This window comes from Lycium barbarum, chromosome 9 (genome assembly GCF_019175385.1).
Source record: "Lycium barbarum isolate Lr01 chromosome 9, ASM1917538v2, whole genome shotgun sequence".
In the NCBI taxonomy this organism is placed as follows: domain Eukaryota; kingdom Viridiplantae; phylum Streptophyta; class Magnoliopsida; order Solanales; family Solanaceae; genus Lycium; species Lycium barbarum.
The window spans coordinates 6,247,149-6,308,096 of NC_083345.1; the positions used below are offsets into that span (position 1 = coordinate 6,247,149).

At 33.6% G+C, this 60,948-nt stretch overlaps 5 protein-coding genes and 2 long non-coding RNA genes across 7 annotated transcripts in view; 4 read left to right on the forward strand and 3 right to left on the reverse strand.

Moving 5' to 3' along the window:
* The window catches only part of LOC132611093 (uncharacterized), a 761-nt gene extending 529 nt beyond the window's left edge, over window positions 1-232 (reverse strand). The window contains exon 1 of the long non-coding RNA XR_009571455.1: window positions 55-232. This is a non-coding gene — a long non-coding RNA (uncharacterized LOC132611093). The remainder of the gene's footprint in view (window positions 1-54) is intronic.
* A 9,437-nt stretch (window positions 233-9,669) lies between these two features.
* On the reverse strand, window positions 9,670-11,778 carry LOC132610847 (uncharacterized). Its single transcript, XM_060325254.1, has 2 exons — window positions 11,691-11,778; window positions 9,670-10,249 (listed from the first exon to the last, which is right to left on the reverse strand). Exons 1-2 carry the CDS (start codon window positions 11,749-11,751, stop codon window positions 9,828-9,830), a joined length of 483 nt encoding a protein of 160 aa, XP_060181237.1. The 5' UTR covers window positions 11,752-11,778; the 3' UTR covers window positions 9,670-9,827.
* Window positions 11,779-22,191: 10,413 nt separating this feature from the next.
* Window positions 22,192-22,710, reverse strand: LOC132610839 (uncharacterized). Its single transcript, XR_009571329.1, has 2 exons — window positions 22,585-22,710; window positions 22,192-22,451 (listed from the first exon to the last, which is right to left on the reverse strand). It is a non-coding gene; the product is annotated as an uncharacterized LOC132610839 (long non-coding RNA).
* A 7,744-nt stretch (window positions 22,711-30,454) lies between these two features.
* On the forward strand, window positions 30,455-34,629 carry LOC132610693 (photosynthetic NDH subunit of subcomplex B 5, chloroplastic). The gene is made up of 5 exons (XM_060325050.1): window positions 30,455-30,833; window positions 31,220-31,280; window positions 33,793-33,855; window positions 33,967-34,025; window positions 34,126-34,629. The coding sequence occupies exons 1-5, from the start codon at window positions 30,579-30,581 to the stop codon at window positions 34,354-34,356; spliced, it is 669 nt and encodes a 222-aa protein (XP_060181033.1). The 5' UTR covers window positions 30,455-30,578; the 3' UTR covers window positions 34,357-34,629.
* A 2,949-nt stretch (window positions 34,630-37,578) lies between these two features.
* LOC132609067 (serine/threonine receptor-like kinase NFP) lies at window positions 37,579-40,350 on the forward strand. Its single transcript, XM_060322896.1, has 2 exons — window positions 37,579-38,935; window positions 39,341-40,350. The coding sequence occupies exons 1-2, from the start codon at window positions 37,799-37,801 to the stop codon at window positions 40,073-40,075; spliced, it is 1,872 nt and encodes a 623-aa protein (XP_060178879.1). The 5' UTR covers window positions 37,579-37,798; the 3' UTR covers window positions 40,076-40,350.
* Window positions 40,351-41,447: 1,097 nt separating this feature from the next.
* On the forward strand, window positions 41,448-45,490 carry LOC132608981 (serine/threonine receptor-like kinase NFP). Its single transcript, XM_060322810.1, has 2 exons — window positions 41,448-42,725; window positions 44,505-45,490. The coding sequence occupies exons 1-2, from the start codon at window positions 41,589-41,591 to the stop codon at window positions 45,237-45,239; spliced, it is 1,872 nt and encodes a 623-aa protein (XP_060178793.1). The 5' UTR covers window positions 41,448-41,588; the 3' UTR covers window positions 45,240-45,490.
* A 9,791-nt stretch (window positions 45,491-55,281) lies between these two features.
* Window positions 55,282-60,655, forward strand: LOC132609337 (transcription factor UNE12-like). The gene is made up of 7 exons (XM_060323252.1): window positions 55,282-55,627; window positions 56,882-56,983; window positions 57,893-58,012; window positions 58,149-58,214; window positions 58,674-58,739; window positions 59,776-59,853; window positions 59,969-60,655. The coding sequence occupies exons 1-7, from the start codon at window positions 55,376-55,378 to the stop codon at window positions 60,197-60,199; spliced, it is 915 nt and encodes a 304-aa protein (XP_060179235.1). The 5' UTR covers window positions 55,282-55,375; the 3' UTR covers window positions 60,200-60,655.
* Window positions 60,656-60,948: the final 293 nt, after the last annotated feature.

Consider the following 60,948-nt stretch of genomic DNA (forward strand, 5'->3'; position numbering starts at 1 on the left):
AATTAACTGGCGAACTTCTACATAATATAGGGAAAATAGATCTAAAATGCTTACCTAACAAAATAAGCAAAAACGAGACCAAGAAAATCTTAAGGAATGTTGTCTTTGCCATTCTCTTCCAAGTTTTGTTGTAACACAAGAGTAACTATTGACTGTTATTATTGATGTCTTTTTGCAGCTTAACTGTTGCTTTAGCAATGAATTTATAGGGAAGCAAAAGTCATTCCATTGATGGAGAAATGGTAACTAAGATAAACAACTTTATATCCTTCCCATAGATTAAATAGATTTAGACTAAGGTAACAATCTTTCTTGCAGGAATTAACTACTTTTGAAAGTGAATCACCAAGTTTACCTTTGATATTTGTCAAGTAATCTAAAATCAAATCCATTTCAAGAATTACTTTGGAAAGTGAATCACTTAATTTCCATGTGATATTTGACAAGTAATCTAACATCAAATTTGTTTCACATAGGAAACTCATTAAAGGGGTTGTCATACCCCGTTTTAACCGAGTTGATTTAGGAGTACAACATATTGGGGATTCCTGTTTATTTGTTTTTAGGAGTCGCCACCTAATTAATTTTACGGTGAATTAGGACACCCAGATGTTTAACTAAGGTAAAGTTAAAACTAAACCTCTGTTAATAGTCTGCTTAACCAATGTGATTCTAGGTAAGAGCTCTATATTATCCTAAAGGGAAGGGGTTAGGCATCCTTTAGAATCCGTTAACTTACGGTTATCCGACCAAACTTAGGTTAATTAATTAAGATTAACTATAAGGCTTAAATCTTAAGAAAATGGGTTGTAAATATTATTGAGGTTTAAAGGAAAACATAATGATGTTATTTAAACTGACTTGAAGAAATGCATAGCAGTCCACTTGAAAATAAAACTTATAAATGTTTTTAAGCCTAAAATAATAATTTTTATTGTAAAAATGAGACTGGCAAAATATAATGATTTGTATATAAATAGAAGCTTTTTAGAGAAAACGTAGCCAATATGACATTATATCAGTATAATAATGTAAGAATGCAAAGATGATGAATTTCTTTCTCTTTTTACTGATTTATTTAATTATACTCGGCTAAAATAGACGTGATTGATTCAAACTTGAAGAGTTATTTATAAAATAATACTTGAGTTTATATTTGCATATTAATGGCGTTTTAAAATGTTTAGATAATAAAATATGATTCTCTTCATTTAAAATATATATAATCATTCTATTTTGCAAATCAATTTTCAAATAAAATAAATATTAGACCTTGTAAATGATTTTAACATGAAAAGAAAGGAGTGAAATTTATGAAATTAATTGTTAGCTCCTCTTAAACTAACTACCCATGATTAAAACTAAGCCTACTAATTCATTAGGATTTATCTAAACCTAGAAAACAAAACAAAACAAAGAGTTAATTGCATAATACGAATTAAATTCACAAAAACATAGAAGTAGCTAATTTAAATGGGCTCAGCCCATTTTTTAAAAGATCTGCTGCAATCTGTTTGCTGCTGTTGGCCTTAGCCCAGAATTTTATTTCTTTTATTTTTGCTGCAGACCGGCTGGACGCGGACAAGATTTCGTTGGGCTTTTAGCTCAACACTGGATGTGGAGGAAGAACGAGCCCTCTCGGATTCGTATATGACATTCATGCATAAAAATGGAAGAAAGGATTAGTATACGATCAATGAATAATGTTAAACGTACGAAATATAAACTCAAAAATAAATCAGCAGATTGTGTATATACTATGTATGTTTAAGTATACCTCATGTACACACATTCATAGCTGTTTTAAATATAGGTATACCAATAATATATGCAAATATACATAATCAACTGAAATATACTTGCAACGACGCACATAATTTAAACAACACCAAATGACAATATAGACTATGCGTTTCACCGAAGTATGGTAATCTGTTTCTTCTAAGAAGGCAGCAAAGTTATGATAGCAAATATTACATCAAGTGTAGCATATATACTCATTTAAACACCAATTTAAGTAGCCAACAGGGCTGCAGCTCGATCAAAAGAATGTGAGAGTCAGCTCATAGCATCAATATACTTCAAACATGCAGGCAGCCATAAATAGTGCTTTGAAACTTAGACACCATCAGTTATCTCAGAGATAGACTCATTAAGTATAGAGCCTGTTGGTTTAAACCAACAGCTAATCCATTAAGGATACTTCAAGAGTGATCAACATGCTTGACTGCAAACAAAATCAACAGAATGGCAGACAAGGAAGCACCAAGTTTATCCCAAAAATGTGACAGCCACAGAGGAGTCTTAAAAGCCAAAATGCTACAGTTCAGAAGACACCCCAGCTACAGGCAAAACAAGTTCTAGACACCTAACATGCGTAATACATTTAGAGAAATATGTATATGGAAAATAGGCTGCAGATTTTCACATGGCTCATTTAGTCACTAACCGAACCTTTAGCAAGGAACAGAATGACCATAGCAAAATTTTAAAGAAAAGAAGCCAACTAAACCAAATCATGCTCGAGTTTATCAACATGTCATATGTCATCTATAAATAAATAAGAAAGGACCAACTCTGCCCTAAACTGATCAACCCAGAACTTTAGCAGAAACCAAACCTCAACAAAGAATGAAAACCCTCAACAACCAAATCAGCCATCATTTATTTTTTCTTAAGATAAGTCAAGAAAAGGAGCCTGAAAAGAAACACTGTTGAACTCAAAGAAAGCTGAGTTAGCCAGAAACAAAACATTCACCAGCAATCCCTTTAAAACTCAATCAAGTTGAAACCTAGTTTTTACTTGACTATCCCCTTAACATTTTTAGAATAAGAGCAAACATTTGGCTTATTAAACAGCAGGAAATAGACTAATTGTGGTGTAAAACTTAACACACAGAAGACTCAATTGCACGAATAAGTTTTGATTTCTTAGGGTACAACCCCCTAAACCTTGTTAGTGGATTTAAGCATAACTAATCAAACTTTCTGTCATATGATCACATAGCTCATGAGTTAACTTGTCAAAACAAAAGACTAACAGAGAGTGGGCTGGGCTCTTTGAACATAACTCGCAATGATCATTTCCACACTTAGTCAATTACAAGATTTATGGTCACAACCAGCAACCAAAAGCTTTTTACAGTATCATTATGGACTAAATTAAAAGGTGAGGAGTGTTATGGTTCTACACAGATCTTGGAAAGATGCTGAGAAACCGACAAAAGGACATAACAAGTTAATGCTACTTCTCCCTTTAACTAGCAAAAAATGGAACAATAGCAGATTCTTACTAAGAGTTCCTATGAGTACCTTTGATTCATTGAACATCTCTTTCCAATTAACATGGTACCAAATAAACAAGCTTTAGACTTATTGGCAGAATGAATTGAGGCTTCGCACTTGGTTATAGAAAGATTGCCACAATTAGGGAATAATGGACCTCATCCGGTCTTAAACTAAAGTGATTAACATATATGTTTTGAACCTACTTTTTCTCTAAACCAAACATAACCTATTTGAAATTATAGTATGTTAATTCACATCATGATATACTGATAGTGATAACAATATACTGAAATGATCATGCTTATAGATACTTAAGGCATAAAGAAAGAAGGAAACAACATTATTTTAACCTTACACACAGTTTTCTTTAATCTGCTGATACATTTTTGAACTTAGTAGAAAGAGAAAAAATGCAAATGTTCAGCAGTTAACACAAAAATACTACCCATGCTTTCATACGTAACTGAAGACAACTAGACATCCATTTCACAATAAGGATCAAATTCTGATCAAATGACAAGCATAAGAACCAAAACAAACACTAATAAAACGGGGAATTATTGAACTGGAAATTAAACTCTGAATAAAACATGAACCGCTAAATATCCTAACTATTAAACCGAAACTAAACTTAACTAAATACAAACGCACCTAAGACTACCATGCTGCTAAACTGAAAATAAACCAGCTACGACAACTATCACGTACGGACACACACACACACTTGTCAAATACCATACTGAAGCTAAACCCAAACTAAAAAGGGAAGTTATTCACCTCTTCTGAGTGCAGCGAAGTGAGGCGCGGAGTCTCGATTTCCACTCAAACACCACAAATCTACTTCGAAATACCGCGAATCCCGAATTTGTATACCCTCAAATCCAAACGGATGACAAGGGCAAAAATAGAACAAAAGAAAATGATTTAGATTTTGACTTGATATCAAACAACGCTGCTAAAAGAACTGATGTTTTCTAAGAGGGATTTCTGCTACTGAAAAACTTGTTTTCTCAGAGAATAAACGGATCTTTTCTGTTCTCCCCCAAAACCTTTTTCTTTTTCCCCCCTTTCTACTGGAAAGCTTGTATTTATAGGGTGGATTAGGGTTTTGTTCGACGAAGAGAGAGAGAGAGGAGCGGGGGGAGACAAGATCAAGTGGGGAACAGAGGCGTGGGGGGACATGGGTAAGTGGGGGAGGCGGCGATGAGGGAGAGAGGCGGGAGAGAGAGGATGATGAAGATGCGGCGGAAATCGGGAAATGAAAGGGAAACCCTTTAGGGTTTCTTATCACGAAACAAAATGGGCTGGACCCGGTTTAAATGGGCACTGGGCTGGGCAAAATTAAAAGTTAATTATTTGGGCTGGTGGTTTGAAGATGTGGGCTTGGAATAAAACGTGGACTGATCTGAAAATTGGTTTGGGGTGAATTAAATTGGGTTGGTAAATTAAAATGATGCCAGGTAAATTAAAGTGTGGACTGGTTTTTGTGGATTGGTCCGAAAATAGTATGAGTTGATTGGGCTACTACATTTAAACAAAGGACCTATTTAAATAACTTGTGTTAAAATATTGTTCAATATGAAATATGCAATTATTAATGCTCAGGTAAAAATTGGCGTTGTAATAGCCGTGCAGTAATATTTCGAAAAATCCACAGTAAAATAAATACTACTATTTAATTATGCAAAGATAAAATGCGATGCGTGTGCGTAAGCTGGTAAAATATCGAAATGATAAAAATTGTGAATTATAATGATAAATGACAATAATAATAATAACAATAATAATAATAATAATAATAATAATAATAATAATAATAACCGTAATAGAATAATAAAACGTGGGTATTCATAAGAGGCTAATAATTATAATAAAAAAATACAAATATATATTTTTTATTTTCCAAAAATATTAGAAGCGTAAACAGGTATTTCGGAGGAGAGGCGGGACAAAATTGGGTGTCAACAGGGGTCAAACAACTTTTTGTCCATCCAATTCCCATAATCAATAGCTAGTTATGAAAAGCAATTATTCAAACTATCTACACTAATATTTGTGTTATATTATTATTATCTTTCAAAACAGGTCAATGTCATTTTTATCAAGCTATCAATTAATATTTATAACTGAGAATTATATGTAATTACATAATTAGTGATCTAATTGTATAATTGTTTTTTACATTATTAGAGCATAGAACTTAAATTTGTCAATAATATTTTGATTAAGTCTATTAACTCTTTGATATAAAATGCTCATTTACTATAACAACCCAACCCCTCTATTTGAGTAATTATTCCCCAATTTATATTTTGAAATTTCACACAAGTTATTTTTACCATTTGATTCTTGTTGTTGTGGTTTTAATTGAGACCCGATGAATGAGTTTTGAAACACTTGAACTATTTTTATGTATATAAATATGATTTTTCAATAAAGGATGTTCAAACTAACCGCCCTTCAATCAATGTAGTTATCCCACTGCTTGGACCATTTTGTGAAGTTGTAGGTTTTGTTGGTGCTGGTCATTGCAATCGGGGTCACCAATCTATGATCGCAAAGGGTCAGGATTGTAGAGCTCCTCAAACACAGAGGTTGAGTCGTGATCGTGAAAGCATCATTGACCAGTTAGTATTGGCGAACGCGAACAATAGGGTCACGACTTGACCTATCAACAATGATATTGTTGTATAAGTTATTAATAATGAGAGAACAAAAACTAGAGTTATCATATTTCAACATATAAAAAGCTACAAATTGCTATACTTTATTAGGCGCGCGGTTAAAAAAAATGAGAACTTTGAAATTAAAATTGTGGTCTTTGTTACATTTGCGTGGTTACATAACTTTTAAAAATAATCTTCTCTTTAGTCTATTAAATAGTGACTCTTAATGTTATGATTTTATAACCATACAAATATCATGATATGTTTATAAAACCAAGTTTAGATAGTTATATATTTTTCATGGTATTTAAAACTAAAAGTTTCGGAAACCCTTTTTTTTTTCTTATCTTCATACCCCTAAAAGAGGTTTACATAACAGGGCATGGAAGAGGATTTTATTAGTACTTTCTCCATTTCAATATATGTGATGTTACCTTATTATTAGTCACTTATAGAAAGAATTATATATTTAACGGAAAAGGCTCAAATATGTCATCTAACTATCGAAAATGACTCATTTATGTCATTCGTCAATAGTTTGGCTCATTTATGTCATCACCATTCACCGTTACCAAAATGGCTCATCCATGCCATTTTTCATTAACACCGTTTTTATAAACCAGATATGACACTTGACCTCCAATTAGAGGTCCACGTCGTTTAGCTAAACCAACACAAATTATAGTCGGGTTTTAGTTTAATTTAGGATTTAATTTGTGATGATTTAATTAAACGGCGTGACCTCTAATGGCAGTCATCTATCATATCTGGTATTGTAATGCAGCGTTAATGAAAAATGGCACGGATGAGCCATTTTGGTAACGACGATGGCATAAATGAGCCAAAATATTGACAAGTGACATATATGAGTCATTTCTGATAGTTCGATGACATATTTAAGCATTTTCTGTATATTTAATGAGAAGCATTTATAGCTTTACAAATGTCGTAACGTGTATTCTGATAAAAGAAGGATGTCATATCATGTTTAAAAAATGCTACAGTCTCATGAATGCTGTCCTTGATTGGGCTAAACTGTTTGGGCTTTTCTGAAATAGCTACAGGGCTTTTCTCTTTTTAAAGACCCGTTAATTTACCCCACTTATGAGATCACACTGAGTATGTTGTTGTTGTATTGATTTATCACTTAAATATGGTCAAATAATATTTATATTCACTTAGGAAAATTAAATATTTGAAAAAGTTGTGCATTTGGATCAGATTTGTTATTTTATTTTTTCTTACGATGAAGAAAGAGGAGAAGGAACACTTAGAATGGTATACCATACCCACAGGATAGGTTCTTGTGAATTATTTTACGCTTCAACGATATAAATTGATGTCTATATAGTGGATTTTCCATCTGATTAACCACATCAATTTGTGATGCCCCCTTACATCATCCCGATATCAATTTTGTAACTGTGCTGACTTATATTTATATGCGCGAAACATTTAATCAATCATTCAATTAATTGCGTTCTAATTCCAAACAAGTTAGATTAGAAATATAATATATCGGCACGTCTTAAAAGTTCCAAACGAGTTGAGATTGACTATTGAAAAACCTATATCCATGCTCACCTCTTCACTCTCGTTTGATTTTAACACTAAATAATCTTACCTCCTAAGACCTTCTAGGGGTTCTTCAAAATTCAAGATTCTTTAAAACCATTAAACAATATTGACACGAAGAAATCCATTGAAGATAAGCAAACTGAACCCTTTTCCAACATGATAAATATGTAAATAAGAGACCTTTGTTTGAACCTTATTATTTCTGAATAGGAAAAAAACATAAATCAAGGTTCAATTTTGCACAATAACAAATTACATCAATTAATTTTGGTCAGTCTTGTGAACTCTTTTTGCTTCATTATTAGATGGTGGAGCTTGTGGACAGATGCATTGATGTGTAGTCAAGTCACATTTGGGATTTGCGTCTATGCATCTCGTGACCGTAGCACAATCGGCATCATTAGAGCATCCTCCCGCATGGCTTCCTTGTCCTATAGCAACATTCACATTGTTGAAACTAAGACAATGGTGTAAAAGAATGAACAAATGAATAAATTAATATAATATGGTGTTATTTTATATTTATACTCAATATCTGTGTGTTTATGAAAAAAGTAACATCGACTCCCATGACACCGCTTGGGCAAGGTAGATCGGCCCATGAATAAGTTATTGAAAAGAAAGAAATTGGAATGTATAAATAAAGAATCAACTTTGACAAGAAATGGATATATTCATATAAGTCTGACGCTAAGTTCTATACATTGACAGTGTAAATATAAGAGGTGTTTGGGTCTATTTACAATATTTTGGCTTATGTATCTTAAAAAACGAACAATACAAGAATGAAAAATAGTTTTTGAGTTGATAAATATGAAAAGGACCAAATTCCGGAAACAAAAAAGTTCTGCTACCTCAAAATTTCTCAATAAAGTGTGACTATAATCTGATAGAATATGAACTACAACGTAATATATAAGTAGATAGATCTAAAATGCTTACCCAACAAAATAAGCAAAAATGAGACCAAGAAAAACTTAAAGAATGTTGCCTTCTCCATTCTCTTCCAACAAGAGTTGTGGTAGCACAAGATTAATTATATGATTATCCTTAGTGATCTCTTTGCAACTTAATTAGCAATGTTTTTATAGGGAAAAAATACACCTTCACCAAACTTTCCATTGATGCAGAAATAGTGTTAAAAAAAAAAGGATAAACTCTAATCTGACAGCTGGGTCAAACAATAATTTATGTCCTTCCCATAATTAGTGTAGCTAATTGAAGAAATTAAATCTAAGACTAAGGTAACGCAATCTTTTCTTGCAGGAACTAAGGAAAGTGATTCATCAATTTCCTTCTGACAAGTAACCAAAATCAAATTCGTTGCAAATAAACTCATTAAAAATGTCAGAAAACCATTGTCCCACTTCCCATTCTCATAATCAGTAACTAATTAGGAAAAAAATATATGTATAACATATACGCTAATCGTTTAAATTTTATATGCACCAAACTTTTAATTGATGTATATAGTAAATAAGATTGACTATGATCTGGAAGGGTCTAACAACTTTATGTTCCTCCCATAAATCAGTAACTATTTTAAAGAATTTCAATTTAAGATTAAGGTAAGACAATCTTTTCCTGCATGAGTTTTATTGGAAATTACTTAATTTGTCTAGAATTTTATTTACTGTGTGCGCTCACGGAAATATTATATTCCCTTCCTACTATATTCTACATAACTGTGCATGTATAGCCTGTCGCCTTAGCTTGTGTATACTGTAGGTCTGCCCCTGGTAAAATGCATTGTGCTAGTTACAAATTTAAGATGAGTTGACCGTTTCCAATGCCAAAAATAAAAATAATAAGGAGCTTTTTATAATCATTCTTAATGTAAAAAATAAAGAAAAAAAGAAAAATCAGAGTTTGATTCACATCACCACTCTGGGTTAGTTTCATAAATAATCACCCAACTTTTACTTTACTACGCTAAATTCACTAAATTATTTTTGCAACCAAAAGGTCATTAAACTGCGCATAATAAGTATCACGAAAAGTCATAAGGAGGAAATAAAAGAAACATTTTATATGATACACTTAGGTAAAACTAAATGACTTTTTGGTTACAAAAGAATTTTGTTAAGTGACTTTCTATGAAACTTAAGCATTAACAAAAAATAGTGTAGCAATTTTATTGATATTTAGGCACAATTACATAATTACAAAAATTGTTATCGCGACATATTCATTGATATTTAAGCAAAGTTACATTATTACAAAAAATAATTTATCGACTTTCGGTACGATAAAACAAAAATTAAGCGACCATCTGTGAAACTACCCTACAAAAAATCAATCTTGGTCTCTCGCGGTAACACTAGGAGCTCCAGCAGGTGGACGTGAACGAAGTTTACAATAACAACCATGTGATTTCATGAAACATGTAGGAGCTCGATCTGCATCTGTGCATTTCAATAGCACACTACAATCTGCATCATTATTGCACCTAGTTTCATTATTTGGTAAACTATTTTGAAGTTTACAATAGCACCTTTGTGTTTTTGCAAAACAAGAGGGTGTCCCATGTAAGCATTTCAATTGTTTAACGCAATCTGCAACGGTAGTGCACGTAAATGGCCTATTGACATGAGGGTTTTTGCAGTAACACACGTTTGTTTTGAGCCAACATGAGGGCATATTCCCGTCCAAGCAATGCAATTGTCGTTCACAATCGCCATTAGTGTTGCACTTAAATTGCCCGTTGCTTGCTTGTCCTGATATCATTGACATTGTCGAATAAGTTATCGAAAAAATATGGTTGTGATTGATGTCTTGTCTATATAGTTATATTTACTAATCGCTCCCTCTATCCCAATTTGTATCGCACGGTTTTGATTTCGAGTCAAAATTTTAAATTTCAACGATGAATTCGGACATGTGAATTTTAGATTTTATTTGAGAAAATAACAGCCAAATACCATTCGGCCATCTAGTTTACAAGATATGTATAGTGTATAAGTAGTGTATACTTTACACTAAATATACATATAATATACATACCTATATATAGCACATACACTGATAGTGTATAGATAGTGTATACCTCGGCCATGTTGGTAAACTATACACAACATCCTATTTTATTTCATATTTGAAAACTACGTAAAAATTACCATGAGAAAACTATAGTTAAAAAAAAAATTAATTTGACTTTCGAAATCCAAAAGGTGTAACATAGAGTAGGTTGAAGGGGATATTAATTATGTCTTGTCACGTCTAAACTCATCGCCTTCTTCTGTATGTTATGATTATGTTATGACCTTTCAAATCAGGTATTGACGAGAAGGTTTTTTTTTTTTTTTTTTTTTTTTTTTTTTTTTTTTTTTTTTTGTGAAGACTGTAAAATATGAAGAACTTGCCGTAGTTATTTAATAAAGAGAGACATAATGTGCTAAATGTTTTGAGAGTACAAATTTCTGGCTAAGAAATATTAATTCTTGTGTTCGTTTAGCATGTGTTAGCGTGATATAGTATTTAATTAGCATCAATATTTATAAGAAAATCATCACAAGAAACACAAAACAAAATTATCAATATATGTGTGTTCTTAAAATTTTTGGGCTATATAGTGCAAAATGAAACAAAAAAATTATTACCAACCAGTACTAAGCTGCTTACTTCTTTTTTTCCTTTTTAATAACTTTACGGGATAAAATAAGAGATCTAATTGGGTCCATGGTGATCTTCCACTTAGTGAGATTAAATTTCGAAACAATACTGTTCAATTTGTGACCTTCAAAAATTGGGACATTTTTTTTTTTATGATTACCCGGGTGGAATAAAATATTTACCCCCAACTGAATCATCCAGAAAATTTACCCCTTTAGAAATTACATTACAATAATTATGTACGTTGTATAATTTCAGAGTATACAATTTATATTTTTTATATGTTAATAGCATCCAACAGTAAGAACTTGTGAGTTGTATATCCTGAAGGTATACAATGTAAACACCTGCTGGATATGAGTAAATATTTTCCCCTAAATTGATATAGTGATAGTTTGTAAAATAAATTTTCTAGCGTAATTTTTTTTTAGCCGTCTAAATACACCACGTAAATGTTCCATAAAAATTGGAGGGGTTGTCGCAATTTTTTCTATGATCAACTCCCTCTTAGATGGAATGTAGAGGAGAGCTAGCTAGACTACTTACCTAACAAAATAACCAAAAACGAAACCAAGAAAACCTTTTGGATTAATGTTGCCTTCCCCATTCTCTTCAAAGTATTTTGGTAGTAGTACAATATTATTGATATCTTAACTGTGTTAATTTAGCAAAATGAATTTATAGGGAAGAAAAGGCTTTGACCAAACTTTCAGTTGATGGAGAAATAATAACCTGTTGTTGCAAGCATCATATGACCACAACTTACAAGCGCATTTTCATATACTCCTCACAATCACATATTGGAGTGTATCCAGAAGTCAACCATTGAACTTCCTTAAAATTTGCTTTCACCAGCGTTTTCATGTAAAATTGAAATAATTTAAAAAGTAGATAAATTGAAATTCTCCACTATAATAATAAAGTTAAACTTTACCCACTATTTTGAAACATGTTTCTCAATCTCATAAATGAGGGAATCAGAAATTAAAGACTAAAGTTATATATATATATATATATATATATATATATATATATATATATATATATATATATATATATATATATTTTGAAGCTAAAAATGCAGTGCCAACATCCAAAAGTTACCTTCCACCGATCTACCTCGTACGGGAATATGTTTGCAAAATCATTCTTTCCACCACCTAGCTAGACCAATAAATATAGGAACATCAATTAGTTAAATTAATTTATATCTCATATACTATATATTAAGCCCAATGCACCACATTCACGTGATTGAAGACGAGTAATTGCACGGTTTTCCCTTCAAATGGACTGGTTTTTAATTTTCGTCCTTCAAATGGGCTGGTCTTTAATTTTTGTCCTTCAAAATCGAACTTATATCTATATGGACGTAAGTTCTTTAAGGGCGCTAGTATAATTTGTGAATGTTATGATGCGTAACTTATTCCCCTACAGGCATGAGTTCTGAAGGGAAAAAATTAAAGACCAGCTCAAATGAAGGATAAAAATTAAAGACCAGCACAAAAGTGCAAACGACCCGGTTAAAGAGGGATACGACCCATTAATGGTGGGGGCAATTCTCTTTTGGGGTGGTCTTTAAATTTTGCCCCTCATATTTAAAATCTTTAAATTTTGCCCTTCGGCTAAAGCCCATGGGTTCCAGGTTCGAACCCCCACATAGTCAAAAAAAATTAAAAATTCGCAAGGCAATTTAAATTTCGCTATGCCCCCACCGACATACACTTGTGAAGGAATTACCAAAGTTATGCCGGACCCAGCATAGTTATGCCTTATGGGCAGACTTGGCATAAGTATGCCGGGTCTGGCATAACTTTGGTAATTCCTTCACAAGTTTATGCCGGGTCTGGCATAAAAGTTTGCCCATTAAAAGTATGCCCCCACCGGCATAAACTTGTTAAGGAATTACCAAACTTATGCCGGACCCGGCATACTTAGGCCTTATGGGCAGACTTGACATAAGTATGCCGGGTCCGGCATAACTTTGGTAATTCCTTCACAAGTTTATGTCGGTGGGGGCATACTTTTAATGGGCAAACTTTTATAGTATGCCACATAAGGCGGAATTTTTCCTTAAGGCATAACTAAAAGTTTGCCTTATAAGGCAAAGTCTATACCTTAAGAAAAAGTTCTGCCTTATGGGGCATACTTTCGATTATGCCTTAATTAAAAGTCTGCCCCATAAGACATAGTTCCTTAAGGAAAAGTTTTGCCCCATAAGAAATAACTAAACTATGCCTTGAGGAAAAGTTATGCTCCCTTCGGCATAACTTTAGTTTTTCCTTAAGGACTTTATGCCGGATCCGGCATACACTCCCCCCAGCCCTGCCTTGCGAAATTATTTTTTTATGTTATGCCTGAGCGGGGGTTTGAACCCAAAACCTCAGATATCCAAGCGAAGAGCAAAATTTAAATACCACAAATATAAGGGGCAAAATTTAAAGACCACCCCAAAAGAAGGGCAATCCGTGCAAAATATTGTAATGGTGGTGCCCATGTAACACTGAAGCGGGCCAATGTTGATCAGGCCCAACATTAACTTCCAATATGCATAAAGATATTAGTTAGGTTGAATACATATGTGAACCCTTAAACTTAAAACAAGCATGAAACGTATGCTTGCATATTCGTCTATAGGCCAAATCGCCCAACCATTACAGTCAGGAGACGCGTGGGCGTGACGTCCTGGAAGCGGGCGTGTAAAGCATATCGGTTTTCGCATATCACTTATCCCGGGCGGACGGGAATGCCTACCCCTCTAAATCAGTCTTCCTCCGCCCGAATCATTTTTTTCAATTTACACACATCAGCTAATGCACTTACCTATCAAACCCTCAAACCCCCATCCTAGTGTGCCTAATAAACACTAGGCCCTCACTGAAGAAAAAACAGAGAACGTGTGAAGCTCGACCGCTGGTGACATGGCAATGCACTCAATAAAAAAAAGACAGGTCACTAAAGAAAAGGAAAAAAATACACATTAGAACCTTTTTTTTTCTTTTTTTAAAAGAAAAACACACATATGTATATGTTGGTCGATCTACTCCACAACCAGATCCTACTACCACTCTCCTCACCTACACAGCCACCAATTTGTGCCGGAGTTAAAGCCAATAATGAGGCTCGATAGCGTGTAGGAGGGACCTATTAGACTTGAACCATGACCAGCTGCCACATCCCTCACCGACCATCCTCCTCACCTTGATCGGAAATTTTCATCTCTCGCGATGCCCAAAAGCTCCATGGCTGTTTAGTTTGAATTCAAATTTAGTTTTATTAATTTATATACAAAATCTTGAGAACTCTATCCCAGCTTATATTTGAAATTTTATTACTCTGGATGTATATACATTTACACTTTGTATTTTGTAAACATAATATAACCAAAATGCTTTTGCAAATTTGTGTTCAATGGTGTAAAGTTCAGACTCACTGTTGCTGCAACAATGATTGCCAACGGGAAGGGTGGGGCGATTGATGAAAATTGTACTAGCGCTAAAGATCAGTGAAACACACGCTATGAAACATGTCATCACTATGTGTTTAATAGACACATGCACTTCAAGGGAGTTTGAGTGTTTAATAGGTAATTAACTTAGTTGAGGTGTCTAAATGGAAAAAATTTAGTTGAGGTGTCTAAATGAAAAAAATACACAAGTTTAAGGGCCCGCACATGTGTTCAGCCTACTAGTTTTGAGTTGACTGGGACCATTATTTATGTTCATACCTGATATGAATTAGAATACACGGAAACATTAAATTGATAAACACGTAATTAAATAACAAGAAAAGATATAGACCAAAACTAAACAGGGAGGGAGAGGAGACTTAGAAGAAAGAAGGGATAATCTCGCAAATGAGCTAACATTTAATTACTAAAATAAATACTAGGAGTAGAGGTATGAACCCATAGATATTCTATCCACGCATGGATCAATTCAAGACAGAGATAAAGGATAAACCCTAACAGTCACAAAGGGATTACAATCCAAAACTAGCTAGAATAAACCCAAGATTATACTACTACTTAAGTACAAGTAAAACTTGCATAAATAACTATCTTTTAATAGCTTCTAATAAGTTATAGCTACAAGTTGAAGATTTACAATTCGTAGCTACTTTTGGCTGTATTTCAGTTTTATCTCGCGTTTTTGAAATACAGTGAAATACAACGAAATACAGCGCGGCTGTTGAGTGAAAAAAAAGGCTATATTTATGGCAATAAAAACCTTTTTCAAATTATATGATAATTTGTATTAATGGTTCCATGACTCACACAAACTTCATGAGGTTCCATTACAGCTAACGTCTCTCTATCAAAATCACTCCATTCAAAAGTTTTTTGTTGGTTTTTGTTGTATTCGGTTGTATTTCGCGTTTTTGAAATACACGAAAATACAAAATTTTGGCAGAGTAAAAATAGGCTGTATTTATGGAACATATTCTCTTCTTTCATTTTGAATGGTAAGTCAAATTAAATCAACCATGTATCACGCATAACGGCTGAAGTTCCATAACAACCCACGTTTCTCTCTCCACATTACTCCATTCCAAACTTTTAGAAATACTTCCAAATACAAAAAAATATACAATGGAATACAATGAAATATGGTTGATTGTATAAGAAATATAAAATTGTAGTATCTGAATATACAATGGAATACAACGAAATGTATCGGAAACTGTTTCGTAAATTAGAAATACATTGAAATATAGCAAAATATACTGAAACAGTACACTGAAATATATAGAAATATATTGAAACAGTACATTGAAATACACTAAAAAAATGACAAATATACATTTCCTCGTTCGAAATACAAATCGAATACAAAAAAAAATACATTATAAAAAAAATACAACCACCACAACCACAAACCCTACTGAACCACCACAACAACTGGAAAAAACCTCCTCCTTCCTCCGCCGCCTTTCTTCCGATCCACCATCCTGCTCCACTCCAAAAACCCTACCGAACCACCACAACAAACTGGAAAAATACTCCTCCTTCCTCCGCCGCCTTTCTTCGATCCACCACTGTCCTCCTCCACTCCAAAACCCGTACCGAACCACCACCAAAAACCGTTAATACATGAAGCATATGGAGTTCAGATCTGAAGAACTAGAACCTTAAGGTTTTTTTCGAATTTGGAGATGGAGATGGTAGTAATAGTGGTGGTGGTGGTGGTGGTGTTGATGGCGGCATGGGTGGTGTAGATAGAGAAGGGAGGGAGGGGTACATGAGGGGAAGGAGAAGAGAGGTCAGAGATAGAGAAAGGGAGGGAGAGAGGTGGCAGTGAGGGGAAGGTGAGAGAGGAGAGAGATTTTTTTTAGGGTTTGGAGAAGATGATAAATTTTAAATGCGTAGTGAGGGATAATAGAGAGGTACATGTATTTTAAATGTTACTGGATCAGTTATGAAATGTAATTTTGAAAAATAAAAAATAAGATAGTTATTATTCATAAATAAGTCTTAGAGGTAGCGATGACAAGTAAATTTTCCTGAGTACAATCACTATAAACATATCTAGCCAAATTAATGGGCCCTAATTGGAATTAATGAGTAAGGATTGAGGCATATTGCCAATATGAATTTGGCATCGGGCTGTTGCCGTAACTAAGAGAACTTATATTATCTTTAGTGCCATAGCTTATTGCAGTGTTCGTACGCCTTCCTGTTTATATATATATATATATAATATAAATATGCTTCGTGTTGATATGATTGGTACCAATATCATGTTGTTTGGTCTAGCTAAGGACTTATATTGGCATGTTTTTCTAGCATGTTTTAATTGCGGGGGCCTATGTATTTGGTCTAGTTGATTCACGCCACGATGGCCTGTTGTGTGTGCGTTTTAAGATCAATGCCTTGCTTGAATGTTGTTTAAGCTAAAATACGTTATATGGTTTACTTTTTGCATATGTGACGTATTATTCTTTCATATATGTGACATATTATTCTCTCATGCACGGTATTTTATGGAGTTGCTCCAAGTGGTATGATAGGGGTGGGTCGGTGACCTGAGTCTTTATGGCTCATCATTTTTTGCACTATACAAATCCTTCCATTTGCACTACCACATCTGTATATCGTGGCAGCTTTTGGTTTCCTTCCTTTATATTCTGCTATCGGGCTACGTCCCCAAACTATTGTAGGTAGATTTATAATAGATGCTTCTTGGTTACATTTTTGTGAGTTATGATTGGGTTTCAGACTTTGTGTGAGATGTTTAACTTTTACTGAAGTTGTGATTTCATTTTATGTGAGAATGCTTTATCATGATAAATTATAAACAGTTCTCTTAATATATAGATAATAGTTTGTTAGGTGTCAGCCGCAGCCCATGAATTTAAATCGTGACAAATTGGCACTTGACGAGTATTCAACTATAAAAAAAATATTGCGGTATAATATCTTTATATTATTTGATATTATTTGGTAGCATATTGGTAGGGAGATAATTACCATATATTAGTTAGTTTCCTTGTTTCACTAGGATCTTAGTTTCCTTGTTTCACTAGGGTTCAAGATTGTATCCTATATATATTCTCTCTTGGTGAATGAATGGAACAAGTCAAGATTGTATAGTTTCTACATGGTATCGGGCCACACGTTTTTTTTTTCTCTTCATCGTAAATTTTCATGGCCGGTGACGCCGTACCTCCTCCACCACCACCCAAAATTGAGTCTAATTCTCTCTATTTTCTCAGTCCTCAAGACCAACCCGGAGACTATATCACGCCTACTCGTTTCAAGGGCGCATCAAATAACGCTGCCGTCGGTCAGCACTTTACTTCCGAACAATGGAAGGCTATTACGGGATTTTTTGGTAATGATACAATTCCCGAAAATCACTTGAATGGTAAGTTTGATGGTTTTTCTTGGATTATTGACACTGGTGCTACTCATCATGTTACTGGAGAGAAATCTTGGTTGTTTGATGTCCATACTATTGATTGTCCTATTGGTTTGCCTAATGGTGAAAAGGTGCTTGCTTCTTTGAAAGGTTCTGTTCGACTATCAGATAAAATCACCTTACATCATGTCCTTTATGTGCCTTATTTACGTTGCAACTTACTCTCCGTCCCCCAATTTACTGATAATTTACATACTATTGTCTCTTTTAATTCTTATATGTGTGCTATTCATGACCCACTGAAGGAGCTGATTGGAACGGGAGTTACGAGGGACGGACTATACTATTTTAGCAAACCGGACGTGGTGCAACATGTGTCTACTGTCGTGGCAACGTCCGCATTGGAATTGTGGCATCAACGATTGGGGCATCCTTCCGAGAGAGTAGTTAAGTTGCTTCCTCATGTCAGTAGTGATAAGAGTAGTTTAGCAAAGGATTGTGAAGTGTGTTTACGTGCTAAGCATCCTAGAGACAAATTTCCTTTAAGTGATAATAATGCATCTAGAATATTTGAAAAAATACATTGTGATTTGTGGGGCCCATATCGCCATGTTTCGTTGTGTGGAGCTCGTTATTTTTTAACAATTGTTGATGATTTTTCCCGAGCTGTTTGGATTTACTTGTTGGTTGATAAAACATAAGTGTTTCCGATGTTTATGGCTTTTGTTGCTATGGTTGATCGACGATTTAATCAAACAATTAAAGTTGTACAAAGTGATAATGGTACAGAATTTAATTGTTTGATCGATTATTTTTCCGCCATTGGTATTTTGTTTCAAACCTCTTGTGTGGGTACTCCGCAACAGAATGGGAGGGTAGAGAGGAACCATAAACATGTGTTGAATGTTGCGAGGGCTCTCAGATTCCAGGCTAATTTGCCTATTTTTTTTGGGGGGTGAATGTGTTCTTGCTGCATCTCATCTCATAAATCGTACCCCCACACCCAAATTGGAAAATAAAACACCTTTTGAAATTTTATTCAATAAACCTCCTTCTTTTGATGCTATTCGTACTTTTGGGTGTTTGTGCTTTGCTCATAATAAAAAAACTTAGGGTGACAAATTTGCTAGTCTGAGCAGAAAGTGTTTGTTTGTGGGATATCCATTTGGTAAGAAGGGGTGGCGGTTGTTTGATCTTGATACGAAGGAATTTTTTGTCTCTCGTGATGTAAAGTTTGTGGAGGATGTGTTTTCTTTTGCTTGTCCGGAAGATGTTAATATTTCGTCTAGTTTTTTTGATGAGGGTGCTGAAATTGATCGTGATTTTATGGTGTACGAGGATGAATTAGGGGGCGAAGTTGATAGTTCGGAGGCTGCCGAGCAGCAGCCGCAAACCACTGCCCAACCAGCGCCTGCTGGCAGCCAGACCGAGCTGCAGCCAGCGGCCACTGTCCAGCCCGTTGGGAACCCAGCGCCAGCTGGCAGCGAGGCTGAGCGGCTGCCAACAGCCACTGCACAGCCCGCTGGGAACCCAGCACCCGCTGGCAGCGAGGGGGGGGGGGCAGCAACACCATACTCCAGTCATGAATGTGGAAGGTGGCTTGGGGCGTGGTTTTCGGGAGAAATTTCCCTCTGTTGTGCTTCGTGATTATGTGACACACTCAGTTTTTGCTAATAGTCCGTCCCCTACAACTCCTGTTACCAATCAATCCTCAGGTACTCCCTATCCTTTGGCACACTATACTAATTGTGACAATTTTTCTGTAAATTATCGTAAGTTTCTTGCAGCTATTATTTCGGGTAAGGATCCTAAGACCTTCAAAGAAGCCATGAAACACGAAGGTTGGAGACATTCAATGAAAGAAGAGATACGTGCATTGGAAGACAACGGTATATGGACTTTGGAACATCTTCCTCCGGGTAAGAAAGCACTTGGTAATCAATGGGTGTACAAGACCAAGTTTTTGTCAAATGGAGATGTGGAACGGCTCAAATCGCGCTTGGTTGTGTTGGGAAATCATCAACAAGCGGGGATTGACTACAATGAAACTTTTGCTCCGGTCGCCAAGATGACTACTGTTCGAGCCTTCCTAGCCATTGCAGCATCCAAAAATTGGGAACTTCACTAAATGGATGTTCATAATGCCTTTTTACATGGTGACCTTGATGAGGAGGTGTATATGAAGCTCCCTCCTAGGTTTGAAAGTACAGATCCTACGTTGGTGTGTCGTTTGCGCAAATCGCTGTATGGGTTGAAACAGGCCCCTAGATGTTGGTTTGCAAAATTGGTAACTGCGTTGAAAGGATACGGTCTCCTTCAATCTTATTCTGATTATTCTCTTTTTACATTTACTAGAGGGAATATTCAGATTAATATCTTGGTTTATGTTGATGATCTTATTATTTCTGGGAATGATTCCGCTGCACTTGCAACTTTCAAAGCCTATTTGAGTGATTGTTTCAAAATGAAAGACCTTGGGTCTCTCAAATATTTTTTGGGTATTGAAGTAGCTCGTAGTTCATCAGGGTTGTTTTTGTGTCAACGCAAGTATACTCTTGATATTATCTCTGAAGCAGGATTTTTAGGTGCAAAGCAAAGTGGGTTCCCTATTAAGAAAAATCATAAACTTGGCCTTGCAAATGGAGATTTGTTGTCGGATCCGGAGGTCTACCGTAGATTAGTCAGGCGTTTGATTTATTTGGGGGTCACTCGACCGGACTTGGCATATTCTGTTCATATTTTGTCTCAATTCATGCAAGAACCCCGGATTGAACATTGGGAAGCGGCCTTACGAGTGGTCCGTTATTTGAAAGGCACACCAGGACAGGGTATTTTGTTACGTGCCGACAGTGAGTTGACTTTGCAGGGATGGTGTGATTCTAATTGGGCGGCTTGTCCGCTTACTCGTCGTTCGTTGACAGGTTGGCTAGTATTTCTAGGTCAATCTCCCATCTCTTGGAAGACAAAGAAGCAGCACACAGTTTCTAGATCTTCTGCAGAGGCTGAATATAGGTCCATGGCTGCAGTCACTTGTGAGTTGAAGTGGCTGAGAGGTCTGTTGTTGAGTTTAGGTATACAATATCCCAAGGCGATCAAATTGTTTTGTGATAGTCAGTCCGCTTTGCACATCGCAAAAAATCTTGACTTGTTCCTAATTACCATATACTGGTTAGTTTCATTGTTTCACTAATTACCATATATTAGTTAGTTTCCTTGTTTCACTTTGTTCGTGATGCAATTAACGAAGGTTTGATTTCTCTGTCACACGTTTCAACATCTTCACAATTGGCAGACATTTTTATCAAAGCTCTCGGCAAAACTCAGTTTGACTTCTTACTTTCCAAGTTGGGCATTTTTAATTCTCATGCTCCAACTTGAGGAGGAGTATTGCGGTATAATATCTTTATATTATTTGATATTATTTGGTAGCATATTTGTAGGGAGATAATTACCATATATTAGTTAGTTTCCTTGTTTCACTAATTACCATATATTAGTTAGTTTCCTTGTTTCACTAGGATCTTAGTTTCCTTGTTTCACTAGGGTTCAAGATTGTATCCTATATATATTCTCTCTTGGTGAATGAATGAAACAAGTTAAGATTGTATAGTTTCTACAAACAACCATCAATATGTATTTCAAAATAGAGGTATATTTAAATCTCTAAAACAAGAACAATTCGGATTTAATTGAAGGTAAACCGCATGGGGCAAATAGCAAGTTCAGATTCAGTAAAAAGGGTCAAGGTTTACCTTACATCTAACCCCATTATACTTTCGGGACATATATACCCTTATCATTAGCAAAGTATTCAAATCTAGCCTTATTTTGAACGGTGCTCCAATGTGACAGTGTGGACTCAGATATTAAAATGCCACCATCAACTCCACGTGTGTATTATTGTTATCTTATTTTTTGCCCATCATTGTGTCGAGAGTTTGGGTTATTCGTTAATGCAATTGCTCTCTTTTCGGTTAATTACAAGATACAAACATTTGCTTACTCTTTTTTCCGCTTTTCCAATTCCAAAAGATTGAACTTTTCAAGTTATTTATGTTTTTTATGGTTTGAATAGTCTGCCTCGAAAAATGAGGGTAGATTTGAATACTTTGCTAATGGTAGGAGTATATATATCTCAAAAGTATAACGGAAATTAAATACAGACAATATTTGAATGTAGAGGGACAGAATCTAACCCTTTTTCCTTTAATTGTTTATCATTACAAATGAAGTCCCAAAAACATAAATCAGTCTTTGTTGCTCTCGACGACTTCTTGTCCATTATAAGCTGGTTTGGGGTTGGGTGGGGTGGGGGGGAGGGTAGTTATTTTACAATAACAACTACGTGTCTCCAAGTCACATGTTGGAGTAGTACCAATTGAGCATATTAGTTGGTGAGGACAGTCGTCATCATCATTGCATAGAAGCCCCCCATTGCTTCCTTGTCCTAATTACATCATTAACATTGTTGAATAAGTTATAATGAAAAAAAAAAACTACAGTTCTCATAATTAATTTAATAAAAAAAGATTAAAATTGCTCATAAGTGGAATATAGAGGAGAGTTGGATTAGTACTTACCTAACACAATAAGCAAAAATGACACCAAGAAAACCTTTAGGAATGTTGTCTTCTCCATTCTCTACTCCAAGTACTAATTTGGTAGCACTATGATAATTATATGACTGTTTTTATTGATACCTCTTCATAACTTAATTGTGATCTTAGCAATGTATTTATAGGGAAGAAAAGGCTTGCACCATAATTTCAGGTGATGGAAAAATAGTTAACCAAGGTTAACTACAATCTAGCTATTTGGAAAAGTTAGTAATTACTTGAGCAGTTTGTCTTTTGATGTTTGGGAAGTAATTTAATTTCTTATTCATTTTTGACAAGGTAATTAATAGAATTATTATAAATTCAATGTATTTGGTGGATATCCATCCAATGAATCTTTTTGTACATGTACCTAATTAATATTATGCTTAACTTTAAACACTCAAGGATAATTTTTCATCCTACAAAAGGTGTTCTACCGTTTGTTCTGACACGCACTTAAGATATACTTCAAACACAATTGAAATAAGAAAGTCTTCCCCATATCCTCTCTACAATTATCTATATATCTGGTATATTAATTCATTTGCTCTCAATTTAAAACACGTTATCAGCACGACAGTTCTATCTCAGAGAAGACTTTGGTATGATTTTTTCTTTTGCTTTACAAACATCAAGCGAGGTATGTTTTCGAAAAAAATATACTTTAATTCGGTTCTTGGAATACAAATAGATGGTTACATTCTACTACATGCATGTTGTCAGTGTAGAATTTGATTATATCTTGAATTCTCAATACATAAGCATGAAATAATACTAACAATGATGGTTGTAGCTTAAATGAATTTGATACAGGTTGATTGTATATAACCTTATAATTACAATCACATGGTCGTCACTAGGTAATTTTACCTTGATTGACTATTATGTGTTTGAATATATGTGGGATGACATAATTTTTTTTTTATCGCTCATATTTGGTATTATTGTTTGATTATCCATAAGATGCCAAAGCTATTTTTCACAATTAAAGTATGATAGTTTATGGTGTGACGTTGCATTCTGTATAACCCATGAATTAGCTGCTCAATTAACTATCACATGAGACCTTTGTGTTTAAAAAAAAAAAAAAAAACTTTCTCTATGATAAAAGACTTTAAAAATGACTAAATTTTTCATTAATCTTTGAATGCAAACATCAACAATCAATTGTATCTTGATCATCTTTCATATTAAGGGAGTGATGATCATCATATTTATGTAGATATCAGCATTAAATATATCTTCATTAAAATTTAAAGATTATAATACGAAATATGTGATCGTGTTTTTGGGAAATGTTACTTACAGAAATTGTAGATTGACAATAAATATTTTCATAAAAACTTATTATGACTAAGCATTTAACTTTACAACTATTAAATTAATTTATAATACGTTCAAAGTACTATTAACTATGATTTTACTATGATCATTAAAAGTGAAAATAGTTTCAAATGCTTTCCATGTTCATTATTGATGAATACATATCAGACAAATATTCTTTATATCACATGCCTCAAATTTACTCATGAAGTAGAAGTATTTTGAAAGAGGCTTTAAGACAAGTGAAAACATATTTCTGCCTTTATATTCTTGTTCCTAGCTTGTTGCTTACTTATCACTTTGTAGCTGGCCACAGTTGGTTAAAGTTAAATTTGTTCACATATTTTTACTGCTTTACTACTTGTTGAAAATTATTTAGTGAGTTTTTTAATGATGTGAAAAAGTTGTAGCTTACTATTGTAGAAAGGAGGAAAAAGTTTTGAAAGTCCTCATCAGGTATGCAACAAGACCGAGTTATGTTTTCAAACTTTTTGCCTGTTAAGATATAACATTCAATTATTCCATAAAATTGAAAATACATGAATATTGATCTGAATAGCTTTGAGATTAATTACGAGAATACATGAATATTGATCTGAATAGCTTTGAGATTAATTACAAGAATGTAGAAAAAAACATTCTCTATTTTTATGGTCTCAACTCTGCTCTTGAAGCAGCAATTATGAAATAAATAAAGTAGTTTTGAAAAATATTACTCCCTCCGCCCACTTAAGTGTCCTCCTTGCTTTTTTGGTTTGTCCTAAAAAAAGTGTTTCTCTCTATATTTAGCAAGTTTTTCAATTTTAATATTCCACGTGGAAAGTTTAAGACCACAAGATCTAAAGGACTACACACATCTTTAATTTAAGACCGCAAGATTCAAAGTCTTCCTTTATTTTTTAAAGTCAGTCAAACTGAGACAATTAAATTGAAACGGAGGGAGTATGAGATTATTTTATAACTTGCTGTCTAAAATAAGTCATAGATATTTGTGTGAATTTAAATTATTTCATTAAAGGTAAAAAGAAAAGTTTCAAGTTAAATGATTTCTAAACACAAAAATATATCATTCTTTTTTTATAAACTAAAAAGAAATATGTGATACTATTTTTTGTGTTGGTCCGTGCTAGTATATATATAAAGGTGGCAATTTGAGCCCATATTTAAAAAATTAGCCCATTTTACCCACATGTTAGTGAGTTGGTCACTCATATTTCAGATGGGTAATATGGGTTTCAAGGTCTCTCCTTAACCCATAAAAATATGGGTAAAATATGAGTATCCATATAAGAACACACTAGACCCAATAACAACTCATTTTGAAAATGAGAAATTTCTTTCTTATTTCCTACACCAACACTTACCCCACCACCCACCCCGCCATGCCCCCCACCCCACACATTTTTTTTATTTCATATATTTTATTTTTCTTTTATAAAAAGCTTATAAAAAAGGAGAAATTTTTTTCTTACCTCCCACTCCGATCCCTACCCCTGCCCAAAATTCAATTTCATATATTTTACCTTTATAAAATTTTATAAAAATGGAAAAAAAATTCTTACCCCCACCCCACCCCTCTCCGACCCCCCCCCCCCAAAAAAAAATCAATTTCAATATTTTACTTTTATAAAAGTTTTATAAAAAATGAAAAAAAATTCTTACCCCCACCCCATCCCCTCCACGACCCCCCTTCCCCCATCTCCCCCCCCCCCCCCCCCAAATTCAATTTTCATATATATATATATATATATATATATATATATATTACTTCTATAAAAATTTATAAATAATGGAAAAGAATTTCTGATCCCCCACCCCCACTCCTACCTCCACCCCCCCCCCCCCCCCAAAAAATCAATTTCATATATTTTACTTTTATAAAAAATGAAAAAAAAAATCGTATCCCCTCCCCGACCCCCACCCACCCCTCACCCCTAAAATTTATGTGAAAAAATTAATTTAACTTGACAAAAGAAAAAAATTATAAACATACACTTAAAATAATAGTATATTTGTATAATATGAGTTAACCCATATCCAACCCAACCATTTATCACCCAACATATTTACCCACATAAAATATGGGCGGTTTGAAACCCAACCATTTTCAACCAAACCAAATCCAACCAAACTCACTCATTTGCCACCACTATATATATATATATATCCGAACCTATAAACTAGATTAACTGTAAACAATATTTGAATGAAGAGGGATAAATCTAAGCTTTTTTTCTTTAATGATCGATCATTATAAATGATGATGACCGAAAAGTATAAATCAGTCTTCGAGGACTTTTAGTCCATTATAAGCTTGGGGGGGGGGGGGGGGGGGGGGGGGGGGTGAACAGATTTTACAATAACAACTCATTGTCTTCAAGTCACATGCTGGAGTAGTACCAATTGAGCATATTAATTGGTGAGGACAGTCGTCATCCTCATGACACACAAGCCCCCCATTGCTCCCTTGTCCTAATTCCACCATTAACGTTGTTGAATAAGTTATAATGAAAAAATAATAATTAAGTTATCATAATTAATTTATTGAATAGAGATTAAAATTGCTCATAAGTGGAAGATAGAGGAGAGTTGGATTAGGACTTACCTAACAAAATAAGCAAAAATGACACCAAGAAAACCTTCAGGAACGTTGCCTTCTCCATTCTCTCTTTCCAAATACTAATTTGGTAACACTTTAATAATTATATGACTTTTTTTTTATTGATATCTCTTGGTAATTTAATTGTTATCTCAGCAATGTATTTATTGGGAAGAAAAGGCTTGCACCATAGTTTCAGTTGATGGAGATTAGATTATCTATAATCTAGCTATTTGGAAAAGTTAGTACCTTGATTAATTTGCCTTTTGATGTTTGGGAAGTAATCTAATTTCAAATTCATTTTTGACAAGTTAATTAATTTATAAATCCGATGCAGTTGGTGGGTGTCCATCCAATGAATATTTTCTTGTACATGTACCTAACTAATATTAGGCTTAACTTTTGTAACACGTGGATGATCTTTTCATTTTATAAAGGGAAAGGTGCAAATACACCCCTCAACTTTGTGATTTAGTGTTGATATACCCTCGATAAAAAAAGTAGTGCATATAAAACACTTTTAGCTGACGGAAATTTTTTAATTAAAATAAAAGCCACTGCAAGGGTATATTTTGACCTTTTCGCAAAGTTGGGAGGATATGTTTACACCTTCTCACATATGATTTTTTTTTTTTGGCTTCTTTAATTCAGCTATAAATTTGAATTTATTGTTTTGATGGTCAAATGATATTTTATTTTTGTGCTCATCTTCTTATTAAATCTACCATAGATGCCCTGAATATGCAGACTCAAAGAATAAATTGCAATTTGATCACTTACGATTTTTGGGATTATTAATGATCACTAATGGGTGGGGTTTAATTTTTAAATTAAATAATATATGTGGCCAATAAAAACAAGCCACGTGGCATTTTAAAATTCAAAAAATACCATCAAAATTAGGGTGTCAGTTTGAGGGGTATTTTTGAGCCAAAAAAATAGGCTGGGGGTATTTTTGGACCAAATAGGTGGATGGAGGGGTATTTTTAGACCAATAGGTGGATGGAGAAGAGTATTTGTCAGCCATTTTCCATACGTTTTTTGGGACCTTTTCCGTATCTTGTATTATGAAATAAAAACCTTATTTGAGCTAACATTTTCAAGTAACTTTAATTAAGTATCATATCAGCTATTAACTATATTTATATTAGAGATTATTATTTTTTATTCAAATTATTACCAATAAACTAGTTTATAAAATAAATAGACTTGCAGTATGTAAGTACAACATGAAAATAAAAAAATGCTTCACAAAAATTTAGTTGTTGTAGTAAAATTCAATACTAATAATAATATAAATAACGAGATATATCGAGACGTTTTTAAAATTTGAGCTCTAAAATAAAATAATTATACGATCAAGCCTAATTTTTGGGCTTTAAAAAACAAAAGAAAAAAAGATGTATAAATTTAATTATAAAATACTATTACTTAAATATTTTAATTACTGAAAAATATGTCATAATTTATACTACTGAGGGTTGTTTTTTGACATTTTTAAAATACATGAAATAATTCAACTTATTTCTAGCCATTGATTTAATATCAAAGGGGTTTATTGTCCCATTCAATATGTGAAGGGAGTATTGTTTTCCAAACTCAATATGTTAACATTTTTTTTGCGTGGATTGTCCTTCAAAGGCACTGGTATTTAATTTTTGCCCCTCAAATTTTTGGTCTTTAATTTTTGCCCTTCGCTTAAACAAGTGACCGAAAATATCCTGAGGTTCCGGGTTCGAACTCGCGCTCAGTCAAAAATTTAAAAAAATTACAAAGTAAATGTTGGATTTGCAAGACAGAGTTTGCCTTATAAGGTAGAGTTGCTACCTTAAGGAGAACTCTACCTTACAATTTTTTTTTTTAATTTTGATTGAGCGGGGGTTCGAACCCGGAACCGACCAACAATTTGAGGGGCAAAAATTAAAGACCACTAAAAAAAATAAGTAGACTTTTTTAAAAGTCGCGTGGCCTTTTTTTAAAGTCCCGTGGCATTTGTTTTTAATTAAAAAATAACCTAAATGATTTTCAGAAAAACTCCTGTCAGCGAAAAGGGTATATTTGCAGCATTTTATAACGGCAGGGATAATTTGCATCATTTTGTAATGGCAGGGGTATATATAACCCACTTTTGTAACGAGGGGTATATCGGCTCTAAATCGCAAAATGGAGAAGTATATTTGCACTTTTGCCCTAAAAACTATATTAAAATATTTGCATAGTTAGACCGTGAACGAAATCACTCTTACTTTCTTTCTTTACAACAGTAAATACGGATGAATTGACAATAAGGAAGTGGAAAAGTAGACTATTACGAGGCAAACAATACTATCAAGAGACGTGATGGACCCGATGAAATGACTTTACCCTTAATTAGAGACGTGGAGTTTAAGTCATGAAAATAGAGAAACTTCTTGTAAGGAGCTATTTTCTTTTAAAGAGGTCCTACATAGAGATGGACTTAAAATACGGAAAAGGCTCATAAATATTCCTAACCTATTGAAAAAGGCTCATAAATATCCTTCTTCCACCTTTTGATCTAAAAATATCCTTTCATCCACCTTTTAGGTCTAAAAATACCCTTAAGGTTTGTTTTTGGTTCAAATATACCCCTCAAACTAACAAGTTAAAATTAACTCTTTTAAAAAGTCAAATGGCATTTTGTAATTGGTCAATAATAAAATTCCGTAATTTAAAAAAAAAATCCAGATTTAAAAAAAAAATTACCAATAATAAATTGCCAGTAATTTAAAATTCCAGATTTAAAAAAAAAAATTGCCAATAATAAAATTCAGTAATTTACATATTTTTTTTTTAAAAAATTGTGTGGAAACTTTAGGTTTAAGTGTTTTATTTTTTAAGGTTTTGATCCAAGCGTGTTATTTTTTAATCAAGACATAACTTTATTTTGAACATAAATTTAATTCAATTATTCTACTATTTTTTGAAAAGAAATGGGTGGCCAATTAGATTTATGTTCAAAATAAAGTTAGATTTATGTTCAAAATAAAGTTATGTCTTGATTAAAAAAATAACACGCTTGAATCAAAACCTTTAAAAATAAAACACTTAAACCTAAAGTTTCCACACAATTTTTTTTAAAAAAAATATGTAAATTACGGAATTTTATTATTGACAATTTTATTTTTTTAAATATGGAATTTTAAATTACTGGCAATTTATTATTGGTAATTTTTTTTTTAAATCTGGATTTTTTTTTAAATCTGGATTTTTTTTTTAAATTACGGAATTTTATTATTGACCAATTACAAAATGTCATTTGGCTTTTTAAAAGAGTTAATTTTAACTTGTTAGTTTGAGGGGTATATTTGAGCCAAAAACAAATCTTAAGGGTATTTTTAGACCTAAAAGGTGGATGGAAGGATATTTTTAGACCAAAAGGTGGAAGGAGGATATTTATGAGCCTTTTTCAATAGGTTAAGAGTATTTATGAGTCTTTTCCGCTTAAAATATGAAGTATATAGGTCCGAGATTCTAGCCATTTTCAATTACTGTGTTATCAGTTGATAATTTATACCTATTAAATTAATTTCTCAAGAAAAATACATAGTTTAGACAAAAATTAACGGTTCGTTACATCCTCCCCGATCCTACATGACCAAAACCTGAATTAGTCAAATTATTAAATTTCGAATGTCACATGATTAAATATCTCAAGGAAGTCCAAATTATCTTACGTTCGATAAATACGATATTAACGATCCCGAATTACGAAGAAAAATTATGAGACAAGAATCAAAGGAATAAACAGAATTGTACCCAACTGTTTATCAATAAAATAATTGTACCCAACTGTTTATCAATAAAATATTCCTGTTCCTTCAAAAACATTTAAAAAAAAAATGGAGGAAGGTGGGGGTGGTTAAATGGCAGCAACATAATAAGAGCCTAAAAAAATATAAGCCACCATAATATATAGCCTTATCCACGCATGGCCGTTACCATTCAAAATATGGATAAAGTAGAAAACATAGAGTGATAGAGATGCCAGCAGACTAAATTAACAGCAAGAACAGAGCAGCACTACGCAACAACAATGGCGGATTCATTAACTATCTCCCTTCTCTCCACTGTTCCAGTTCCTAATCCAGTACTGTCAACAAAATTTGGAGAATCTCAACTCAAATGTAGTGTTCTTTCTCGACGAAACTCATGTTCGATTTCGACGAAAATTGGTATAAAATGCAGTGGAATGAGGTCATCAACAAGATTATATGCAGGGTTGACGGAGATAGAGCCAGATATTAATGAAGATCCTGTTGATCGGTGGAGAACTAATGGCATTGACATTGTAATGTTTCTTTCTTTATTACTCTTTAATTTATTTTCCATAGTTGTTGTTCATGAAATTGGAGATAGGCATGTTTTTTTATAATCGCGGTGTTTGGGACAGCTTGAGCACACCTCGATTAATTTTATAAGGTGCTTGCTACCTCCCACCAGCACAGACAATGGGTAATTCTGTCCACCAAGATTTGAACTGATAGGAGGAAATCAACTAATATTTTTGCCTCCGCTAAAATTTAAACATCATAATTCTTAACATATTTCCCCAATCCCTACTTGTGGGATTACACTGGGTATGTTGTTGTAATTCTTAGCCTATTTCGTTGACCACTAGTCCAGGCCTTTGGAGATAGGCCTATTAATTAAGAATTGGTTCTTGATTTGTTGCAGGAAGATTTTGTGTTTGGAAAGTACGATGATCATCATACCTACTTCGAGAGTGAAGATAAAGGTACATAACGATATGTGGGGTTTTTTTTTTCCTTACGATTTGTAATTTTGATTGGGGAAAAGTATCTAAATTTGCCCATGTATTATCTGAATTGGATCGACTTTGGCCTCTGTTAGCAAATGTCTCATATTTCTCCTTGCTATTAACGGGGCTCCAAGTGAGTGGATTTCAAAATTCTTTGAAACAAAGATCCAAGCTTACCTCCTTAACTTTTATCCATGAACTCCCTTAGGAGTGTCAAGGGTAAAAATGAATTTTTTGTGCAACTGTAAGAGTATACATCAGACCAAAAGTCAAATAAATGACAAAGTTGCTCAATACAGGACCAATTTGATCCTTTTTTCTTTTCATAGTGCTATAGGTAAAAAAGAAAGAACCGTGGCAACAAGTTATTTATATCACATTGGTAATTCTTATTCCGAAATGAGTAGCTATAGGTGAAAAGGATTTATACTTCGTCTGTCTTAAATTATGTGTTATATTTTGACAATGGAAGTACTCCCTCTGTCCCATTTATGTGACACTAATATTATTTGAGGAACCGAGCAAATTTTTTTTACTACAATTTTTGTTAAAGTACAACAACATACCTAGTGAAATCCCACAACGTGGGATCTAGGAAGGGTAGAATGTACGCAAACCTTACCACTATCTTGGGAGGTAGAGAGATTGTTTCCGATAGATCCTCGGCACAAGAACTCAACTTTGTTAAAGTCATTTTTGAATGGGCAAAGGTGCAAATATACCCCTCAACTTTACGATTTAGAGCAGATATGCCCCTCGTTACAAAAGTGGTGCATATATACCCCTGCCGTTACAAAAATGGTGCAAATATACCCCTGCAGTTACAAAATGGTGCAAATATACCCTTTTCACTAACGGAATTTTTTTTAAAAAATCATTTAATTTATTTTTTAATTAAAAAAAAAGTCTACCTATATTTTCTTTAGTAGAAATAATTTTCTAAAGCCACATAGTAAAAAAAATTTCTGGTGTGTCGGGTCTGGTAAGTTTAAAAAAATATCTCCGTGACTTTAAAAAAATAAGTCTACCCATTTTTTTAAGGGAAAAGGGTCTGATTTACTCCTCTACTTTGGGAAAAGGTTCATATTTTACCCCCCCCCCCCCCCCCCCCCCCCGTTATACTATCAGTCCATTTATACCCCTACCGTTACAATAGTTGAAACATTTGCCCCTATTTTTAACCCCCCGCCCTTGATAGTATAACGGGGGTAAATATGAACCTTTTCCCAAAGTAGAGGGGTAAATCAGGCCCTTTTCCCTTTGATTGCCGATTCTTCTATTTTTAGATAACGTTACAGGTTTCCTAACTAGTTCTGATTTGCTAAAAAAACAATATACACAATAATTTTATGCAAAAGTAAGACATTGTTTCATCCAAAAGAAGGTTTTACAATGGACATATTATAACAACAATTTATCTAAACGAGGGCATTACATTACATTCATCCAAACAAAGGCATTTAAAACAACTTCAGGATAATATTTTTCAAGCTACACCAAAAACATAAATACTAGTCTCGTAAGGGCAATCACTTCATGAAAAATATTATCATGAAGTTGTTTTAAATGCGTTTGTTTGGATGAATGTAATGTAATGCCCTCGTTTGGATAAATTGTTGTTATAATATGTCCATTGTAAAACCTTCTTTTGGATGAAGCAATGTCTTACTTTTGCATAAAATTATTGTGTATATTGTTCTTTTAGCAAATCAGAACTAGTTAGGAAACCTGCAACGTTATCTAAAAATAGAAGAATCGGCAATCAAAGGGAAAAGGACCTGATTTACCCCTCTACTTTGGGAAAAGGTTCATATTTACCCCCTGTTATATTACCATGTGGCTTTAGAAAATTATGTCTATTAAAGAAAATATAAGTAGACTTTTTTTTAATTAAAAAATAAATTAAATGATTTTAAAAAAAAATTCCGTTAGTGAAAAGGGTATATTTGCACCATTTTTGTAACGGCAGGGGTATATATGCACCACTTTTGTAACGAGGGGCATATCTGCTCTAAATCGCAAAGTTGAGGGGTATATTTGCACCTTTTCCCTTTTTGAATTATTAACCAAGCTGGATTATAGTATTTTCCGTGTCGTTTGCATATATATGAATTTTATTTTAAAAACTTAAAAGAATTTATGTTGTTTTATACCGAAAATTAAGTATTTTTAACTTGTGTCCCCAGCCCTTTCACATAATGGGACGGAAGGAATAGTTAACTTGATCCTAACTTTCTAGAAAAACTACTTAGCATTATAAAATTTAGACTTGCAGATTATGTAACTTACTCTAGCTGTTTGATTCCTACCAAAATTTGGTCAATTTGGATCTCTTAATTGAGGAAATACTTCATCTACATGTTAAATTCTCTATTGGCTTTAGTGTGACACAAGACTTTGTTCTTTATGTTCAATATGATCTCACCTATCTGATAAGTTAGTCCTATCATCTCTGGAATTCAATTCATGATCTGAACTAGCATTGCAGCAACATTTTGGGGATCTATAAAAGAAGATTATGCTGCTGTTGCACCCCCATCAGGATTTCAAGGTATATACCAAATTACCAACCATTTGATCATGATATCATCAACATCTGTTTATTTATTAGTCATGCACTTAGCTAGTAAAATTCACCTTGGTTTCTGGTGTTTCACAATAGGTATTATTTCATGGCTATTTCTTCCAGCAATTGCAGCTGGAATGTACTTCAATGTTCCAGTAAGTTGATGAAATCTCCACTATTATGCATATTTCGTGACTCGAAAATATCCCTTTTCGAGCTAACTTAAGTCTTATATTTTAACTTCTTGACATGCAGGGGGAGTATTTGTATATTGGAGCAGCTGTGTTTACAATTGTGTTTTGCATTATTGAGATGGATAAACCAAGTGAAGCCCACAATTTTGAGCCTCAGATATATAACATGGAGAGAGGAGCTCGAGACAAGTTAATATCGGATTATAACACCATGGACATTTGGGAATTCAATGAGAAATATGGCGAGCTCTGGGATTTCACTGTTACAAAGAACGATATCATGAAAAGATAGAAGTAAAATTAAACAAATCTTGTCCTGGATCATCAACAACCTAGTTGTATAATTAAGGTATATATTCCCTTTTTTCATAATTTGTTAATGCTGTAAATTAGATTTTGTTGGAAGAGGAACTAGAGCAAAGATAGAACCGGGTAAGCATCGTTTAATTTCATCGGTTACTCAGGAATGCAAATGTGCAGAGGATGTTTGGAGTAGCTTATGAAGTAACTGGGAAGTTTCCAATGGAAATAGTTCAATGTTAATAATACAAAGTTTTTAATTGAATTCCCAAATGTCGAGTTATAAGATTTCTTGATAGCAAAAATGATTGTGGTAAACAAGGCTTGTGAAAAATGTCTATCATTTCCAAGCACCATTATTGTTCTGTTCTTTCATGAGATTCTTGATGAATCTTGTGTTAATGAAACACTTGTAATGGTGAACATCCTTACCTTATATTCCTGGAAGAAGATTATAAAATTGGTTTAGGTTTTCATAAATTTCACTCTTCATTAGGATACCTAGCAATGTATATGTGCTATCCCTTTATCAGTTGCATATCATTCTCATGTTCTGTTGATGGTGAATGAATTCTTTTTCCCTAGAAAAACAAGGAAGTGTTCAGAAGTTCTGGTAGAATATTTGCATTAGTTTCTATTTCAACAATAAAAGGAAGCAGGAAAGCTTGATTGCAGGATAATGAGTAAGTTTAGTTTTTTGTTTCCATCTTTTTATACGGGTGTTCTGATTGTTTGAGATCTTCATTTGGAATTTATCGGATTATACAAGTGATTCTGCTTCACTGGATTCTGCAAAGGTTACAGGGTTGTAATTATTGTTACAGCATTATTTTAATGACCAATTGTATTAAATTTACCACTAGAAAGTGGAGAATGATGAGGGATCACTAAGGGCAGATGTGGATGTAGCTAGTTGTAAGTGAGTGCAAGTGCACCTACTGCATACGCTCAAACTATGTACTTTAATCTGTTTTTTGAAGATAAGACAAATATTTTGACCAAGTTTTAAATTTAACCCGTTATCACAGAAGAGTAGTGGATGCAGTGTTACTTTATAGCCATTGAATTAAAATTCTGAATCTCTTTTGAAGGATGAAAGGGCAACGCAGCTCGACTGTTCCCCACATGTTGGGACAAATATGCCTAAAAAAGACTTACAAGTCAAGAAGAATTAAATGAGCTTTCCAACTTTCAGGTTTAGGTCCATTATCCATGATATCATGGGTGGAGCTGGGAGTGCTAGGGGTTCATTCCGCTTTCGTCGGAAAATTGCATCGTTTATAAGGTCAATTATTTTTTAGGTAATATAGTAAATGTAGAATGACACCAACAAGGGTTGTGGTGGAATAATAAATAATCATTCATCCTTAGAAATTTCAAACTTCAGTCTTGGGTATAGAGTCGACTTTGTTAGGGGCGTTTTACCCAATGTAGGACTTTCCCGTCCAAATGCAAGTTCCGGAAATCAAATGAGAAACCAAAATAAAAAAGTTAAATGTCTTTGACTTCTTCGTGTGTTAGTTTTTTATAGTTAGGATCTCATTAGCGAAAAATTCCGATTCCGTCACCACTAACCTCGTGAGCTCCCAAAGGATTCGATACGAGGAAAACTACACTTACTGATGAATTTGGATGTTGGTGAAAAGACGAAACCAGAAATGTTGACATGCGCAGTAATCTATGTAATCGCCAATCATTAAAGGCAACACTACCCTAAGTGAACTCTGACATGGCCAGTGATCTAAGTAAACAAACTATCAATCATTAAAGGCAACAAATGCCCAAAATGAAGCCTGATTGGACCAGATATTTCATGAGTTTCAACTATCCAATGCACTTGGCTAATAAGAGGATACGTCTAGTGCTTTCTGATTTCTACCTCTTGACTAATAAGAGGATAGACCAATGACTTGTTCAATTTTAAGAGAGATTAAGAAAATGTTCTGTTATTTTTTTCACCTATCTAAATTTTGGTGGATACATTTACTCATATCTGTGTGGATGAGAAATACAATGAAATAATCGGGATGTGTAATCTGATCCAAACATCACGGTTAAAAAAAATAATAATAAACGGGAGCCTGACTTGTTCAAAATGGGCTTAGTCAAGACTTTCAGAGTAACAACATTTAGACACCGACACTAATAGCCTGTTTGGCCAAACTTATTTCCCCCCCAAAAGTACTTATTTTTTCAATAAGTACTTATTTGAAAAAAAGTGAAGTGTTTGGCCAAGCTTTTGGAAGAAAATAAGTGCTTCTGGGGAGTAGCAGAAGCAGTTTTTCAGAAGCTAAAAAAAACCGCTTTTGCCCAAAAGCATCTTTTTTAAAAGTACTTTTGAGAAAAATACAAATAGAAACATTTTTTAAAAGCTTGGTCAAACACTAATTGCTGTTTAAAAGTACTTTTATAATTAATTGGCCAAACACAAATTAATTTTCACCAAAAATGCTTTTTTGAGAAGTACTTTTAAAAAAAATATTTTTTAAAATAAGTTAATTTTACAAACAGGCTATAAGCTTTGATGACTAGTCCTTTTGATGCCCTCTCCAATATGCCAAGGCCCCATTGGCTTCCATAGTCAAGCTTTAAAGTCCTGGTCCTCCAATATAGATCCCAAGTCAATAACAAATCAAATTGAAACACGGCAATTCACTTTTAGAAACCGAGGTTTAGGGTTCTAACTAATGTTGGCGTCTGGTTTGGAAAATAAGTTTGGTTCATACTTTTGTTATTCATGATAGAATGATATTTTGCAATATTATAAAGTTGAATTTTTACCGACAATGGTTGTAGTGTGATGAATAAAAAAATTTCACAGTTAACTAGAAGTTTTAGAAATGAAAAAGACTCTATTAGGGAGCATTTTTCTTGTAAGGCGAATCTAAATTAATCAAAAGCCCTAATAAAAAAATTAAAAAAAAGGTAGTTGTTAGTCCTGTAACTTTCCAATCATAAAGAAAACAAACCTTTTAACTTTCTAATAGTTTCACAGTTGTGATCATGTTGATTTTAACATTAGTTAACTTCATCAGACACTTATAAATGAGAAGAAGTATAATTACCTAATTCTTGCAATACTTTTATATATATATATATACACTTTAGAAAAAGATATGTCTGAAAGCCTGGCAATTTGTCCAAACATGTGAAAACAAGGATACAGAGAGTATTTGCAATATGGTTGACCCAAAAGTCTTCTAGGTGGGACCATCAAATTGGAAAAACCTCATTCTTCCATCAATTCGCAAGGACAACACCCATATGAGAAATTAAACAACAAGCGCCAATCAAATGGAAAAAAACCCATCACTCATTTCTGGTCAAAACCAAGACTATGAGAAAAAGCAACAAGAACTTTGGTATATAAACTTCTCAGCTCCATCATATTCTCTCACACACAGCTCTCCTTAGACAAAAACCCAACCAAGAAAATGATAACCAAACCTATGTATGGTTTTTTACTTCTCTTCTTCTTATTCACCTTCAACCAAAATTTATGCTATGCACAAGTTCTACCAACGACAACAGGCTTTACATGTAATCCCAGCCAGTTCAATTCATGTCAAACTTATGTATATTACAGAGCCAGAGGTCCAGAATTTCTTGATTTAGCCTCAATTGGTGACCTGTTTTCAGTAAGTAGGCTAATGATTGCAAATCCTAGCAATATTTCTGCCCCAAACACAACTCTTGTCAATGACCAACCACTTTTTGTACCAATCTCATGTTCTTGCAATACAGTCAACACAACTTTTGGTAGCATATCTTATGCTGGTCTTAACTATACTTTCAAATCAGGTGACACTATGTATGGTGTATCAACAAACAAGTTTCAAAATCTAACCACTTTTCAATCTGTTGAGGCTATTAATCCAACTGTTGTGCCAGAAAATATTGACATAGGCGAGTCCATAAAGTTCCCAATTTTTTGCAACTGTCCAAACAGGACACAACCAAGATACCTCGTCAGTTATGTTTTTCAACCTTCTGACAACATTTCTTCAATTGCTTCAAGATTTAGAATAACCCCACAATCTATAAGGGCTATTAATGGAAATAATTCCAAGATTTTTGATACCCTTTTTATCCCTCTTTCTAGGCTACCTAATCTTACACCACCAGCACCTTCAAATAATACCCAACCCCCTCCCCCACCCCCACCCTCACCAGTAGAGCAAAAAGACAGAAAAGGACAAATCATAGGATTAGCAATTGCTTTAGGAATTTGTGGGCTATTAGTAATTTTGGTTGGTGGTTTATTTTTTAGAGAAAAATCTAAAAAGAGTGAAAAGTTTAGTGATGTAGAAAGACAAAAAAGTCTATATGTTGGATCAAAAAAGGGGTCTTTTAGTAATAAGGATGTCGAAGTGAATTTGATGGCTGATGTGTCAGATTGTTTGGATAAGTATAAAGTGTATAAAATGGAACAACTTTGGGAAGCAACAGATGGATTTGATGAAAGGTGCTTAATTCAAGGGTCTGTGTATAAAGGTACAATTGATGGTGAAGTGTTTGCAATCAAGAAAATGAAGTGGAATGCCCGTGAGGAACTCAAAATCCTGCAAAAGGTAATGTTTTTTTTTACTCAAATCCTGCACATTTTATTTTTATTTTTTATATATATTTTTATTTTTTTAAATCCTACACATTAAATATGCACTCAAGAATTGTTGCTTTTGCGTAATTGATATTGAGAATATGAATCTTGTTCATAAATAATTGAGTAGTATTTCGATATAGCAACTGCCAAGTACTCCATTTAGCCATCAGTATTTGTATGAATTTCAATATGTGAAATATTGGTAGAATATTGACAAACTCATTGAATATTGACTAATTCTTTTTCTTTGTGAAATTCATGTTCAAACACAACTTAATAGTAGCCTTCTTTAACCTAAGTTTTTGTTCAATTTCAACCCTTTATTGTCCAAATATCTACTTAATAATTTTCCCTTTCTTTTTGTTTTGGGTAGGTGAACCATGGGAATTTGGTGAAGCTAGAGGGTTTTTGCATAGACCCTAAAGAAGCAAATTGCTACTTAGTTTATGAGTATGTTGAGAATGGTTCACTACATTCATGGCTTCATAGTGAGAAAACTGAAAAATTGAGCTGGAAAACAAGATTAAGAATTGCCACTGATGTTGCAAGTGGTCTCTTATACATCCATGAACACACAAGGCCAAGAGTTGTCCACAAAGACATCAAGACTAGCAACATTCTCCTAGATTCCAACATGAGAGCCAAAGTTGCCAATTTTGGTCTTGCGAAATCAGGATGCAATGCCATAACTATGCACATTGTGGGAACTCAGGGGTACATCGCCCCCGAGTACCTCGCTGATGGGATTGTATCATCTAAGATGGATGTTTTCTCCTTCGGGGTGGTGTTGCTCGAGCTCGTGTCAGGGAAGGAGGCTATTGACGACGAAGGGAAAGTCTTGTGGGCGAAAATTGGTGAATTTTCGGAAGGGAGTGAAGAGAGAAAGGTGAAGAAATTGCAAGAATGGATGGATGAAAGTCTTCTTAGAGAGGAATTTACAATGGAGAGTGTTATGAATGTGATGTCTGTGGCTATTTCTTGTTTGAGTAAAGATCCTTCAAGAAGGCCAGGCATGATTGAAATTGTGTATGCCTTGTCTAAAAGTATTGACCTTTTTTCTGATATCTCAGAGGAGGGACTATCTCCAAGGCAAGTCACAGCAAGATAGGATACAAGTTATGGTCCTTGTGGAGACTTGGTTAATGCTGAGTCTATATTAGTTGTAGGAGCAAATTATGTAAAGTAGATTTGAAGTGTAGCAGCATTTTGTGTTTTGAGGTTTTTCCTTTACCTAAAGTTTGCTTCTATGTGTTAAACTCCTACAGTATCTTTTTGTATGTTCCCTAGTGTTGTGGAAAATCTAATTTCGAATAGGAGGATGTTAAAAAAAAAAAATGTTTAACGTCGTTTAAGTGCGAGAATAATATATAGTCCTTGTAGTGAGATTGTTTTTGGGTTTGACTCTTCAAAAAATGTTGTCACACTTGTACCGAATTCTTCAAAATTATATATAATTTTTGGAGGATCCAAATGATATTTTTGAAGATTCCGAACAGTATAGAATTTTTTGACACAACTGAAAAGGAGGAGTAAATATTGTATTGCAACGTACTCCTTTGGTGTGTGAATTAGGGCCGGGCATAAATACCGAAAATTGAAAAATCTAACCGAACTAAACCGAAACTTCAACAAACCGAACCGAATTGAACTAGTTTGATTCAGTGTTTGGTGTCCATCGTCAAAAACCGAAACCGAAATAGCCGAACCGAAGTTTGATAAAACCGAATCGAAAAACCGAACGCCACCGAAATTTAATACATTACCCAAAAAATATTAAAATAGTTCAGGCCTATTAAGTTTAAAGCAAAAAAAAAACCCAATTGAATAAGTCCTCTTTTGCATTTGTATCCCTAATTTTTCACTTCAATTGAAAAAATCAAATATCCTTAACAAAGAAAGGTAACTAGGATGTCTCTTTAGGATTAATATATGTCCTTTATGTGTTTTCTTAATTATTCTTACGGTATGTATATAACACTCAGTAATCCTATGTCATGATTATAGTTTTCTATTCTTGTGTATCCTGTTTATTTGATTTTAATTTCAATTTATCAGTTTTATGTTTTATTGCTTTTGAGCATATGAATTAGTGTCAATGGAATTGCTTCTAATATTATATTAAAAAAATCGAATTGAAAAAATTAAGACCGAACTGAACTTTAAAAAATCGAAACCGAAAGAACCGAACTAGTTTGATTCGGTGTTTTGTGTCCACCTTCAAAAAACAAAACCCGAAATAGCTAAATCAAAATTTGATAAAATCGAACCGAAAAACCGAATGTCCACCCCCAATGTGAACTAAAGATATGTCTGAAAGCCTGATAAAACAAAAGTCTGATAAAACAAAAGTCCAAACACGTGAAAACAAGGATAACAAGAGCATTTTCTGCAATATGGTGACCCAAAAGTCTTCTAGGTGGGACCATCAAATTGTAAAAACCTCTATCTTCCATCAATTCTCAAGGAGAACACCATATGAGAAAAAAAAAAAACATCACTCATTACTGGTCAAAACCAAGAGCAAGACTCTAGAAAAAAACAAGAACTTTGGTATATAAACTTCTTAGCTCTTATCATATTTTTTCATACATCTCTCCTTAAACAAAAACCTAACCAAGAAAATGAAAACAAAACATATGTATGGTTTTTTACTTTTCTTCTTATTCATCTTCAACCAAAATTTATGCTATGCACAAGTTCTACCAAGCATAACAGGCTTCACCTGTAATCCCAACCAGTTCAATCCATGTCAAACTTATGTATATTACAGAGCTAGAGGTCCAGACTTTCTTGATTTAGCCTCAATTGGTGACCTTTTTTCAGTAAGTAGGCTAATGATTGCAAATCCTAGCAATATTTCTGCCCCAAACACAACTCTTGTCAATGACCAACCACTTTTTGTACCAATCTCATGTTCTTGCAATACCATCAATACAACTTTTGGTAGCATATCTTATGCTGGTCTTAACTATAGTTTCATAAAAGGTGACACTATGATTGGTGTATCAACAAACAAGTTTCAAAATCTAACCACTTATCAATATGTTGAGGCTGTTAATCCAACTGTTATACCTACAAATATTGACGTAGGTCAGTCCATAAAGTTCCCAATTTTTTGCAACTGTCCAAACAGGACACAACCAAGATTCCTCATCAGTTATGTTTTTCAACCTTCTGACAACATTTCTTCAATTGCTTCAAGATTTGGAATAACCCCACAATCTATAAGGGCTATTAATGGAAATAATTCCAAGATTTATGATACCCTTTTTATCCCTCTTTCTAGGCTATCTAATCTTACACCACCAGCACCTTCAAATAATACCCAACCCCCTCCCCCACCCCCACCCTCACTAGTAGAGCAAAAAGACAGAAAAGGACAAGTCATAGGATTAGCAATTGCTTTAGGAATTTGTGGGCTATTAGTAATTTTGGTTGGTGGTTTATTTTTTAGAGAAAAATCTAAAAAGAGTGAAATGTTTAGTGATGTAGAAAGACAAAAAAGTCTATATGTTGGATCAAAAAAGGGGTCTTTTACTAGTAATAAGGATGTTGAAGTGAATTTGATGGCTGATGTATCAGATTGTTTGGATAAGTATAAAGTGTATAAAATGGAACAACTTTGGGAAGCAACAGATGGATTTGATGAAGGGTGTTTGATTCAAGGTTCTGTGTATAAAGGTACAATTGATGGTGAAGTGTTTGCAATCAAGAAAATGAAGTGGAATGCCCGTGAGGAACTCAAAATCCTGCAAAAGGTAATATTTTTTTTTTACTCAAATCCTACACATTAGATATGCACTCAAGAATTGCTTTTGCGTAATTGATATTGAGAAAATGATAAAAATGGTCCACTGAGTTTGAGGGTAGTTTGAAAATAGTCCTTTAAATATTCACTTAAAAAGTTTTGGTCCATAATTTGTCAAAAGTTAGAACTTTTAGTCTTATCGAGCTATGTCTGTTAATTTGTCTGGAACTATGGGGAAATAATAAAAGAAATTAGCGGGAACTCACATTTAGAGGTATAATTTTTGTAGTTTATGCTATTATTGATTTATTTCTATAGTTTGATGCTTTTTTTTTAGATGTAATTTCTGCTATTTTTAGTGTCTGGTGCCGTTTTTATAATGCATACTTTAAGTTTTGATGAGGCTTTCTTGGTGCTTATGACTAATTTTTCTTCACTATTTCTGTCAAATCTAACTAACATAAATTGTTAAATATTTGAAGGACTCTAAAAGTGTTAATTTCTGACAAATTTAAAGGATAAATATTGTCAAGTGTATGCTTAACTGCTTAAGAGATTAGTTTGAACTTACCCTCAAACATAAGGGACCATTTTTGTCATTTTCTCAATTGATAGTTTACTAATGTTAGAATTCCACTGAGGAATTGTTTTCCCCCAAAGCATCAGTTCAAGTATTTAATTAAAAGAAACTATTTTAATAAATAAAATTGTTAGGTTTAGTGACCTGTCGTAATCTTGAGTTATTAGGACTTTATTTAAATATCGAAGTGGGGCTATTATGCCCGTTTGGATTTGATAATTAGTTATTTAAGCTAATCAACATCATTATATATGTACTCAATTAGTTGTCCTTTGCTGTATATCTCTTCATTAAAAATGTGTTCTCTTTGTTTCTCATCAATTCATTTTCATTGGTGCCCTTGACTCGTGGGGAACCCCCTCAAACCCCTTTTAAAAGAACAGAATTGGACCCATAAGTTAAAAAATTTAATGTACAATTTATTTTGTCATAGAATAGAGTATCGTATATTATATTATGAAAATAGACTCAAGATAAAATTAAAAGTATTTTAGCTATTATTTTTTTGTACTTCACATGACAAAAACAAATCAAATGAAATTTCTTCTCTAAGACCTCATTTTGTTGGTACTCCACTACTTTCCTCTGCCTGCTTTTTCCCAAAATGCGTCATGCTTTTAGCTTGGCTTGGCTATACTACTTTGAATAGATCTTAACAGCTGTCTTATTAAATAAAGAAAACGTCATCAAGTCCTATTTTGCAACCTTTCTTGGTGTCTGGCGTAGCTAAGTATTAGGTACCAATTTGAACAAACCAATAATTTTTTCTTAGATCATATATTTGTATTAAAAAATTTATTGAATATGTATAATTATTTAATTGAGAATAAGAAAAAAAAATCAGCTATAAGTTCGGTTACAAATTTAGAATTCATAATCTTCAAATTCTGACTTGCTTGTTGCAATGATGTTCTTGGCTACATGAGTAACATTTAAGGCTTGGAACAAATACACAAATAATCGAGTAGTATTTCGGTATTAGCAAGTAATCTGTTTAGCCATCAGTGTTTGTGTAAATTTCAATATTTGAAATATTGGTAGAACATTGACAAACTCATTTGAATATTACAAGTGAAATCATGATTTTCACTTCCAATTTGTTACCAACTCTTTTTCTCTCAAACACAACTTAATAGTACTCTTCTTTAACCTAAGTACTATTGTCCAAACGTCTACTTAATAATTTCCCTTTCTTTTTGTTTTGGGTAGGTGAACCATGGGAATTTGGTGAAGCTAGAGGGTTTTTGCATAGACCCTAAAGAAGCAAATTGCTACTTAGTTTATGAGTATGTTGAAAATGGTTCACTCCATTCTTGGCTTCATGGTGAGAAAACTGAAAAATTGAGCTGGAAAACAAGATTAAGAATTGCCACTGATGTTGCAAATGGTCTCTTATACATCCATGAACATACAAGGCCAAGAGTTGTCCACAAAGACATCAAGACTAGCAACATTCTCCTAGATTCCAACATGAGAGCCAAAGTTGCCAATTTTGGGCTTGCTAAATCAGGATGCAATGCCATAACCATGCACATTGTGGGAACTCAAGGCTACATCGCCCCCGAGTACCTCACCGATGGGATTGTATCGACTAAGATGGATGTTTTCTCCTTCGGGGTGGTGTTGCTCGAGCTCGTGTCAGGTAAGGAGGCTATTGACGACGAAGGGAAAGTCTTGTGGGCGAAAATTGGCAAATTTTCAGAAGGGAGTGAAGAGAGGAAGGTGAGGAAGTTGCAAGAATGGATGGATGAAAGTCTTCTTAGAGAGGAATTTACAATGGAGAGTGTTGTGAATGTGATGTCTGTGGCTATTTCTTGTTTGAGTAAAGATCCTTCAAGAAGGCCAGGGATGATTGAAATTGTGTATGCCTTGTCTAAAAGTATTGATGTATTTTCTGATATCTCAGATGAGGGACTATCTCCAAGGCAAGTCACGGCAAGATAGGCCATGTGTTATTGTGGAGAACTTGGTTAATTCAGACTATATAAGTTGTAGTAGGATATTATGTAAAGTAGTTTTGAAGTGGAGTAGCATTTGTGTTCTGAGGTTTTTACTTAAAGTTTGCTCCTGTGTAATACTCCTATAGTACCTTTTCATTTAATCTTTTCTAGTTGTTGCGGAAAATCCAATTTCGAATAAGAGGATTTTTTGTGGAAAAAATAATTATAATATCAAAGAATGTATTTATATTATTATTTAAAGTAGTTCTTTAATACCTTATTATCTTACCATTAGTGTTCAAATCATAATTGTCCTTTTAGTCTTCATATCATTAGCCATCAATTCTTTGCCAATAATATGACTTTTACTAGTATATGATAACGTTTGATACATACGTTTTCAACCAAATGCTCTGAGGACCATTTCTTATTGTCATTAACTTCTTGGTTCATTAAGTTCTTATTAACGTAGGAGGCTCTTAAGCCATCTTTGATTAACATATATACTTTAGTCCTTTTTCTTTGGAGGAGATACAAAAAGAGATTCTTTTCCCATATTATGGTGTGCTGGGTTTTTTTTCTTGTGAAATTTTTGTCAGATTCTGGCTCATAGTTTTGTACTAGAAGAACTTGTTGAATCCTGGAGGATACACCCACACCGAGTAAAATATCCTTAAGGACAATGTCTTAATTGACATGTCTTAAGCTATGAAGAATTCCCTGCAGCGTTCATGATCAAGTATTTTCCGTAAAATTTTCAACAATCTTAAGGATATTTTACTTTATTCTTATGGAAAATAATAATTATGTTGATGCTGTCCCAATCACTCCTCTAATTCCACCCTACGGTATAAGTTTTTTCACTCATTTCCTTTTAGAGAAGATAAAGGTATGTGCTCAAACTTCTTGATAAGTGTTATTGGCTAAATCTAAAAGTTTTATATATGTATTAACATCCATATGATTTTTAACTTTATTAATTCTCAGAATTATGACATGAATTAGTTTTTGCTTATACTAGTATTTGGTGTGCATGTATTTAAGCAATTTCCATTAACCACTGAAAGAATTACTTTCTTTGTAAATACTTGGAAGGTTCAATTATATATAGATGATCTTCGTGGAAAAAGAAAATTGTTACTAAAAGCAGTACATATTTATTTTATAGCAGTAAAAAGATATGTATGAGTAATTGGTGACACGAAGGCCAAATTATTTGTTATAGTTTGAAGTTCCTAAAGATCAGTAATTAATGAGTTATTCAAAATTCTACTTTTTTAGAATTGTTTAATGTTGTCTGAGTAATGTCTTAAATAATGTCCCGTTTGTTTCAACTGTGTGGCCTAATTTTTTATGGTTTAGTTGATTGAAGATTTGACTGATTGTTGACGCACCTATCGTGGAGTTTAGAGGTTGTAATGCATAATATCAGAAGCAATATCTCAACTCCATACTGCTATGTATCGCCGTCAATAATAACTAAGAATGGAAATTGTAATCGTTTTGTGCGGGAAAATAAGCAATCATATATCCCTAAATGTAAAAGAGGATTCGAGAGAAATGATAATCCCGTTAAGTCTAGAATATGTTTGACTAATAAGATGATATAATTATTGTGGTTATTTCTCAAGTGAATCTTATAGTTAGTATGAGTGACTGAGTGATAGACTTTGTGCAACTAGGCATATTTGTGTAAATATTTGTGGCTTACACACAAGTTAGTGAAGGAGAAAAATTTATTTGTCTTGGTGATTTAAGAATTACTTAAATTTTTGGATAAGAAAAGTTCTTCTTAAGCTCACATCTAGAAAAATATTGACTTTAACTGAGATGTTGCGTGTTCCTAATATTTGAACCAATTTGGTTGATGTGGTAATTTGTAGAAACTACTGGAGTAAATATTTCTTGTGAGAATGTTATGATGGTTTTAACTAAGAATAATATTTTTGTCACAAATTTATTTTAACCACGATTTAATTGTGCTAAATGTTTGTAGTCATGAATGAAAATGCTAGTAACTTTTCTTTGAACTTGTGCACCCGATAATCTTTGAAAATAAGCTACTTTTATAAGCTTGTTAGATACAAAACTAGAGTACCTTATAAGAAATTAAAAACCTTATGAACTATGGAAATGTTATTCTCCTTATTCTGAAATATTTGAAAGTGTGTGGTGGCTTACTAAGGTTATATTATCTGATTTTGAAAGAAAAAAAGGTATAATATTTTGGTGAAGCTATATTATTAGCTTGTTATCTGTAAGATAAATCTTATGAGAAATTAGTAATACTTCTTATATTTTATGAAAATATTATTCCCCTGTCTTAAAATATTTAAAAATGTGGGGGTTACGCTCTCTTACTAGAGTTATGTTGGATCTCAAAATTCATCAGTGATTATGTGTTTACCCTTTGTGGGGGTGTAATACTATGAAAATCAGCCAAGTAGACCATAATTAAATATGAGTTTATGGTTTGGAGTTGGCTAGTCATGAGGCTAAGATACTTCTTAGTGAGTATTGAGATTGAGATGAAACCAACATGTCTATTTATAGTGGTTGCCAAGCAGCGGTAGCTGTAGTGAATAAATAACTTTTCAATGGCAATAAAAAATATCCGTTTGAGACATAAAGTAATAAAACAGCGCTATTGTGAGATGGAATTATTTCCATGAATTATATGATATCTGAGGTGAATTTGGCCGATTCACATGACTAAAAGAAACATCGAGGGGAATGATACTTTTGTCAATTGAGAAGATGAATAGTGATGGTAACTCAACCTATTTTTGGAGATCCCGTGAATTAGGTTCATATGGGTAATAACAAGTCATTAGTTGATCAAAAGTGCACTGTTAAATATTGCCCCTTCCTATGGTGTGTGAACATAGTGCTATACTGCAAGGTAAAGTGAGGTTGAGTTATAAACTCTTAATCCATTACCATGTCCTTTATAGGTGGTGTGTTGATCTGCAGAATACATTTGATGGTTGGACTTATATGAGTGTGGAGTGGTGACGCTCCTGTGAAATTGTGACGGATTTCTAGAACACTCATGAATACCAGGACACGCGCATGACCTCTTAGCACAAAACCGCGATAACGACAAAGATTGTGCGAGTATAATTGATAAAATAAGACCCTAGACTTACAAAAGAATTCTTGGTTCATAGAAGTTCTAAACTTCACCATTTGTTCTGTAAGTATAATCTTGTTTTATCTAAGTCTGGTTCATAGTGTATGAGACACCAGATTCGATACATTGTACTCATATGTGAAAACCCACCAAAACTTCTTATTTGATTTTATCCTTTTTTTTTTTTTGAGATAGTGGGGGATTATTGAAAAAATAATTATAATATCTCAAAAAAAATGTATTTATATTATTTAAAGCCATCCTTTAATACCTTATTATCTTACCGTTAGTGTTGAAATCATAACTGTCCCTTTATTCTTCATTAGCCATCAATTCTTTGCCAAGAATATGACTTTTACTATATGATAACGTTTGATCTATACATTTTCAACCAATTGCTCTGAGGACCATTTCTTATTGTCATTAACTTCTTCGGTCATTAAGTTCTTATTAACGTTGGAGGCTTTTGAGCCATCTTTGATTAATATATATATTCTAGTCCTTTTCCTTTGGAGGAGATACAAAAAGGGAAATTCTTTTCCCATATTATGGTATGCTGGGTTTTCTTTCTTGTCATGAAATCTTTGTTAGATTCTGACTTATAGTTTTATACTAAAAGAGTTGTTGAATCCTTGGGAATACACCCACACGGGGTAAAATATTCTTAAGGACATTGTCTTAATTGATATGCCTCAAGCTATGAAGAATTCGCTGCAGCATTCATGATCAAGTATTTTTCATAAGATTTCCAATAATTTTAAGACTGAGGATAATATATATTTCTACATAAGATCCTTGTAGTGAGTTTTTTTTTTTTTTTTTTTGGCTACAATTGAAAAGCACGAAAAAAGTCATTTAATGTAAGAGTAAACTCCTTTCGTGTGACGGTGTGGGTGACCTAATATAAATTTTACCACCAAAAATTATGGTGGGTTGGTAAGTATTCCTCTATTTTTAAACGGAGTTTTGGATTCGAGCCTCAATAATGGAATCAACGCCTTTAATAGGGAGCATTTTATCCTCAAATGAGACTTTTCAGCTCGAATCCAAATTAGTCGAGTTCCAAAATATACTGGTCACTGGATAAAAAATTTAATATGAATCTATCTTGCATAACTATACTTTATGTTTATCAAGCGTAAAGTATGTATACCTTACAAGGGTAAAGCTCAGCAGATACACAAAATTAAGTAGATGAAAAAGTGCTCCTTTTGATGGTTTAAGTTTTGAATTGTCACACAATTCAACATGATTTCAAATTTTAATTTACTTACCGTTGAGCCCCTTGTATATTTTTCATGCTCCAAATGTCTGGTGGTGGTGTTGGGAGGGAATTTACAAGTCTCATATCAGTTGTGGAATGAGAAATTGGTCTCCTTATATAATCTTGAACAGTTCTCACCTCATGAGGGATTAAATTAGACTAAGAATTCATTTCTTAAATCTTATGTGATTAATTGACTACAAACGGACTACAAACATTAATGAAAACTTCCTCGGATTGTTGATGACCAGGGGCCGATCTACAGTATCGGGTGGGTTTCCGAGAATCTGGCCTGTATTTATATTGAGAAGTCTATAAAACATATAGTAAGAAATAGTTGTTGGAAACCCAATAACAAAACAGTCTTTTGGTGCAGCGGCAGTTTTGAAACCCACTTAAATAAGCTTAGCTAGCCTTCTGGATGGGGGTTTGATTCCCCTTGGGCACAAAGAAGTTTTCTTTAGTCTATTTCAGTTGTTGATAGAAATAGATAACAAAGAATTTTCAAATGCCTATGGGGTCATCAGCAAGAAGAAATGGAAGACTGCATTAACCTGTTCTGGTGAATGAGACTAGCTAATGCACCACGGTGGAAAAAATAGAAGGAAAAAAAAAGACGTATGTTAGTTGTTAGATAGTCAAATACGTATGTGCAATAATTCTACTTTAATTTGTTTTTTAACTATTAGTAATAAGTTTCCAATGTTTCTCCTTTATCGCCACTTTCAGCCCAAATTTCAAACATACATGGATTAGTTTTCTCCATTTATTCCTTAAATATTATTGTGTATGAGATACAATTGTTTTTGTTTAGCCATCAAGTCAAAAGAGTAAAGAACAAGCACCTCAATATCTGCTACATTTTAGAATTGTCAATATAAACAAAAACAGTTGGAAAAAAAATATATAAACAAAAATAAACTATAGCAACAGTGATAATAAAACACTTCTTTTTCTAATTTGATAAAAGTTGATGGTCACGGATCAAGCCATTATACGACATGAAATGCGAGAAGCGAAAAGCAACAAATTGTATACTGAGACTAGCTTATGTGCACCTTAATTATTTTATTAAATACTTGTTACCTTTTATTATCATAAATACTGAGTAACTTTACCCGCAAGAAAAAGTGATTTGTGTCTTAGAAACATACACGAGTATATTTCTTAGGAAGCACATACACCGTTTTTCTGCTTTTGTTACAACTATATTAAACACACCACAGGTACAATTACATACACTTTTTCTTTTTCGCTTTTCTCCTCACAGCTATGTCAGAGTTATCATAGGCATAGGTCCAATTGAGTCATTTTAACACGAAGTATAAAAATATATAAGTAAAACAAGGCTAAGAGTTCATCAAGCTTTAAATTCTCAATTCATAATTTTTTTTTTTAAAAAAAGATCTTTATTTATAAGAATTAAAACCGCCGAGTTGAAATCCTCTCAACTAGTACATCATAGAACAACTAATAGCCTGTTTAACTAAGCTTATTTTCCCCCCAAAAGTACTTATTTTTTCAATAAGTACTTATTTTAAAAAAAAAAAGTGAGGTATTTGGCCAAGTTTTTGAGAGAAAATAAGTGTTTTTGGGGAATAGCAGAAGCAATTTTTCAGAAGTTAAAAAAAATAGTTTTTGCTCAAAAACACTTTTTTGAAAAGTCCTTTTGAGAAAAATACACATAGAATCACTTTTTAAAAGCTTGACCAAACACTAATTATTGCTCAAAAATACTTTTAAAATTAATTGGTCAAACACAAACTGCTTTTAGCCAAAAGTATTTTTTTTTAAAATACTTTTTAAAATAAGTTATTTTTAGAAGCTTGGCCAAATAGGCTGTAAACCACACACATATTGAATTATTTATCCGTATTTTTTTAGTACCTTGAGATTGCTTAAGATCATATACTTCAAATTAACGCTATATATAGCCTATATTTCAACTGAAGAATTTATTTTCCAAGCTATCTTGGAATTTTACTATCAAATGAAAAAGATTAAACATTAAACAACAAAATCAAGGCGAAAATGTATTTTCTAAATCCTAATGTATTACGTTAACCTTTTTTGTCATTTGACATTCTTGATTTGCGTGAGTATTTCGTGTTTTTCAATTTTTCTTTTTCAAAATAAGTCAGCCATAACATCGGAAAACATTAATACTAGAGTAATACTTTTTCATCATTTAGCTAAATAAATACCGTTTTCATCTCTCCTCCGTTAGAGTTTTGGTTCATATTTATCCCTTTTATTAAAAAACTTATTACATTTGCTCTTATCACTAATGGATTGCTGACTAGGAGTCCTTACTTTCCACATAGATACCATGTGTACATATAATTTTTCTTTTATTTTCTATCATACCAATTGAATTTTGCAATATAATTTTCCTTTTTAATAAAAAAAAATACAATATCTAATCTTCTTCACCATCAAATCACCACTTCCCCTTTTTCTTCTTCGCCACTGTCACCACCCTCCACCGCCATCTGCCGCCATTTAATTTACTAAAAATTTACCCATTACTTCCCAACTTGGGATCTTCATTCTTTTTAATGAAGGATATGTCTGTTGTCTGCAAGGTGCTTTAAGACATCAAAAGAAAGGAAAACGATTCAATGGTGAAGTAGAGATTGCATTTCTAAAAAGTAAATAATATATGCATAATAATAGAGAAAAGACATCATTTCCCTTCTAAATTTGACCGCACAATTCACTTTAGCAATTAAACTTAACGGGCATTTATTTACCCCCATAAAAAATTTCAAGTTAATTAAATACTACCTTATACTTGTAATACCAATTTCATGATTGAAAGGTATTATACAGGTACACCATATAAGCATCACTTTAAAAGCACGTCATTAACACGTCACATAGTCCCTCTTTCTCTTTCTTCTCCTCCTACTTTCTCTCTCTCTCTTTTTCTCTTATCTTTTCTTCTTCTTTTTCCGCCTTTCTTCTTCCATCAACAACAATAGCTACCTTTCTTCTTCCATCAACAATCATGGAACTCCAAAAATCCTGAAATCTCTCTGACATGAAGGAACAAACTGAAATCGGATAACATTATCAATCGGAAAAAGTGAAGGTTTTGTCCGATTTTTTTTTTCCGGCCACAGATTAGGCTGCATATGTTTCAATTGTTTCTTTTTTCTATTTATATACATAAGTAATTGCCCCACAGGATATCATATTTATAATCATTATTTTAGTATTTGATTTCAGAAAAAAAAATCAACATTAAAAATAAAAGAACTTGAAATAAAAAATAAAAAAAAGGAGTCATTGTTCTGTTTTTGGCATCATTGATACCATTGATTCTCGCTTTAATTTCAAATTCACTTTGGAAGCCACCACTCATGGAGAGAGTTGAAAGCTTGAACAACCATGGGAAAAACTCGATTAAAGAAGCTTGAAGCTCGAGCTAATATTTTTCAGATCTGAAAAATGGTTTGTTGCTACTATTTTAGAGCTCCTTTTATAGTAGTTGTGGATTGATTTAGAGCTAAAAGACAATGAGTAAAGACATGGAAAGGTTGTGGGGCGGAGGAAACGGGTGTAATGGTGGTGAAAACATAAAGAGAAAGAGGGGAGAAGAAGAGAAAAGAAAAGGGGAGAAATAAAAAAAGAAAAAAGAAATGTTCAATATTAAGTGTATTTAATTGTATAATGACGAATTAGAAAATGACATCTGGACAAGTTAGTCAGTTTTAAACATTACTTTTTCCTCTCACGCGCTTTCAAGAAAGTGTGTATACTTTCTTTGCCTGCCAAGTGACCTCTTAAGCAAATATAAATTACATGTTGAATGAGATTAGGGGGATAAATAATTACTCTTAAAGTTACAGTGCTAAATTGAGTTTTGCAAACAAATTTAGGGGGAAATGATTTCTTTTCTTGTAATAATGAGCCCGTTTGAATTGGCTTATAAGTTGCTTATAAGCTGTTTTCAGTTTTTTTGAGTGTTTGGCTGACCAGCTTAAAGTCATTTTGTGCTTAAAATAAGCTCAAAAAAATAATTGGGTCCATTTGACTTAGCTTATCTAAAACAGCTTATAACCTGAAAATAGCTTATAAGCCAAAAAAAATAAGTTAGACTACCCCAACTTATTTTTTTTAACTTATAAGCTGCAAACAACTTATAGGCATAAGCCCATCCAAACAGGCTCAATATCCCTCCACTTCTCCTGACAAACTCCAAATGTAAATGCTTCTGCGAAAGGGGGAAAAACAATTAGTACATTTACAGCTCAAATAATGTGGTGAGAAGCTCTTACATCCAAAAATCTACCACAAAGAGCAACATAAAGAAGAACAGATGTTTTCACATACCCGAAAATTAAATATACCGTGAATGTGGTAATAAGGAACAAATAAATGATTTACTTACAATGCTGATACGACTCTCCGATGGTGGACGGCGGTGAAAGTGGCGGAGAAGAAGAGGGCAATTAGTGATTTGATGGAGAAGAATGTTAGGTATTATTTTTTTTTTCATAGAAAAAGAAAATTACATGGCCTAATTTAATAGGTATATATAAAATAAAAGAAAATGTATATATACACATGACATCTATGTTGAAAATAAGGGCTCCTAGTCAGCAATTTGTTAGTGATAAGGGCAAATGTAATAAGTTTTCTTAACGGAATGGTCAATATGAACCAAAACTCTAACGAAGGGTAAATCTAAACTATAAATAATAATTGGAGGTAGGAGCGTACAAAGCAAACCGACAAACCGCACCGAACCGATAATCCGAACCAAATCGAGAAAAAACACTTAAATTATGTAGAAACTTTAGATTTAAGTGTTTTATTTTTTAAGATTTTAATTCAACCGTGTTATTTTTTTAATCAAGACATATAGGGGCAAAGACAACATTACAATGAATTGCAGGGCCACCAGCAAAAAGTTCATACTTACTGTAAATAAAAGCCTTGTATTAAAGCGAAAAAGCGTAAATGAATGAGTCTATTATCCAACAAATTTCTAACAGTGTTCCACTAGCCTTTGGAAATTTCTAGTTATTACTCCCTCTGGTTCATAATAAGTGGAGTATTCACCAAGCTTTTTTTTAGGTTTGGTCGAAAATAAGTGTTCACTTATATTACCAAAAAAGAATTAGAGCCTGTTTGGATGGGTTTATGCTTATAAGCTTGTTTGTAGCTTATAAACTAAAAAAATAAGTTGGGGTAGTCTAACTTATTTTTTTGGCTTATAAGCTCAGCTTATAAGCTGCTTTAGATAAGTTAAGTCAAATGGACCCAATTATTTCTTTGAGCTTGTTTTAAGCACAAGATGACTTTAAGCCAAATACTCAAAAAAGCTGAAAACAGCTTATAAGCAACTTATAAGCCAATCCAAACGGGCTCTTAATTATATTCTTTCAAATTTACTCCCTTCTAGGTAAGTGAATTTTTATATAATCAAAAAACTATATTAATTAGGTATTTTTTAAGAGTTAATATTTTCTTAAAGAATGTGTTAAAGGTTAAATAGATACTTCTTTTGAGGCAGAGCGCGTAAAAACAGAGCAATTTGCTTTATTACAGAGGCGAAAACAACATTACAATAAACTCCAGGGACCACAGGAGAAAATGGCAGAAAGCAATGAAAAAATCATGGCACTTTTTAAACGCATGCCACAAAGCACCAAAAAACCAAAGAGAAGACATTCCCATTTCAAAACCCTTCAAAACTTCATCTGGCCGGAGAGATAAATAATCTCCGTCCGGCATGGCGTCAAACCAACAGGAAGGCTACGCAGATGATTTCTTAGAGCAAATTCTGGCGATTCCTTCTTATGCTGATGTTGGCACTCCCTCTGAAACGTCGTCGTTTAACACCTCGGCGAGTGCCGTATCTCATCATCTTAATAACTCTGTTGCTGGCGGCGGACTACATCAGCAACCCTTGTTTCCCTTGGGATTAAGCTTGGATAACGGACGTGATGACGTCACCGACCCTGCTGCTTATGCTGTCAAGCATGTAAGCTTCTTTCTTTTTTTTTTATATATCAGTTTCAATTTGTTTGACATGGCGTTTTAATAAAGTACTCCCTCCGTCTCAAATTATTTGTGGTTTTTTTTTTGTTTTTTGTTTTTTGTTTTACACGCCTTTAAATACTTTCACTTCTGTTAAAATAATACTCCATCTGTTTCAATTTGTTTGAACCTATTTCTTTTTTAGTCCGTGCCAAAATGGATGACCTCTTCTTTAATTTGGAAACAAATTCACTTTAAGAATTATTTACAGTCGCACAAATTTTTAAGACTTATTTTGAACCACTATTTTCAAAAGTCTTCCCTATTTTTTAAATGTCGTGCCCGGTCAAATGGGTTCATATAAATTGAAATTGAAACGGAGTGAGTATATATTTCTTGTATTTAGAAGTTAGTTAACTTAAAAGTTCTTCAAATATTTATGACTTAACTTATTTTAGACCACAAGTTTTAAAATTTTTTTTTTTTTTTTTTTTTAATTCCGTGCCTAATTAAATTATATCGGATAAATTGGGATATGTAAATTGGGACGTGGGACGGAGGGAGTATTAATTAGGAAGGGGTTTTGACTATTTTATCCTTATTTATGTCTTAAGTTATAATCTCTTTGTATTAAATGTTTAGTCTATTTTATTTGCATCTCCATTAATGACAAAAATTTTTTTACTAAGGATAAAATGGGTAAAACTAATTAATTTGCCTTCAACTTCTAAAATGACAAATAATTTGAGACGGCGATTGTGTGTCACCCTGTCATTATTAGTCATTCAAAAAAAAAGCTGTCACCTTTGTATATTTAGAAATAATTTAACTTTATAATTTTGCCCTTTATCTAATGAAATAATTTATAGCCACACAAATGTCCATTGTTTTAGACCACAAGTTTTAAAAATCTTTTTTTTTTCCTTAAATTTGTGCCAAGTCAAACGGTGCCACATAAATTGGGACGGAGGGAGTAAACAATTTTGAATCTTGTGGTCTTAGACTAAAGATATATTGAATGTACCAAAGTGTCCTTTAATCTTGTGGTCTTAAAATGACATGTGTAAAGTTGGAATTAAAGAGTAGTCAAGAAAAGAAAAAGACATTCTTTTCAAACGGACTAAAAAGAGAAGTAGGACAAACAAATTGAAATGGAGGGAGTTTTTTTTTTCCGTTCGGCATTTTCCAAATTTTACCATGTTTATAATTGGCGAAGTGACGAATATTTTAACTCTTTTTTTTTTGGTTTATTTTGCAGGAAAGAGAAGGGATGAATATCGGAAATTTATATGCAGGTCTAGAACAACATTTGCATTCTCATGCAGTTCGACACGCTGTGCCTCCTGTTCACCATGTCCAGGTTAGTCACTGTCTTTGTGTGTGCTTTTTTTTTTTTTGGTTGAGAAAGTTATTGCTAAACTATATTGCTCATTATTATTCTCCAATACAGATTATGTTTCCATATAAGTGGCTGGAAATGTAAAATTGAGTTTATCTATAGTTTTATTGTGACTTGGAATGGGTCCCTGTGAAGAGTTGCCATTGTTTCTGATGATGATTGAGGAATTAGTGTGTTTTGAAGAATGATAAAATTGGAAAAGTATTGTGTCACAGGATTACTGGATATATTGTCTTTAAAAAAAGTTTATTATAAATTTGATTTGCTACTGATTCAATCCCTTGTGTTATATTCCTTATAGCCAGTGAGCTGTCTGAAGCTAGTCCAAAATCTTTTTGTACACAATTTTAATACTCCTTGCCAATGAGGAGAGCATATTGGAATGAACGAATAATTCTTTTCTAATTGAGGCATATATCCGACTATAAGAAGGTAAAACACTGTTATATGTTTATTCTTTTAAGACGGAGGTGTTCTAGCCGGCTTGTGCCCACCTCGACTATTCGACCGGGTATTTGTTGTCTCCCTCCGATGCAGGTACCGGTAACTCTATGCACCAAGGCTTGGATAGATAAGAAGAAATTACCTATTGTTTTTTGCCTCCACGGGATTTGAACCTTAGACCACATGGAGTCATGGTTCTTCTCCCACCTTGTTGTTCACTAGACCACACCCTTGGGTGCGTGGTATTGCATCCATTATTCTGTTTAATTTCTCTTTATTTTCGAAGCCTAATTAGTTGAATGATTCATGCTTGGTAACTATGATTTGGGTTATGTTTCTTTAAGACAAAAATGTCCTCTTTGTCAATGAGGGGAGTAGATAATTACTGCATTTGTCGAGCTTATAATTTCTCTTGGTTTCTGGCAGCCTTTTCAAGGTCCACCAACGACGAGCACAACAGTAACTGTACCGCACCCACCTTCAATTCGTCCTAGGGTTCGAGCTCGAAGGGGACAAGCCACAGATCCACATAGCATTGCTGAGAGGGTAAGAAGATTGATGTAACATGCTATGTTGATAAGTTTCGTAAGGACTAACGTGAATCACATGGTATAATGCCAGTTCTTATGAGAGTTCTCTAGAAACAAGTAGTAATAAATAATTATCTGTTTCTTTTTTGCAGCTGAGAAGAGAGAGGATATCAGAAAGAATAAAGGCTTTGCAGGAACTGGTACCCAGCTGCAATAAGGTGTGTCCCAGTGTCTAGTTGCAACACGTTTTTGTTTTCGTGAATAGTGTGTTTCTTTAAGCATCACAAATGTCATACACAGGCTCTCTAAAACACGAAATATTATGTTCACAAATAGTAGCAATTTTACTTTTTTGTCCACATCATGGCCCTAAAATACCAGTACGTGTAAAAGTAGAGACAGGTATCAGATGATTCATCTTGTAGGCAAACTTTTACTGTTTTACTTGCAATGGAATGTGTCTGATGGTTCAAATTTACTACTTTCAAGTTTCTAGTAGCAGGCTTTTTGGATTAGCTTGATTGCTGATTTTCACTTTGATTGGGATTTTTTAAAATTGGACTTTGACGTAGTTATTCAGTATCTAATATTAATGGCTCCCTTGTGTAAAGAGTGGAATTAAAAAGAATGTGGCAGCTTGGGGTATTGATTTTTTTTTTTTTTTAACCTTTTGCCAGACAGATAGGGCCGCAATGCTTGATGAGATTCTGGACTATGTGAAGTTCTTAAGGCTTCAAGTTAAGGTAATATGTCATTTTTTAGAATTCGTCTTAGTTGCTAACTTAGTCATTCACTCTTCCTACCATCTCCTAGAGCAATATTAGGTTTTTGGCTTCTGAGTTCTGTACAATGAAGCTGCTTTCAGTATTATTCCTATCCATATGATTTGATTCTCAATCAAAAATTATTGGAACCACCATCATTAATCCATTCCTGTAGAGCTTGCTAATTCATCTTGACCATCATGTTCTTGAGGACACTTCCCTTTCTGGGGATTTAGTGGTCATGTGGTTTTCTGATTGTTGGTTTCTCTAAAGGTGATTGGGTTAACATGATCTTATATGCATTACGTAGCTTGAGCTATTTTTAGCTTGATTTCATGGGAAATAGTTGCCTTATGAGTTTAATACTGAGAATAGGTTAACAGTTTTGTTTGTATACTAATTTCAGTTTGCAAATAAGTATATTTCTATATCTCCTGGGTTATTTGGAAGTAATTCTCATCCTGGCTTATTCTACCACCTGCTCCTGTCGTCCTGATATATAAACACTTTCCCGATTTACATACTCTCTCTATTTGGTTTAACATCATTCAGCTAATTAATATGTTTTTAGATAAGCTAAGCTTATTAAATCCTTTTAACTGATCAAAGTCAAAATTTTGAGGTCTTTTTATTGAACCAACTTTTCAACTACTATTTTATTGTCCTACTACTTGTATAATCTGCAAGTCAAACTAATAACTTTGGTTCTGTTTCAAATAGTATCATATAATGGGAGGGAAGGAATGTTTGATGTGTTCAAGAAATTGAAAAAAGAAGGGAGTAATCTCATACTGTTGTTGGTAGTCTTCTAATCTCCCATTCCCTTCTCAAAAGAAGTTCTCTGTTATACCATATAAAAGCGTAGCCTCCTTACTGGTTTTTGAGTTCCCCATTTTCCATTCCTTTGTGAGTTCAGTGTATATGGGATTTCTTGGCCATCATAGTTCCCTTGCTGGTTTGGAGATTTCCTGGTTTTCATTCTTTTATCTGTCCACTAAATTTAAACTGCCTAAAGGTACTGAGCATGAGTAGGCTAGGAGGAGCCAGTGCGGTGGCACAACTTGTTGCTGACATTCCGTTGCAATCTGTGGAGGTAATGAATTGAATCCTGTTGCTACTTATTGAACATCATCAAAAGACCCTAAAAACAGTGTCTATAGCTTGAGTTAAATAAAATTCTTCATTTGCTTGTTTTTCCTCTATTTTAGGGGGACAGTGGTGAAAGTAGATCCAACCAGCATATCTGGGATAAGTGGTCCAATGCCGACACAGAACAAGAGGTTGCTAAGCTCATGGAGGAAGATGTTGGCGCGGCCATGCAATACCTTCAGTCTAAATCCCTCTGCATCATGCCCATATCACTCGCTGCACTCATCTATCCTACTCAGCAACCGGATGACCAGTCACTGGTCAAGCCTGAACCGGCAGCCCCATCATAGACCTCCAATTCGTTGCACGTGCCTCTGAGAACTCCTAATGGTCTTGTGTCCCACCCCTCCTTTGTATCCTTACCTACCATCACTATTTATTTTTCTCTGCAATTGGTGGCAATGCAATCAATGTCAGATGCCACAACTTTAGCTTTTAGCCCAACCATTGGCCCCTTTTATTACCTTTCTGGAGTTCCGTCAAGCAAGGCATGATGTCATTCCTTGGACAAAGGTAAGCACCCAATCAATTAGCATCATTTTCAGATGAGGTGAGCTTCTTTTTCAAAGTTATCTATGATTAGCAGTTCTTCCCCCATTTTGTTGTGGGATTGTGGGGACTCCCTTTATCCTTTGCATAGTGGATGGTGGGGGCGTTGTAAAAGTAACCAATTGGTTGTTGTAAAGTGTAATGTAATTTTAGTATATTATTGCAATGGATAGTTGAAGTTGCTCTCCGCCGAAAAAGTTCTGAAAATATTATTTGTGCCTTTGCAGTATTTTTTGTCTTTTATGCGTTTGAGTGGACTGTAGAGTTCTGGGAAAAAATAACTGGATTCTAGATCACACCTACCCAAGCTAGTAGTAGGTCGAGGCAATTTCAGTTGATATTATAAAAAAAAAAATTGTTGGGGACTTTAATTTCCCATGCCAGAGACAGGTGAAATTGTTAAGTCAGAGAATAACCATTGCTTGATCCTAGTGCGGGGTAGTCTCATATTATTCTTGACTATTCCAGAAATTTTAAATTTACCAGAGAA

What these genes read in the sequence shown, in the direction of transcription:
- LOC132610847 (XM_060325254.1), bottom strand. Translation starts at nt 11,751, where the DNA reads ATGGGGAAGGCAACATTAATCCAAAAGGTTTTCTTGGTTTCGTTTTTG. An exon ending in GTTTTTGGTTATTTTGTTAG is followed by an intron (nt 10,250 to 11,690) that starts GTAAGTAGTCTA and finishes CAATGATATCAG; the next exon opens with GACAAGCAAGCAACGGGCAA.
- LOC132610693 (XM_060325050.1), top strand. Translation starts at nt 30,579, where the DNA reads ATGGCGGATTCATTAACTATCTCCCTTCTCTCCACTGTTCCAGTTCCT. An exon ending in ACCCCCATCAGGATTTCAAG is followed by an intron (nt 33,856 to 33,966) that starts GTATATACCAAA and finishes GTTTCACAATAG; the next exon opens with GTATTATTTCATGGCTATTT. An exon ending in GAATGTACTTCAATGTTCCA is followed by an intron (nt 34,026 to 34,125) that starts GTAAGTTGATGA and finishes CTTGACATGCAG; the next exon opens with GGGGAGTATTTGTATATTGG.
- LOC132609067 (XM_060322896.1), top strand. Translation starts at nt 37,799, where the DNA reads ATGATAACCAAACCTATGTATGGTTTTTTACTTCTCTTCTTCTTATTC. An exon ending in AACTCAAAATCCTGCAAAAG is followed by an intron (nt 38,936 to 39,340) that starts GTAATGTTTTTT and finishes TGTTTTGGGTAG; the next exon opens with GTGAACCATGGGAATTTGGT.
- LOC132608981 (XM_060322810.1), top strand. Translation starts at nt 41,589, where the DNA reads ATGAAAACAAAACATATGTATGGTTTTTTACTTTTCTTCTTATTCATC. An exon ending in AACTCAAAATCCTGCAAAAG is followed by an intron (nt 42,726 to 44,504) that starts GTAATATTTTTT and finishes TGTTTTGGGTAG; the next exon opens with GTGAACCATGGGAATTTGGT.
- LOC132609337 (XM_060323252.1), top strand. Translation starts at nt 55,376, where the DNA reads ATGGCGTCAAACCAACAGGAAGGCTACGCAGATGATTTCTTAGAGCAA. An exon ending in TCTTAAGGCTTCAAGTTAAG is followed by an intron (nt 58,740 to 59,775) that starts GTAATATGTCAT and finishes AACTGCCTAAAG; the next exon opens with GTACTGAGCATGAGTAGGCT. An exon ending in TTCCGTTGCAATCTGTGGAG is followed by an intron (nt 59,854 to 59,968) that starts GTAATGAATTGA and finishes CCTCTATTTTAG; the next exon opens with GGGGACAGTGGTGAAAGTAG.